Consider the following 72,089-nt stretch of genomic DNA (forward strand, 5'->3'; position numbering starts at 1 on the left):
CATTGAAGATTATTTTTAACTTTATTAGCAAAATGCAGACAAAGAACTCTAAGTCCTAAAACCTAAAGCAACCATAGGGAATGAATCAGTGAACATAGGAAGTGGCAATGGGCAAGGACAGTAGGGACTTTTCTGTGTCCCATTAATGACAGGGGCTCAGTAATGAGACACAGATAAGAAACTACTTGTGGTCATTTATTCATGCTTTCAACATATAGTCAGTGAATGCCTCCTATGTGGCAGGGACTATGCTAAGAACTATAATGCAAATATGAAAAATCCAAGGTCCCTGCTCTTATGGAGCTCCTGTCTAGAGAAGGAAAGCAGTCTTGCCGTAACTGAAGACTGCTCTGAGGCTTCCAGGACAGGGGGCTCCAAATCAGTACTGGGGAGGTTTGGGTAGGTGTGGGGCAGTCAAGAACAGCTATTCAGAAAAGCCTACCTTAAACCTCATTCTTTAAAGACAAGTAGGAATGTTTTGTATCAGGTGATAATGGTAAAGGCCTTGAAGGCCATGAATGAAACTATGTAAAAACTGAAAAAGTACAATTGGCTCAAAAATAGCAAGTCATTTCCAAACTGTGAGAGGCTAAGGTACATTTGGGAAATTAAAGATAAAGTAAAAAACTAGAGAGAAAGAGGAAATCATGACAAGCCTAATACACTCCACTAAGGAGTTTGGGAGCTTATACTGAAAGTGGTTCAGAGCTCGCAAAGAATTTAGACAGTAAAGTTCATGAATATGTAATATTTTAGAAGTGTTAAGCTAAAATTATATTTTGATGAGCTTATAAAACAAGAGGAATGCTTTGCTATCATGTTGACTAAAATGATAAGGTAAGACGATGTGCAGACATAAATTAAAAATATTATGTTTCTGCTGTTGTCAAAAAGAAAAATCAAAACAAAAATGATTGAGCAAAAAGAACTATGCCTAAATGTCAATGATGGCTGACTTTGGGTGCTAGGATCATAACAGAACTAATTTAATGAATTCATATTTTGTATATTTAAATTTTATCTCTAAAAGATTCCAAACTTCTTGGCGTTCTTTGTAAAGAGCTCAAAAGTAGAAAGTTATGTCTTTATTTTATTGTCAATGTATGTTACAATTTCATACTGTTACATGAGACTAAAATGTCTTTAAAGTAGTCTTTATTCACTACACATTCACGGTGAATTTAGTGTTTCATCTGAAGTTTGGAGTTCATATTGTCAATATTGTTTTCCTCTGAAGGATACAGGAATTGGTCTGGAATCATAATTTCTAGAGAGAGGCAGTATGGTTTATAAAACAAAAAGACATGCTCAAGCTAGCAGAGGTTTATTTCCAGATGTTTGTCCTCTGACAAATTGCTTAATATTCCTGGAATAGGATGATGATAATGACGACCCACAGATGTATGGGGGGTGCAGTGGATGTGGTAATGGCAACAGGCTGTGTAGCCAAATTTCATCTGAATTTGTTTTTGTTACTTATATATGGCTAATACTCACATTGTGAGAAGTGGTTGAAAACATAGTGACATTCTTAAAGATTTGGTGGATTTTTACCCCCCAGGCTTATTATCCTACAGCATGGTTTATTTCTCCTCAAGGGTGCTTCCTGACATGACAGGATTCAAATATCTCTGCTTTTTTATTGTCCATTTTTGTGGATGTTTAAGGTCTTCCTTCAGTGATTATTCCACCATCTTTCCATTTCCTTGCTTGGAAATCAGTGACTCATCTGAAATTTTGGGAATGGTATTCCAACCTTAACTCTCTCAGATTATTTATGGATGGATATAAGAAAGTTGGGAGATTCTAATGGCCTCTCTTTGAATTGAATGTTCCTGTGTCTGCCCAGACATGCGAACTGCACTGGAGCAGGTCTTGACAAATTTGTAGAGTAACCACTAATTTCTAAATATGCATCCCAAAGAAGGAAGAGAAACACCTTCATTGGTGTGGCTTGTTCTTCCGCCCCAAACCTATCAGTGGCGTCTCATCTCAGAGGAAAAGACAAAGTACACATATCTGTAGGACACTGGCGTTTCATGCTTCTCCCTCTCTCTCTTTCTCTCTCTTTCTCTCTGACTTCAGCTACTATAGCTCCACTTTCTAGCCTGACTCCAGCTGCACTGACCATCTTGCTCTTTCTTGTACATTTCAAGACTTTGTACCTGCAATTCCCATGTTTTTTCAACACCCTTCCCCACATTTCTACCTGGTTTACTACATCAGCTCATTTAAGTCTCTGGTCAAATGTTTACTGACTAGTGAGTGAGTTCTTCCCTGCTCATCTCACCTAAAGTATTAACTATCCCACCAACACTTTTCAGTGCTTCACCATTCTCACACTTGCCCTTTCAGAAAAGTTCTTTACAGAGCTTATAACCATCTCTTTATTTTCTGTTTACATCATCTAGAATGCAAACTCTTTGAAAGTGGAGATTTGTGTGAATTATGCTCACTGCTATATCCCTAGCATCTAGAACTATATCTTCATATACTGTGTGCTCAATAAACTTTTACAGTATAAATACATATATTCATCATATGAAGTTGGAAAAACTTTGTCAAAGAGAATTTAATTGGAAAATAGAAGTACTGGATCTATTTATAGTAAAATTGTATAATAATATCTCAAAATAAATAGGACATTTCTTTCAGTTAATAAGGATAATTCATCAGGAGGAAGAAAGATAGGCGGCACTGGAAGCCAACAGAAAACACTTCATCCCATCACAGGAGGCACCAACTTAGACACAGGCAGAAGTTGTTGTCAGTCAAAATCTGATCTGGGAATTTCATTACTTACGACTCCATAGATCTAGAAGGATGGTACCGACGATCGTACATACGGCACAGCAAAGGAGACACAGACGTAAAGAACAGACTTCTGGACTCGGTGGGAGGAGAGGGTGGGACGATTTGAGAGAATAGCATGGAAACATGTACATTACCATATGTAGAATGGGTGAGCAGTAAGAGTTTGACGCATGAAGCAGACACCCAGGGCCGGTGCTCTATTACGACCTGGTGGGGGGGGGAGGTGAGGGAGATGGGAGGTGGGTTCAGGATGGGGGAGACACATGTATACCTACGGCCGATTCACATGGATGTATGGCAAAAGCCATCACAGTATTGTAAAGTAATTATCTTCCAATTAAATAAATTTTTTAAAAAAGACTCCATATAATAGGGGCAGGTGGTATTCTCCCTTCTAGTTAGAGGATTTAGGGCCAGTGACAATAAACATCACTACTATGCTACCAGTTTGGAACAGAAAAGCTTAAATAGAATATATTTGACCTGGCCTGATAAAAAACTTGCAGTCTATATGAAGCAAATCAAGGAAAAGCATAGGACTGTAGAGGTGAATGTCACTTGTGAATTAGAATTCTAATCATTGTTTTACAATTTACTAGGGTAGCCACCAGCCGTCACTGAAGCCCTGCAAAGTTCAGGATTCTAGTTATTTTTGAGGTTGAGACTTAAGACTACATGAAATGAAAATGTCACCCACTTACTGTGATTGTGAAAATAGTGGATACTTAGCAAGCCCTAAGCACACCAAGTATTCAACTTTAATGATGTGGAAGTTAAGGCTTATCTGGGGAGGTTCTAACAACAAGTGAAGTGGCAGAAAAGGGAGAAGAGGAAATTTCCAGAGGAATGGAAGCTTTTAGATTCTGTGAGCACATAGGCTTAGTTTACTCTGGGACCCTCTCCCCTTTTATAAAAGTAGGAACTTGAGAAATAGGCAAGTCCCTAGGAAGAAAAGCTTCATGTCAAGTACACACAGAATATGGCCCTAAAAGGAAGTTGGGAAAAGGACATTATTTTCATAACAGGAGTCCACTGTTTTCAGAGGGACAGAATCTTGGAATGGGCCCTGAGTTTCAAGGCCACAAGCCTCAGGATGGCTTGACATTCTGGTCACACCCATTCCCTTATGCTCAATAGACAGCTGCTTACTCTCCCAATTAAATTACACATAAATTTTGAGAGATTTCTTCTGGTTTTGGAGAAGTCTGCCTATAAACTCTCTCATTCAAGGACTGCAAGTCATAAAGATTTGGTAGCCTATGAAGTTTTCATAGGACAGTGGATAATATGTTTTTATCTTTTCTAGAATATTACCTGTGAAAAGAATTTATGGGCAACCTTCCTTTCTGAGTATGGCAAAGATGTTGCTGAAGAAAAACTGTAATCAGAAGAAAATATTAACTTTTAAAACAAAGTATTATGTGCAACTACTTAAGATTTCCTAAGTATAGACATTTACCAAAGTAATTTGTTCTTCGATTTGAGGAAGACACTTTGATAGGCCACATTGGGCAATTTTTATTATATATAGTTGGGACCCCGGGAGTTGATAATAGACAGGGAGGCCTGGCGTGCTGTGATTCACGGGGTCACATAGAGTCAGACACAACTGAGCGACTGAACTGAACTGAACTGAACTGGGACCCCAGGGTAATCTAGATAGACTTAGAGAAAAAATTAAATGAAATATCTTTCTTTGAAATAAAGTAGCAAAGACTTCATAATTATCTACTAATGCTTGATAAATAAGAATGAAAATCTCAGGGGGAAAGAGGAATTAAGTTCTAGACCTGCAGTATCCAATGATAGCCACTAGCCACATAAATTAATCAAATTAAAAATTCAGTTCTTCAGTTATACTAGCCACATTTCAAGTACTCAACAGCCATATGATGCTAGTGGCTACTGGACTGGACACTGCAAAAGTTTTGTTGGACAATACTAGTCTGAACAGATGGGATTCTCAGGGACTTGGTTTGTGAGAGGGTATTCAACAGTCAGTCAAGAAGCAATAGTTAGAACCGGACAGGGAACAACAGACTAGTTCCAAATTGGGAAAGGAGTGTATCAAGGCTGTATATTGTCACCCTGCTTATTTAACGTATATGCAGAGTACATTATGAGAAATGCCAGGCTGGATGAAGCACAAGCTGGAACCAAGATTGTCAGGAGAAATAGCAATAACCTCAGATATGCAGATGACACCACCCTTATGATAGAATGTGAAGGAGAACTAAAGAACCTCTAGATGAAAGTGAAAGAGGACAGTGGACAAGTTGGCTTAAAATCAACTTTCAAAGACCCAAGATCATGGCATCTGGTCCCATCACTTCATGACAAATAGATGGGGAAACAATGGAAACAGTGACAGAATTTATTTTGGGGGGGCTCCAGAATCACTGCAGAAGGTGACTGCAGCCATGAAATTAAAAGACACTTGCTCTTTGGAAGAAAAGCTATGACCAACCTAGACAGCATATTAAAAAACAGAGACATTACTTTGCCAACAAAGGTCCATCTAGTCAAAGCTATGGTTTTTCCAGTAGTCACGTATGGATGTGAGAGTTTGACTATAAAGAAAGCTGAGAGCAGAATGATTGATGCTTTTGAACAGTGGTGTTAGAGAAGACTCTTGAGAGTCCCTTGGACTGCAAGGAGATCCAACCAGTCCATCCTAAAGGAAATTAGTCCTGAATATTCATTGGAAGGACTGATGCTGAAGCTGAAACTCCAATCCTTTGGCCACCTGATCCAAAGAACTGACTCATTTGAAAAAACCCTAATGCTGGGAAAGATTGAAGGCAGGAGGAGAAAGAGATGACAGAGGATGAGATGATTGGATGGCATCACTGACTCAATGGACATGAGTTTGAGTAAACTCCGGGAGTTGGTGAAGGACAGGGAGGCCTGGAGTGCTGCAGTCTATGGGATCGCAAAGAGTCAGACATAACTGAGCAACTGAGCTGAACTGAAGCATAATTGTTTTCTGATCATGCGAGGATTCTTGTCTTCCTCAGGTCTTCAGCACAAATCTGTTTAACATAGAATCCCATTCATTTGATATTAGTGGTACCTCTTTTGGGAATAAAGGAAGAGAGGCAAAGTTCCAAAGCTGTAGGTGGAAACCAACCACAAAGTAATGAAAGCCTGAAGTTGAGTGACTGTGAGTCCTGGATATGACAAAAGAAAAGCAAATTTTAAAAAAACTCCATTTCTTTCAGTATTTTAGAGAAAATTGGCCCCTAAAGAAGGGAGAAGTAGATGGAAGCTAGATAGTATTATTTCATAGAAGGGATTTGAGCCATTTTGTTTAAATGTTAGAATGAAAGATGGTCCCAGGAAGTGGGAGACCACCATGAATTCCAAGAGGAAAATGTTTTGCTTCCCTTAATATAAATGATTAAATACTTTGTGAAGTATGATCTTACAGTTTTGACTTCCTGGGTGTATCCCCAGAGTTAAGTTCTTTACTTGGGAGAAATAAACCAAGGGCACTCTTTAGCAGCTTCAGTTCATTATAGATGAGGAGCATTTTCTTCAAGAGTTAACTATCATTTTAATCTTTCCTAAGTTAGTTTCATACCAAAGACATAAACAGCCATTCTCAGACTTTTCAGAGCCCTTTTTCTGCAACAGAAGGAAGATGATGATAGTGAAAAGACCAGGCTGTACTTTTCCTTGAATGTATTTTTCCAAACAGGGAAAGAAAAAAACACCTACATTGAATCTCTGTTTAAAGAAAAAAGAAAATATAAGGAGATTAAATTATTTCCAACAATAATGACTCAACTTTGTGTTTTCTAAAATCTTACTGTTTGAGAAACATATTACTATCCCTACTTCACCATTGTAGAATGCATGCGAGGAAAGAAATAGAACTTGCCTTTCATCATATTTGTTACCAGACCACACTGAGTCCAACTCAGTGGAAATGACTGAACATCACTCAGAGACCTTGCATTTGAATGCAAGAGCTAGATGGGTCTATTTGAAGTTCTCTATTAAAAATGCAGGTGTTTTTGGTGTAGGAAGAAGAATTTGATGTACAGAAATAAGTGGAATTTGGATGGTTAAAGACAGATACATGCCTAATGTGTTCAGAGACTGGGGCAAGGATACAAAGCTATTAAATAAATAAGTTTGGGGTAGATTATTTCTCAGATGGCCATGACAGTCCTTCCCATTCCATATACCTTTTGGTACTCCTCCAAATAAGTGATTGAACCTATTTACCTTCTCTTTATATGGACTGGTCTTATGGCTTGTTTTGGGCACTAGAATATGGGGGGAGTGTGATTTCTGGGCCTAGGTCTTAAACAGCCTTGCATCTTCCCATATTTGCCCTTAGAAGTCAGCCATATAAAGAAGCTTATGATAGACTCTTTGGATCAGACAAAAATGGAAAGAGAGGTCGTATGGAGAGATACAAGATGTCCCAGCTGGCAGCCAGCATCAGGGCTCCAAACACATGAGGGAAACATCCTGGGTCCTCTAGCAATAGCCTACACCTTGTGGAATATCCTCACTGGAACAATGAAATGATTGTTGTTTTAAACCACCACATTTTGGCAGAGTCTGTTACTTAGCCTTAGACAATTGCAACCATCTTCCTACTTTGGCAATATACCTCCATAATGAGTTGAAAGATTCAATTTTCAATTTTTAGATACAATTTTCAATTTTTCAAGGCTAGATTCAATTTTCAATTTTTTTTTCCATTTATTTTTATTAGTTGGAGGCTAATTACTTTACATCATTACAGTAGTTTTTGTCATACATTGAAATGGATTAGTCATGGATTTACATGTATTCCCCATCCCAGTCCCCCCTCCCAACTCCCTCTCCACCCGATCCCTCTGGGTCTTCCCAGTGCACCAGGCCCGAGCACTTGTCTCATGTGTCCAACCCGGACTGGTGATCTGTTTCACCCTAGATAATATACATATTTCAATACTGTTCTCTTGAAACATCCCACCCTCGCATTCTCCCAGAGTCCACAAGTCTGTTCTATACATCTGAGTCTCTTTTTCTGTTTTGCATATAGGGTTATCGTTACCATCTTTCTAAAGTCCATATATATGTGTTAGTATACTGTAATGGTCTTTATCTTTCTGGCTTACTTCGCTCTGTATAATGGGCTCCAGTTTCATCCATCTCATTAGAACTGATTCAATAGCCAGGACATGGAAGCAACCCAGATGCCAATCAGCAGACGAATGGATGAGGAAGCTGTGGTACATATACACCATGGAATATTACTCAGCCATTAAAAAGAATTCATTTGAATCAATTTTCAATTTTTATGCCACCTCTGAGTTCTTCATTGGGATTATCTAGTTTTAGGCAAGCTGACTCATACTCTCCCATTCTCTTCCTACCTCCAACTCTGAATCTACAGGGGCTTTCACACACATGGCACATTTCCAGCCTGCTTGTCCAAGCTGTTTTCATATTCCTGCCATAGTTCACGCTTCAGAGGACCACACTGGAGGCTCTGGAAGCAGGTCCAGGGCCATTCAGACAGAATTTTGAAGTCCTGGGAAGCCAAGTTCCAAAGGAGGGTATGATTCTGGTTGGGCTTCCCAGGTAGCACTAGTGGTAAAGAGTCAGCCTGCCAATGCAGGATATGTAGGAGACACAGGTTGGATCCTCGGGTTGGGAAGATCCCCTGGAGGAGGAGATGGCACCCCACTCCAGTATTCTTGCTGACAGAATCCCAGGGACAGTGGAGCCTGGTGGGCTACAGTCCCTGGTGATGCAAAGAGTCAGAAATGACTGAGCATCTGAGTACACACATGATTCTTGTTAGGCAAGTCCTCTTGGCTCTATGAGCTCCTCACTGTGTGTGGAGTGGCATAACCAGAGGACAGTCAGAGGAAAACCTGCTGAACATTTGCCTGGTTTCAAAAGAATCACTGGAAATAGATCTAAATATTTTATGGATTACTTTGTGTCTCTCACTGTCTGTTCTTTCCATCTTTCATTCTTACATAACAATAGAAGTTTTAGTCAACATGTGGACACTCAGCTAAAAGGCTGCATTTCCTCCTTCACAGCTAGGTATGACAAGGAGATGACTAAATGTGCTTCGGCAATACGTGCAAATTATCAGTCTTGTCATTAAAGTGAAGGAGCACATACTTCCCTTCTTTCCCTTTTGCTACTGCCTGGAATGTGAATGTAATGGCAGGAATGGGAGCAATCATTTTGTACCACTAGCTGGCGCACTAGAGCAAGTAATTAGGAGACGGTACTGCTCCTAATGACTGTTAAGGCACCCTGTCAGCCTTAAAATACCTAATCAGTTTTGCCTGTTGGAGAGAGATAAGACTTTTCTTCTCTAGGCCAACATTAATTTAGCTTCAATGTGTATCCTACTGTGGAATCATCTTTATAATTGTATAATTTAATTAAATTCTGCCTTAATTGAAAAATATGAGTGTGAAAAGAAAATCACTGTTACATGCAAATTAAGTTAAATGCTTTGGAAAGACTTCATAGAGTCTAGGACAAAAAAAAAAATAAAGCCATTGAATTACTTGAGTGAAAAAAAGAGAAGGGAGGTGAGAGAATCATAGAAATATAGAATGATTCTGCTCTCAGCCTCACAAGAATCTATACATTTTTTTCTATACATCAAAGATACTAAGACACCAAAACTGGGAATTTTTTAAAGATGCATTATATGTATTGTTTGTTCAAGAAAGTTTAGGCAGAAGTCTGAACAGTGGAATACTCTCACAGAAAAAGACTTCAATCTGTATCTAAAGGCTAAAAAATGTACATTTCTATGTTTTGAGTTAAATAAATGTTAAAGATACGCCTGGATTTAAGCAATTTAATTAGCCAACTCTTTACAGAGCCCAAACACAGAAAGAGGGTTTTTACTATTACAGGTGAGGGCAATTGCACTTATGGAAACTGCATAGTAAATAATACATACATTCTTATTTCAGATTGTGAATTTGCTGACTCTAAATTAACTGTTTTAAGGTCTTCATACAATCACAAACACCCCTAATTATAGGTTAATGAAGAAGACTACTACAATGTCAGTCAACCTTATCAAGGAGTTGGTGACCGGCCTTCTTGTAAAATGCTTTGTTAATAAGGTTTATTTCTACTTGTTCAATACTGAGATGATAAATCCTATTATTTTATTCACCTGTTTTATCAAGTAACTATAATCTGATGTATCTATTGCTATTTAATGTAACTTGAACTTTCTCTTTAAAATGTTGAGAGAGGAAATCTTTCATTTTCTACGATTAAGAACAGAACTAATGTATTCTCTTCCCCATTTTTTTTTCTTTATCTCTCTGAGCAGACATTTTTCTTATTTTATCTTTAAATGTCATTCAGTTCTGTAGTCCTCCCTAAATCTGACATATATGGGCAACAATCCCTGATTGTTGTTTTTGGAATATTAGGTTGTGGTCCCTAAATTCCTCCTTGGTTCCTCTAATTTCAGTATGGCATTTAACCCATGACACTTTATAGACACTGTTCTCCATAGTGTACCAGGGAATTACAACTTTTAAAATCTTGTTTCTTCCTCAAGATGCACAATACACTCAAAAGTGTGACAGAGGAATGCCTGAGCAGACAAAAGAAATAATATTCTAGAGAAAAGATAAAAACATTCTGAGTTAGAAAAATAATTTCTTTCAAAAATGAAAGCTGTCTTTTTCTTAAAACCAAAGAACTTCCAAAATGTGTTTTGAAATGATTTTCAAGTTTTCTCTATAGGTAATTTTTGCTATTTAAAAAGTCCTTCTTATATTCATACCTAATCCCACAGTTGTCACTAGGCTTTTTTTGTAATTTGGCAAACCATGTGGTAGATTTATTTAGCTCGATTAACTTAACTGTGTTTTGATTTTATGGAAATTCTCCTACCTACAACTATTCTCTGTTTCTACCCCTGATCCCTGGTCTTATGCAGTATAAGTCTGGCTTACTCCATTTCTGGTATGTTCTGAAACCAAGGGATAAGAACATAAATATATTTAAAAACTCAGAAATACTAAATTACAACCTCAAAGCTATTTCCTAGGTTGGAGTGAAGAGGAGGGAGAACCACAGGAAGTAACCAGGTATAGGAATTAAGAATTTATTAATCTAAATACCTAACATGAACTTTAATATAGCAATATCTCTTCAACCTTTTGTTGAGATTATCCAGTTCTTATTTCTTTGGCATACATTTTTAGTTGTAAGAAGCAATATTGCATGTTGATTAAGGGTTATAAGTTCTAAGAACAGACAGTCTGGTTAATTCATCACTTGCTACATGTGAGATGTTGAGTGAATTGCTTAATGGTTCCAGCCCTCAATAAATGGCATAAACACAGCCACCTCTCACCTATGTTATATAGACAAGAAAATATGTATACTGAGTTTAGCTTAGTACCTAGAGTGCAATAAGTGCTTAGTGAATGCCAACTTTTTATATTATATTTTAAAAAGATGGTTCATAAGCTCTTCAGTAATTCTAAATGTTATTCAGGGGAAAAAATGATTAAACAATATAGCATGTGTGCTTAGTCAGTTGTGTCTGACTCTTTGCGACCCCATGGACTCTGGTCCGCCAGGTTCGTCTGTCCATGGGGATAATTCAGGCAAGAGGACTGGAGTGTGTCGCCATGCCCTCCTCAAGGGGGTCTTCTCAACCCAGGGATCAAACCCAAGTGTCCCACACAGCAGGGGGATTGTTTACCCTCTGAGCCACTAGGGAAGCCCATGGCACTTAAAGGATAAAAATAGTGCCTTTCAGTGGCATATATGATTAGAGGAACTAAGAAAAAAAATAATAGATACTAGGGTGAGGCTATCAGTAAATTTATTTTTTAATGATAATGTTTTAATGTTAATTTTATCCTATCAAAGAAGTGTTTGGGATCCAGTTCTCCATTGTATGACTCAATGACATGTTTGCTTGTTAAATTATCTGACTCATTCTCTCTGGTACAGCACACATATGTGAAAGAAGAGCTAAGCAGGGAAAATCTAATAAATTCAACTCCAGGGGGTTATTTAGACACTACTGTTTGTGCTTGGGGCCCGTTTGCAGAAAATATCATATTATTACTTGCAGAAAAATATGACATTAGGTAATAAATGAGTGTATGAAAAACAAAAAAGTGCAGATAAAGAGATGCGGTGACAAAAAGCAGAATAGAGGAGAGGAAAGAAAGCTCTTCGTCCTGCTGTGTTTAACATTCCTCCAGGGGAGAGCAGTGATCCAATCCTGAAAACAGGGACTGAGAGCTTTTCAGATGCAAGGACTGTTGAACTCACTTCCAGCCCTTCTTCTCATCTCACGGAACTCTACATGGATTTTCCGTCATGGAATCTTGCTTCTAGAACAATGCTGAGGAATATTTCCTCCCATGTGAGGACTAGTAAGACTGTATTTTAAAGGACAGCATGTTAACTTTTCTTCCACAAACATTCAAAAAATGGAATATTGCGTAGACATCTGATATATAAATAAATTAATAAGAACAGTAGAATAGTAAAAACTTATATCACTAAACTTCAAAACTTGTAATAATTTCAACAGAAACTCACCATGACTGGGCCTATTAGTTGGTTTTCCAAGATATGTTATTTTTAAGTTTTAAAAAGTTGGTTTCACATTTTTTAAATGAGTCCACTTGATAAATTAATAGTTCAAATAGGGTTCAGAAAGTTTACATTATCAAAGCACCATAATACCTGCAAAACAATTGATAGCCTCCTTGTAAAACACTTTTATTTATAAATGAAAGTATCTGTAAGGCTTAATTTATGATTTTGAATCCAACTATAGTGAGCTTGTAACTCTGAGAATGGAAAAGCAAAGCCAAACAAAATAAACTCATATTTTAGGATTGCAAATAAATAGAAATGAATGGACCATATCTGGGTAGTATCCATTTACTCTAAATATCTCCAACTACTTCTCAACTTGTAGCGCTTAGTGCTTATGAAAATGAGTTAATGTGTCTTCCTTTTAGTGACAGTAAGAACAAAGAAAGATTGGGAACCTAGACCTCTGTTACTCAGCAAAATGCAATTAATCAGAATACCTCAGTGGCAGTATTCTTCTACTGGCTTAAGTTATCCATTGTTACAGGATTATCACAGAAATCAGTGAAACACATTCTCACATTTTTCCCTTTCTAATTTGGAAATATCTGAAAACATTTAAGTCATTTAGAGAGATGTAGGTTTCTCTAATTTGATGAATACCGATGTGCTTTTTACAAATTTTATTTATCTTTTACTGAAATAAAGTTGATTTGCAAGGTTGTGTTTATTGTTGTTGTACATCAGAGTGATAAGTTATCCATAGATATAAAACACATATCTATATACCGTCTTTTTCATACCCTTTTCCATTATGGTTTACCACAGGACTCTGAGTATAGTTCCCTGTGCCCTACAGTAGGGCCTTTTTGTTGATCCATTCTATACATATACCAGTTTGCATCTGCTAATCCCAAACTCCCAATACACCCCCTTCCCACCCCGAGTCCCTTGGCAATCACCAGCCTATTCTCTGTGTCCCTGATTCTGTTTCTGTTTCACAGATAGGTTCATTTATGTCCTTTTTTAGGTTTCACACATAAGTGATATCACATGGTATTTGTTTTTCTCTGCCTGACTTACTTCACTCAGGGTGTCCATCTCTATTCGCCTCCATGTTGCTGCAAATGGCATTATGAAATACTTTCTTGGAAAAAGCACAAAAACCTTTGAGGGACTACTAACTAATGGAACTTAAAACAGTGTCACAGAAACATTTAATTATGTATAGAGTTAGTGTAGCTTTCATTGTGTTTCTTCCAAAAGACCTACTCAACACAGGTAAAGCAATGAAACAAAGGGTTAATCAATAAAACAGTAAGAAGAGTAAGTTCAGTGACTTCACTTTTGTGTTTAAAAGCCACTCATTTGATTCCTCAGGTTCAGTCAAATTGCTATTATTCCATTCACTATAGTTATTGGTTAAGGAGCAAATAATTGCTGATCATACATTTTTTTTTCATTTATTTTTATTAGTTGGAGGCTAATTACTTTACATGAGCATACATTTAAAATGCAGGGGTTTTCTTCTGCTTTCTTCCACAGAAACATGACTTCAGACATGCCCTCTTTCTTCAAACTTCTTTAATTAATGTGCTTGCCCCTTCCTAAGTTCATCAAAACTTATTGACAAATATACCACCTTTGACATATTCCCATTAATTGTTACTGTGCCTGGAAAATTAGAATCTAAATCCACAAAAAAAGTCTCAACTATGTTTTCCTACACATTGATAAGGTTCATTCATCTAAACAAATTATTTTTTGCTTTCTACTTCTACTCATGAATTTCATGTAGACATGTCTTTGACTTCAGGGGTTACTTTTGCATTTGAGCATTGAAAATTTCAAGAAATGGTGCTTAGGAAAAAATTAATTCTCCTTTTAAAACTCAAGATAAGCTTAGTGGAACTCATCATTAAAATGAAACATTAATTGATGATTTAAACATTAAAATGATTTGCTACTCATTATTAAAAATGAAATTTTAACATTTTACAGAAGTTATAGGAGTTCAAAAAACTACTAAAAGCATAGATATTGTGTGTCCAGAATATAAACTGGCAAAAGGATGAACAATGCCACCTGAATGGTTTTTACCCTACTAGACTAATGCTAGTTGTGGCTTAGATTTAACTATTTAGTAACTCCTGATTGACTGGAGTTGATACTAATTAGCTTAAATAAAACAGATAAAATAAATAAAACAGATAAAAAGTTATAGAGTGAAATTGTTGTGGGTGTACTTCACCTTAAATATCTATAGATGGTGCCAATATTACATTCAAATCCCCTAGAAGAAATCTAAAAGTCTAATGAACATATTTAAACTTATCTTCACTAATCTGAAAAACAGGCTATAACCAACTAAATATGATTTTTTATTTATCACTGAATCACAATTATTCTATCAGATTTCATGGGCTTCAATCACCTTTTATCTTTGGGACATAGGAATGAATTCTTGCAGGCTTGGCCAAAGAATTAGACAAACTAGCAAACCACGGAGAGTCAACTAATCATGCTTCAATAAATTTTTATGTATTTCCCTATGTACAGACCAAAGTAAAAAATCTTACATCCTATTTATATAGAATCTAAGTGGAATGAAATTTCTGAGGAATTATAGACTCTAACTGTTGAGGAAACTTTGAATATTAACTATTTTTCTTGATAAGGACCCTGAATCTCTGCTGCTGCTGCTAAGACACTTCAGTCATGTCCAATTCTGTGCAACCCCATAGAAGGCAGCCCACCAGGCTCCTCTGTCCCTGGGATTCTCCAGCCAAGAATACTGGAGTGGGTTGCCATTTCCTTCTCCACACTGAATCCCAAGATGGCTACAATATTTCCATTTTTTCTTCAGCTGGCTTTCAGTAAAAAGAGAATTAGAACTCTCATTTCTTAGTTGCAACCCATTGTCTATGCAGCATCCTGAGTAGTCTTATTTGAATCTCTCTGTCTTTCTCTGTCTCTCTTACAAATATTCTCTAAAAGCATCTTTAATTCTTTCTTTTTTAGAAACATCAAAGTTGTAACTTCCTGACTTGGACGATTCTAGCCAGTACCTCAAGTGTTCCTCAAATTGGTCTATTAAAAAGTAGAAAGTTAATCTGTTCCCAAATGGCTTATCTAAGTATTTTCTTAAGAGATTTTTTTTTAAATTACACAATGGGACTATAAAGAATCCTACCCTGTTTGGAATTAACCTAGGTAATAAAACTAAAGAGAAAGTGACCATGCAGCAGCAAAATGTTTATTAAAATCTTGTTTTAAATGTGCTAATGTTTCCAGCAAGCATACAAAGTAGCTCAAACGTTATCAAATTGTCTGTATTAAACCATCTGTCAAATGACACCTCAGTGTCTATAATTAGAGCCCATGGTTAAAAAAATAAGACAGCATCATGTATTCTGCACACATTTTTCCAATCTTTCATCTTCTGAGACAAACATCATTTCATAAAGGGAAAAGACCCAAGTATTGATTCCTGTAGCAATAAAACTTCATGCTGTTATTTCTTGATCTCTGCTGAATGCAATTTAGAATCAGCTTTCCCCCTCATAAGTTCAATGACTTTTAGCTATGGCCTGCTTCTTTGAGAACTTCATACTACATTGTTTCATTCCTGAAAATTTCCCTCCACTTTTCCCCAGAAACCCTATACATATAAACCAACCTTATTCCTTGACACACGATGAGAAGGGGTGGGGGAGAAAGAGAAAGAACCTCCTTCCATTATAGAAATGAAATAAAATAAAATGTCATCAAATATTAATACCATATTAAAGGAAAATGGTGTTCATGGTTTTCAAAATATTCCCTGATAGTTCTTGATCAATCTGATTAAATCTTAAATATTTTCCGAGATATATACTTGTGATCCAAACAGCCCTTATACAACCCTTACTATTGTTACTTACCTAAATGGAGATTATTATGATAAAAATAAAGTACAGTTATCTTCAAACAGAAGAGCAAAACCAAAAGAAGAAAAACTTTATAAGCTTAAACTTTAACTGCTTTGAAGGTGATTTGTTTTATGAACTTAATAACTGGCATTTGATCAAAGACATTAAAACAGTTTTCAGCCTAAATATTTTTGTTGTCCAAAGAAACAGAACAGTTTCACTTGAAAAAAAGCGAAGATGAGTCTTCGTTTTCACTCATCTTCTCATTAGAGTAGATAGTTGCACTGGCTTTCTTTTTAAGCTGTCATCAAGCTTTCATCAGTATAGGAAAATAGAAAACCTCCATAGTAAATATAATGGCTTTCCATAAGCCCCAGAAAACAGGCAACAGATCAAAGCTCATCATTTGTCTTACAACCACCACCCCCCTTGAAGTAAAACAGCCTCTTATTAGTGATAATGTTTGGGTCCACCAGAATGAAAATGAAATTCTTTCCTATTTTCTTTAGAAGTGATTATTCGATATTTTGTTAAGAAGGGCTGTATGTCGGCCATTTTGGAAGCACCTAGTATATGCTGCAAAGAGTCCTTAAAAATACAAGCTTTATTTATATGGGGGTTAAGTTTTCTGTTTTACTTTGACTGTGAATAATAAAGAAGTGTTTTAATGAAAATATCATTGACAGTGAAAAGGCATTTTTCTTTGCTTCTGGTCCATGTAAAAAATCTAGGAAAGTGGCCATTCAGACAGAGATAGAAATTTGCCCTCACTGTCTATAGATGATCAGTGGCTATGTGCTGTACAGTTTTCTTTCTGTGTTTTAAAACTTTGGTTACATTTTCTGGTGGTAAGAGATACAAGTACTTTCTTCTCACTTTCCTGGAAAGAACTGTTCATAAGTAAATTGTGTAAATTACAAACTGCTAAGAGACGACTAAGCAATTATTTTATGTAAATATCCCATAGTCAGTTTTATATTTGCTAAATTTTAGCAGTTTGATATTTAGCTTGGGAAAATAAGATGCTAGCAAGTTAGGAGAACGTATCTGGGGATAGATACACGGCACTACTATGTGATATAATACTTTATTTCTCCTCTTTAGAAAGTAAGAAATGTATGGATTTTAGAACAATGTTTCTGAAACTTTAATTAATATAAGAATCATCTGAGATGCTTGTTAAAAATTTTTTTCAACTCCTTGTTAAGTTTTTTTGTCAACTCAAATGCAGTAAATCAAAGTCTTGGGGGCCAAGAAGTAATTCTGATGCAGATGGCCAAACATGACTTTTTAAATTCTAACCAACTGTTTACCCCTCTGCTGTCAAGATGGCTACGGAAATATGCTAATGCTGTCTTTAGCAGTCTGGCCCAATGGTTCCTTGACTCTGGATTCCTGCTAGATGTACCAGGGAGAATTGATGACCACAGCACAGATCAACTCAGTCAGACTGTTTGGAGATGAATCTGATGCACACACAGCTCTATGCATCCCTGACCTAGAACAGACTGCTGAGGACCAAAAGGAGTTTTGGTACCATGTTCTCCTGGATGTGAAATCCCAGAAATAACTGCCAGCAACATAAGAGTAAGAAATGTTTTACAGCATGGGGATACAACTAAAGATAGGTAAAAAATATTGGATTGGCCAAGATATCCGTTCTGGCTTTTCCATAACATTGTATGGAAAAAACCCCAAATAAACTTTTTTGGCCAACCCAATAATTGGTATCATCTCAAGTCAGAGTGATATTGAAATGTACCTGGAGATTTCTTCTTCAAAAGAGGAGAGTCATCATTTCCTATTTGTATTGACAAAGGCAATGGCACCCCACTCCAGTACTCTTGCCTGGAAAATCCCATGGGCAGAGGAGCCTGGTAGGCTGCAGTCCATGGGGTCACAAAGAGTCAGACATGACTGAGCAACTTCACTTTCACTTTTCACTTTTATGCATTGGAGAAGGAAATGGCAACCCACTCCAGTGTTCTTGCCTGGAGAATCCCGGGGATGGGGTCGCACAGAGTTGGACACAACTGAAGTGACTTAGCAGTAGCAAACACACATAGAGAAGAGTGAACTTAAGTATACTGCTTAATTTATTCACATAAAGTGTACAAACTTGTACAACCAGCTCCAGACCAATAAAACAGACTATTACCAAAGGTTCTCATTATTCTCCCTTCCAATCACTGTATCAATAAGGAAAACCACTATCTTGAATTTTAAAAGAATAAATTAATTTTGCTATTTCCTATGCTTTATATAGATGGAACTACACTTTATATAATAGAACTTTCTCTTGCTAGCTTCTTTCCCTTAACAATGTGTTTGCAAACTTCATCAATATTGTTGCTACAATTGTATATTGCTCATTCACATTCCTATTTATTCTGTGTGTCTGTTCATCAGTTCTATTATATATTAATATTTTGGCAATTATAGTTTTTGATGATTATGAATGGTACATTATGCATTTTGGAAAACATATGTATCATTTTTACTAAATAAACCTATGAGTTGAGCTACTTGTTTTTAGAATATTAATATGTTCCAAAGTTGTATCAATTCACAGTTCCACCAGCACTGTACAAGAATCCAGTTTCTCTCTGTCTTCACCAACTTTTTTTTAATCGTAATCGTATTGGTGGTTATGAAATATTATTATGTTATATCCTGGATTAATTCATATTTCTCTTATAACTAATGAATTTAAGCATCAAATTATGTTTACTGGCCATTGGGATATCCTTATTCATAAAGTTTCTTCACATCTGGAAATCTGGCCCACTTTTACTGAGTCATCAGTCTTTTTCTTATAGATTTGTAAGGGTTCTTTTTATACTCTTGACAGAAGCCTTTTGTCATGCATATGGATTGTGAGTATTTTCTCCCAGTCCATAGCTCACCTCTTCACTTCCTGTATGGTACAAAAATTATCTTTAACATAATATAGTTTTTCAACTCTTTTCATTCATGCTTACTACTTCTTCTGTCCTATTGAGTATTTCTTGGCCTACTCCAAGGTCATGAAAATGCCCTCATATGTTTTGCTCTAACATTCTTCTTTTAGTAGTAAATTACATTTCAGCAATCTACCCAGAATTGACTTTTGTTTATGTGGTGAAGTAGAAACCAAAGTGCTTTTTCTCTGTATAGCTATATTAAAACTCGTCACCATTTACTGAAAAGATAAAGGGTTCTTTCCTATACATGCAGTATCTTGTCTTTCTTTGATAAATCAGGTGAAAATACACATAATGGTCTGTTTCTGAACTCTTTATTCTGTTCTGCTTGTAGTTTAGCTCTGTACCAAATCACATTATGTTAGTTATATAAGTATACTAATGAGCATATTTTGTGATCGTGATGCTAGTGTGTTGAAATAAGAAACTCTGTGGTTGGGGTGACATATGGGGAGTGTGTGGTCTCTGTGTGCACAGGCACTTGTGTGCATGTGTTACCCAGAACTACTTGGTCTTTATTTTTTTGATTATATACAACTAATTTAATTATATACTGCTCAAGCTGCCAGATCCCATAGAGTCTAAGCATAGCTAATATTTTGGGGTATATTTAAAAAGGAGAAAGTAACTTTTGCGTACTGGACTTCCACGTGCAAGCAAATGATGTAATGGATTAATAAAAAGGCGGCCAGATTTGATAAGGGTTTCCCAACACAATGCTAATATTCCTTGCAAGGCAACTTCTTACCCAGTTAATTGATGAAAGTTCAATAACTTGTCCTTCACAACAAATCTAGCTATAACTCTACCAAATAAAAGCAAGTGGTCATATAATTGATCATATTGTTAACCTTCAGGGAAGAGATTTTAATTTGCAGCAGTACATAAAATATTGGAATCCATTAATGATTCCATGTTCTGCCTAGCAGTCTGTCAATTCTTATAATAAAATTAGATAAAATTCATGAGTTTATTATGTTAAAAAGCATCCAGTCTGAAAGAGGTGTCTTTCATAGGTTGGAATTTAGAAAATTGAATCAAAATAGCAAAAAATCAAGAAAGGAGCCTTACTCAAGCCATACACACACACATCCTCACCCACACAAAGAAATGGGGGGGGTGGGCGGGGAATAAAGGAGTGAGTTACCTCTTTTGACTGCTTCTGTAATTACATCTAGTAAGTAAATTATCAGTCACTGACTTTAGTTTTTTGCATAGACTCAATTATAATATTATGTTTGGCATGGACAGGTTCTGTGCAAAACAGACTGTATCAGAGAACTGTGTCCAAGTGCTTTTGGGGGAGGGTCCTTGGGAATGATACCTCCAAGGCAGTGAAGGAAGCAGGTTTAAGCAAAGAGAACACTTACCCTGTCTCAGTCATTCCCATAGGGAGCTCTAAAGTTGAGATAGTACTTCAGAAATGTCAGATTTACAGAAAGACTCGGGCCTTTGTGGGCTTCCCTGCAGCTCAGATGGTAAACAATCCACCTGCAATGCAGGAGACCCTCGTTCAATCCTTCGGTCAGGAAGATCCCCTGGAGAAGGAAATGCCCACCTACTCCAGTATCATTGCCTGGAGAATTCCATGGACAGAGAAGCCTACCAGGCTCAGTCCATGGGATTGCAAACAGCTGGACACAATTGAGGGACTAACACATTTTCTGGGCCTTTTTGTACCTATGCATAGACCAGTGATTGGATGTGAAATGCCCCTTGAGAGAGGGTGGGACCATGGCCAAGGCAGTTCTGGCTGATGGAACTTGCAGGAGAGGCATTCAACTCAACCATCAGCAGGCAACGTTCCCAGCAGGTAGGGAGATGAACGCTTCATCCCAGGTAGGCTCTGGTTAGGGAAATACAGTGTCATTACATGTCAGCATTACATCTAGAGATCTCTTCAAGAAAACTAGAGATACCAAGAGAACATTTCATGCAAAATGGGCACAATAAAGGACAGAAATGGTGTGGACCTATGAGAAGAGGAAAATATTAAGAAGAGGTGGCATGAATATACAGAAGGATAATACAAAAAGATCTTAATGACCCATATAACCATGATCATGTGATCACTCACCTAGAGCCAGACATCCTGCAACGTCAAGCCAAGTGGACCTTGGGAAGCATCACTATGAACAAAGCTAGTGGAGGCTATAGAATTCCAGCTTAGCTACTTCAAATCTTAAAAGATGATTCTGTTAAAGTGTTGCACTCAATGTGTCAGCAAATTTGGAAAACTCAGCAGTGGCCACAGGACTGGCAAAGGTTAGTTTTCATTCCAATCCCAAAGAAGGGCAATGCCAAGGAATGTTCAAACTACTGCACAATTGTACCCACTTTACATGCTAGCAAGGTAATTCTCAAAATCTTCCAAGCTAGGCTTCAACAGTATGTGAACCCAGAACTTCCATATGTACAAGCTGAATTTAGAAAAGGCAGAAGAACCAGAGGTCAAATTGCCAGATCCACTGGATCATAGAAAAAGCAAGAGAATTCCAGAAAAAACATCTATTTCTGCTTCATTCACTATGCCAAAGCCTTTGACTGTGTAGATTACAACAAACTGTGGAAAATTCTTCAAGAGGTGGGAATATTTGCCCAAATAAAAATATTTTCTTAGGCTCCAAAATCACTGCAAATGGTGACTGCAGGCATGAAATTAAAAGATGCTTGCTGCTTGGAAGAAAAGCTATGACCAACCTAGATAGCGTATTAAAAAGCAGACACACTTTGCTGACAAAGGTCCATACATTCAAAGCTATAGGTTTTCCAATAGTCATGTATGGATGTGAGAGTTGGACCATAAAGATGGCTGAGCACCAAAGAATTGATGCTTTTGAACTGTGGTGTTAGAGAAGACTTTTGAGAGTCCTTTGCGCTGCAAGGAAATAAAACCAATCAATCCCAAAGGAAATCAACCCTGAATATTCATTGGAAGAACTGATACTGAAGCACCAACACTTTGGTCACCTGATGTGAAGAGACAACTAATTGGAAAAGACCCTGACACTGGGAAAGATTGAAGGCAGGGGAAGAAGTGGATGACAAAGGATGAGATGGTTGGATGGCATCACCAACTGAGTGGACATGTGTTTGAGCAAGCTCTGGGAGATGATGAAGGACAGGGAAGCCTGGTGTGTTGCAGTCCATGATGTCACAAAGAGTCGTACATGACTGAGTGAATGAACTGAACTGAATCGCACCTTTGGAATATACTTGCTTCACATAATAAGTTTACTTCAGATACAGTTCTTCCAGGATTCTGATTGTTCTCATTTCCTGGGAAAAGTTAAGTGTAAAAGGGTAGTGGGATAAATTATATTCCCCAGGACTGCAGCTAGTTTCAGAGCTGATTAATAATCATTAGCATCCTATGCTATCAACTGCAGATCAATCACAACTTCAGCAAGTACCTCTGCTTTTCTTGGTGGCGTACCTAATGACGTGATTGAGACATCCAGCCCTGAGAGATCTAAATTCTGAAAACCATGCCCTTCTCAAGTCATGGCTGCTGATCATGTCCACTCACTGTCATAATTTGAGAGAGGACCATCAATAGGAACCCCACTGAATCACTTGGGTCTCAATCAGATTCTTCCCTGACTCCATTATATAACAACAGTTGTATCACTTCCTGATTATCAAGTCAATTTGCCCTGCTAATCCAGTGAAAACAAGGCACCCAGAGTGCCTGGGTGACAGCCACAGCTTAAGGCTTAATGAGACCCTTACTGTGTCACTTGATGAAAGCATTCCCCTTTTAGGGACCAAAATCTCTAGAACCATGTAATTTAGAGCTGCAGTGACAGATCTACTTCCCAAGTGAATCACTGAGATGATGATAAAGAGGGTTCACTCCTACTTTCACCAACTGCTTCCAAGATTCTTGTTTTCTGCTCATTGAAGGCACATGGCCTTTCATTTAGGATGTATCCTGCATCTCAGAGGATGGCACCTTATCCTTGCAAGGTACCATCTATAAGCTAATGCATCAGCTGGGCCTTCAAAGATCTTTTCTAGGAGCAGGGAGGGTAATGACTGTAAGTGGGCCTGAGGTTTCTTAGAAGGCATGGTAAAAGTGGTCTAAATTAGATTGTGGTCATGGTTGTATAATCTGTGAACATTCTAAAATTCATGGAACTCTACACTTAAAATGAGTGAATTCATTAGCAGTTCATTTATATCTCAATACAGTCTTTTTTTTTATCTTCTCTTCACTTTTATTTGTTTTTTAATTTATTCTTTTACTGGATCCTATCCAAGTTTGGCCTGGAAAGTCAAGCAACCTCCTCTAGAACAATCTTATGGGATGGTGTAGAATTAAATCAAAGGGAGCTAACCCTTCATCTCCTTTTATAAACTAAAGACTGGGAAGCAGCAAGACATGGTGGAGAAGTGAGGAAGTGCTGGAGCAGATAAATCTGAGTGAAATCTCTCTTCACTTCTGATAATTTTCAGTTGGTTTTCTTGGATTTCATGTATTACCATTATGTCAGAGACTTAAATTTTATATTTTCTTTCCTTCTGATTTACATTTAAGCATTTAAAACTATAAACTTCCTTCATTAAACATTAACTGAATTACAGAGATTTTTCTTACATTGTATTTTAAATAGTCACCATTTTTATTTTATCCTGGACACATTGATTATTTAGGAAAGCTTTTTTTTTAATTTGGAGGATAATTGCTTTACAATGTTGTGTTGGTTTTTGTCATACAACAGTGTGAATCAGCCATAAATATACATATGTTCCCTCCCTTTTGAACCTCCCTGCCTCCTCCCACCCCATCCCACCCCTCTAGGTTGTCCCAGAGCACCAGGCTGACCTCCCTGTGTTATACAATTACTTCCCACTAGCTATCTGTCTTAAATATGGTAATATACATATTTCTATGCTATGATCTCAATTCATCCCACCCTCTACATCCCTCACTGTGTCCACAAGACTATTCTCTATGTCTGTGTCTCTATTCCTGCCCTGCAAATAGGTTCAGCAGGACCATTTTTCTAGATTGTATATATATGCATTAATATATGATATTTGTTTTTCTGACTTACTTCACCTGTATAACAGACTCTAGGTTCATCCATCTCACTAGAACTAACTCAACTTTGTTCTTTTTTATGGCTGAGTAATATTCCACTCTATATATGTACCATAACTTCTTTATTCATTCATTGCTCCAAGGACATTTAGGTTAATTCCTTGTCATAGCTCTTGTAAATAGTGCTGCAATGAACATTGGAGCACTTGTGTCTTTTTGAATTATGGTTTTCTCACAGTATATGCCCGGTAGTGGGATTTGGAGGTCATATAGTAATTTTATTCCTAGTATTTTAAGAAATCTCCATACTGTTCTCCATAGTGGCTATCAATACAACCTTTTTTTTAGAAAGTTTTTTTTTTTTTGTAATTTTTTTATTTCTTTATTTTGTTTGCACTGGGTCTTGTTGCTGCACCTGGGCTTTCTCCAACTGCAGGGAGCAGGGGCTCCTCTCTAGTTGTGGTTAGTGGCCTTCTTATTGCAGCGGCTTCTCTTGTTGCAGAGTACAGGCTCTAGAGTGTGTTGGCTCATAAGTTGTGGTACACAGACTTAGTTGTCCAGCAGCATGTGGAATCTTCTGGGACCAGGGATCAAACCTGTGTCTTCTGTATTAGAAGGTGGATTCTTAACCATTAGACCACCAGGGAAGTCCTCAATAAAACCTGTTTTAAAAGCAGTTCTATCACCATCAGCTTCTCTATGGCATAGTGTGTGATAGAGTCAGTGACTCCTGTGTTCATGTTCCCATTATAACACTTCCTTGGCTGTAAAGTGCAGCCCTTGGACATTATGCTGGATTCTATATTAAGGATCAAACACTCCCTCTGCTTTCTCCATCCTGACTGGAGTTTTGCAGGTGGGAAATGCAGCCTAGAATATGTATGTATTTCTGTCAGGATGATTTTTCCCCTTCCAGAATGGAAGGGCTTAAGTGTTTCAAGTTGGTGCAAAGTGACTGGTAGGTCTTCCAGAAAGATAGTGCCGTATCAGGGACTTGCCGTTGGTCTCTGTTGCTAGCAAGTTGAACATTCAGCAATAGTAAGGTGCTAGATCCGTTTGGGTAAGTGAGCAGCCATGCTATTGACTCATTCATAGCCTCCACCCCTGCTCCCGTTGTTAGGATGGTAATCCATGACTCTGTACTAGGACTTGGCAGGTCAGCAAAAGGTGATTGTTTCTTGATTGTTTAGTGCTCCTTTCATGATGGACAATGGTTGCTAACATTGGATACAGAGATCTTTATAATTTATGTTCAATTATAAACCTGATTGTGTCCCTGGGAAGCTAGGGTAAATGAAGCTAGTAGGCTCTGAGAAACTCCCTAAGGAGAAAATTGGAGTATGCTCCCCACTGTCTTCACTTCCTGATGACTCACTGAACACCTGAAAAAGAGTTTTGAAGCCTCATGGCAAGGATCACAAAGAAACAGACCCTTTAAATAGTTTACTTCACAGAAATCTGTGTGTGGGCTTATTCAACAATAGGTGGGCTGAGTCTCCTTCTCGTATCTTCTCCAGAAAGAATGTGACATCAGGGAACCAAAGACCCCCTGCCACTGGCTCACAGAAGGTCACTTCACCTCTCATTGCTTGTAGGACCCCCGCCACTTACAGTTTGACAACCAAAGAGCCAACAAAATAAAAATAACAGTCCAACAAATGAGCTGGCACTCAGAGTGTGCTAGAGTCAGAATAGACAGAACACATGGCCAGCCCTTAGAACTCCTGAAGGAGACTGGCATCTTTGCCAGAAAAAAATAATAATAATAATAATAAGAGCACTTATAAGGAGTTCAAGGACTTCCCTAGTGGCTCAGATGGTAAAGAATACACCCGCAATGTGGGAGACCTGAGTTCAATCCTTGGGTTGGAAAGATCTCCTGGAGAAAGGAATGGCTATCCACTCCAGTATTCTGGCCTAGAGAAGTCCATAAACAGAGGAGCCTGGCGGGCTAAGTCTATAGGGTCACAAAGAGTCAGACACGACTGAGCAGCTTTCACTTCACAAGGAGCTCAAGTACAACACCCCTAAAGAAACCATCAATCACAAGTTGAGTCTGCCCCACGTGACCCAGGACTTCACTAAAAGAGCAGCTGTCCCTTGGACACATTTTCAGGCCTTGAACACTTTTTCCCTAAAAGCAAAAATGAATCTAAATTAAGATGGAGGAATAAAGTATATCAGTAATTACACTAAAATTTAATAAATTGAATTGACTGTTAAACTATCAGAGAATATCAAAAACCTAATGCTAGCTATAAATTGTATACCCAACAAAGTCACTTAATACAAAGTTCTTGTTTAAAGACTGAGTTCAGTAATCCTTTTCAGAACTGAACAAATCTAGCAGAAAATAAAAACAAGTAATATCATGAAGAATATAATAGTTCAATCAATAAACTTAATTTAATGCAGAGAAATTTTCCATCCTTTGAATACAGAATTTACATTTTTCACATATCCATGGAATATTTATGGAACAATCATGTCCATCCATAAAGATAAAAGACTTTAAGTGAAGTATGACACAGAATGATTGGAAGGGATATTTATGTTATATAACTGTTTTATTCTCCTCTCTGCAACAGTTCCCACTCTAAAGAGATTAAGATCTCAGGAACTAGAGAGAAAGACAAACCTTAGAGAAGAAACAGCACCTTAAGCATTTTATTTCTTTCTGTACTCTGCAAACTGCCACCAGCTAAATTGGAGGTGAGACCAGGCAGGGGTGCTAATCAGTAACGGATGTGACATATCCCGGAGAGGAAGTGGTTCGTGCCTCATCATTTCATCTGGAAAATCAGAGTTGACAACTGTCCACATGGCATGAAAGTCAGACAAATGAGATGGGTACAAGGGGTGTCAGTAAGAGAATGAATGGCCCCTGAACAGCTCAGGGACCCTATAATGATAGAGATTTGCAGGAGGCAATGTGTAACTATAGGACAGAGTTCAAAAACTGACAAAGACACGTCTGCTGGAATTTCTGTGATAGGATAAAAAGATGTGTATATTTCTGAAGCAAAGGATGAGGAGCGGACCACATAGATGAGAATTATTCCATGGCATGAGGGAGAAAATTATTGAGGGAACAGTGAACTGAGTTAATTCTCAAAAAAAACTCCAGCACAAAATGAAAACTTCAGCTAAAAATAAATGGGTATCCCCTCCTAGCTGATGACTTCTAATTTTTGTATAAGACTACCTCTAAGCACAAATACTGTCAACAGAAATAATATCAACCTTCATGGAGATGGGATGGATGAAAGAGAAACAATCTTACGTCTCACTTTTTTAACATACTGTAATGGAGAAATCAAAGGAATTTCCCTACATTTACAAATGTATATCTAGATTATTTTTTCTGAATCAGGCAAAATGGGGTTTCAGAATGAGAGTTAAAATGAAAAAAATTAAGTTGAATCTTACATATTCATACCTGTACTTATGACTTATGAAATTCTGTCTGCTCTATCATATTTTTACAAGATTTTCCACCCTTGATCATGGGCTTTATTAATATCCTGTAGTTTTGCCTGTATTCTAAGAAAGATATTTCAATCTAATCATATGCAGGTGGAAAGTTACAAAAAGCAGAAATGTTCCTTAATGAGAAAAAATCCTATAGATTTATGAATTTGGAAATCATTTGTGGCCCTGTTAAAAATAGCACTTATTGAGCATTTGCTGCTGATAAATGAGTGTTAAACAATTTACATGGATTATTTTATTGCTTGATCCCAAAATTCTATGAGAATGGTTATAATTAACCCCATTTTCCAGTTTAAGAAACTTTTGTTGTTATTATTCAGTCACTCAGTCATGCCCAACTCTTTGCGACCCTGACTCCATAGACTGTAGCACGTCAGGCTTCCCTGTCCTTCACCAACTCCTGGAGCCCACTTAAACTCATCTTGGTGATGCCATCCAACCATCCTGTCCTCTGTCATCCCCTTCTCCTCCTGCCTTCAATCTTTACCAGCATCAGAGTCTTTTCTAATGAGTCAGCTATTTGCATCAGGTGGTCAAAGTTTGGAACTTCAGCATCAGTTCTTCCAGTGAATATTCAGGGTTCATTTCCTTTAGAATTGACTGGTTTTATTTCCTTGCAGTTCAAAGGACTCTCAAGAGTCTTCTCTAACACCACAGTTCAAAAGCATTAATTCTTAGGCGCCAGCTTTCTTTATGGCCCAACTCTCACATCCCTACCTGATTATAAAAACCATAGCTTTAACTATATGGACCTTTGTTGGCAAAGTAATGTCTCCGCTTTTTGTTTTATTTATTTTTTATTTTATTTTTTTATTTTTCTGCTTTTTAATACCCTATCTAGTGTTTGTCATACCTTTTGTTTCAAGGAGCAAGTGTCTTTTACTTTCGTGGCAGCAGTCATCATCTGCAGTGATTTTGGAGCCCAGGAAAATGAAGTCTGTCACTGTTTCCATTGTTTCCCCATCTATTTGTCATGAAGTGATGAGACCAGATGCCATGATCTTTGTTTTTTGAATGTTGAGTGTTAAGCCAACTTTTTCACTCTCCTTTCACTTTCCTCAAAAGGCTCTTCAGTTACTCTTCCCTTTCTGCCATAAGGGTGGTGTCATCTGCATATCGGAGGTTATTGCTAATTCTCCCGGAAATCTTGATTCCAGCTTGTGCTTCATCCAGCCTGGCATTTTACATGATATACTCTGTATATAAGTTAAATAAGCAGGGTGACAATATACAGCCTTGATATTCTCCTTTTCCAGTTTGGAACCAGCCTGTTGTTCCATGTCTAGTTCTAACTGTTACTTCTTGAGCTGCATACAGGTTTCACAGGAGGCAGGTCAGGTGGTCTGATATTCCCATCTCTTGAAGGATTTTCCAGTTTGTTGTGATCCACACAGTCAAAGGCTTTAGTGTACTCTGTGAAGCAGAAGTAAATGTTTTTCTGGAATTTTCTTTCTTTTTCTATGATCCAACAGAAGCTAGCGATTTGGTCTCTGGTTCCTTTGCCTTTTCTAAATCCAACTTGAAAATCTGGGTGTTCTTGATTCACGTACTGTTGAAGACTCACTTGGTGAATTTTAAGCATTACTTTGTTAGCATGTGAAATGAGTGAAATTGTGCGGTAGTGGGAGCATTCTTTGGCACTGCCAAATCTCACTGTTTGAGATTGGAACGAGAAGAACTTTTCCAGTCCTGTGACCACTGCTGAGTTTTCCAGATTTGCTGGCATATTGAGTGCAGCACTTTCACAGCATCATCTTTTAGGATTTGATATAGCTCATCTGGAATTCCATCACCTCCACTAGCTTTGTTCATAGTGATGCTTCCTAAAGGCCCACTTGACTTCATACTTCAAGATGTCTGGCCCTAGGTGAGTAATCACAGCATCTGGATCATTAAGATCTTTTTTTGTATAGTTCTTCTATGTATTCTTGCCACCTGTTCTTAATATCTTCTGCTTCTGTTAGGTCCATACCATTTCTGTCCTTTATTGTACCCAACAGTTCCATGAAGAAACTGAGGTACAAGGAATTAAGGAAGTTCCCTTGTGACACAGAACATGACTGACCCAGATGTCCAGTCCAGCACTCTTGACTCAAGAACACACACACTTCACCAGCACATCAGCTGTATGAGTCAGTCATTAGGTAAGAATCTCTTGTGCTGCTAAAAATGAAACAAAGAGCAGTGAGGAATTGGAAGATTTTTTCTGTCTAATGAAGAGGAAGCCTGAAGGCAGGCTAACTAGGCTTGTAGTAAACTAGAGTACACTTCACTTGTCATCACAAACTATGCTCTTTTTAACTTTCTGCTCCAGCGATCCTAAGAAATAACCCTCATCAACATACTCTCAAAGTTTCTGCCACAACTCCAAGCATCAGTCATTCTGGGCAGGTTAAAGGGAAGAGAAAAGGATGAAAAGAGCCATGGATATTGAAGTCAAGCTCTTTTAATTAGCTAGTATATGTCTCATAGGAGAAAACTCTTTCTCATGACCACCTCTAATGGTACCAGACACTGGAATTGTAATAGGGAACATTACTTACCTCAGATAAAATTAGGATTCTGTTAGTGGGACTAGAACGAATGTATATTAGATGGGCAACTGGCAGTCTCTGCTATAAGTGGCTTCAGTGGGATAGAACTCAAAGTACAGTGAATGAAAAGTGAGTTCAAATAAATAAATTATATGGGTTTTCTTTTACTTTTATTTAAAATCTGATAAAAAAAAATAGCTAAAACTTAGAAATGTACATTCTTTTGCCAATCTTTAGGTCCAGGGCCACACCTTTCCTTAGAGTACATGCCCACTGATTATAATTCTGCAACAGCTTTCTTATATTTTTCATACTTATAACATTTCTCTTTTCCAATTTCTTTATATTAAAAAAAAAACCCTCCCAGTTATAATAGAAGTGCTAAACTCTAGATTTCCAGATTTACAGTTTATTTTTAATTTAAATAAATAACAATTTTTCAGTAAATTTTTCTTGCTTGTTTTCCAAAGTGTTTAAATTGCTTTTGTAGAAGCAATAGTGGGTTTTTCTAGTGTGTACATTCATAAATTATTTAGCCAAATTATATAATTACAATAGCAAGTGCAGCTAACATACAATTTGGCACACACAGCAACTCAGGCTAACAGAAAATAAGGACATAAAAAGAGTAACTTACTACTCTCATTTTGCTTACCCTGAGTATTCTGATGTTTTATAGCAGAGATGGAGAGTGTAATTGATTCAGAATTTGTTAATTGGCAGTTGGAGAAAAGAACTTTTATGTAGTTGCATTACTTCTGTACTAGTTTTTAAGTCTTTGTGGGGTTTTGCGGGTTTTTTTTAATTGAGATATGATTGACATACAAAGAGGCCTGTTTTTAGTGTATATATTTTGATGAGTTTGAAGATAAGTATATATCTGTAAAACTGTCACCATAAACAATGTCATAAACTTAACTGTCACTTCTAAAGATTTCCTCCCTCCTCTTCTTTTTTTGTAATAAGAACCTTTAACATAAGATCTACCCTCTTAACAAAATTTTAAGTATATAATATACTAGTATCTATACATACCGAGCTGCACAGTAGATCCCTAGGACTTACCTTGTAAAACAAAATTTGCACCTCTTGACCAACATCTTCCTGATTCTCTCTCCCTTGAACCACTCTGCTTCTGTGAGGTTGACTAATTTAGATTTCTAATATAAGTGGGACCATGCAGCATTTGTTCTTCTAGGTCTGGCTTGTTTCACTTGGCGTAATGCCCTCCAGGTTCATCCATGTTATTCCAAATGACAAGATTTTCTACTTTTTTTTAAAGCTGGATAATATTCCATTGTATGTACATACCGTACTTTTTTATCAATTCATTTGTTGATGGATATTTCAGTTGTTTCCATATCTTTATTATTCTAAGTTATTCTGCACTTAACACAGAGTGTGGGCATCTCTTTTGAGGTCTTGATTTCAATCTTTTCGATATAAACCCAGAAGTGAGACTGCTTGATCATATGGTGGTTCTATTTTTAATTTTTTGAGGAACATCCATACTGTTTTCCACAGTGACTATGCCAATTTACAATCACCCTAACAGTATACAAGGATTTGCTTTTCTGCATATCTTAGCAGACACTTACCTTTTTGTTTCTATAATAACCATCTTAATAGATATGAAGTGACATCTCCTTATGGTTTGGATTTGCAATTCCCTGACGATTAGTGATGTTGAGTTCCTTTTCATATACCTACTGGCCACTTATATATTTTATTTGGAGATATTCAGGTCTTGTATCCATTTTTTAATTGGGTTATTTGTTTTTTTGCCATTGAGTTGTAGGAGTTTTTAACACATTTTAGAAATTACTCTTTCTTTCTCTCCTATAAATAAATGTCAGTTGATCTCTGAAAAGTGCTAAATACCCAAAGATATGAATTGTTAGCTTCTAGAAAAAAATTAGAAATGTTGAAATAAATCAGCTGAGGTACTTATTTCAGGTAAAAACAAAAAAATAATAATAAGTATCTGGAAACAAATGTTAGATTCAAAATTTGTGCTCATTTTCAAATGCTTGCTTTTCATGTTTTCATTTTTTAATAAGTTGAGAAATTCACCTTATTATGGTCATTTAAGAAAATGATGTGAACAGTGAATAATATGTTTTGATTAGGGTCACAGAAACCTTTCCATCTGCTTGAGCTTCTACAGGGCTTGACTTCTCAGGTCACTCTGCCAACTAGTGATAAGAATAGAAACTCAATTATATTTTAACCCTTATAATGGCTATAATCAAAATTCATATGCCAAATAATTAAATTTAGAATTTGTTAAATTTAAAGCAGAAAAGGGGAAATCAAGGTAGATGTGAGAATATACAACAGGGAAAAGAAATGTTTTGCTGATTAATTCCTAAAATATGAACCAAAATATCAGAAATTCCCTTCTATCAGATTCAACAAATAGCATTGTGGTTATTGTGAACCAGATATAATGTGGTGTTACATTCAGATTTCAACTCTATTTTTTGTGTCTTAGTCTGAAGTATATGCTAATACGTTTCTCAAACTAGTACTTATTATAAACTGCTTTGCTACATATTAGCCTAATAACTATAGTTCAGTTTAATTTGTCTTATACATACTTCGCTCTCCCTTCTCCCTATTAAACGCAAATCCAAATAACACTTTACATGCAGTCCCAATTAAAAATTGCAGATTTTACTTTAATTTTCCAATTTATAATGATTACATAGATGGTAACAGACAATTTAACTAATAGAATCTGTTGTGTAGGTTACTAGTTATAAAGTTACTATTGGTTCTACATTAGATCATAAAGCAAAAATATGCTAACCCATTAAGAATGTAAGACTTCAGTTTCAATATGCTTACACACACCCAAATATGCTTTATTTTCTAATCATTCTCTAAACTGTCTGAAAAAAACTCTATTCCAATTTCTAGTGATTTATATTTACTGGACTCTAATTTTCAGACTTTTATCCCATTCCTATATGATTTAGTGGCTCACATAAACTGTGGATTAAGTGTATGCTTGCTATCTAGATGCCTTAATGCACATCCACAGGAGCCCAACTGGACAAGACTCAGGACCAACCCAGCCAGTGTATCCAGAGCATAGGTTACCAAGTGGGAGTTCTTTATCAACTGAGCTTCCTAAGTGGGATATCTAACCTCTGCCCGAGATCATTATTTAAACCAAAATTGTGATGTGTACGTTTAAATTCAAAACCTCCAATTCGCGAGGAGCTTACTATTAAGTGACAAATACAACTTTTATACAGGTTTCCCAGGTGGTGCAGTGGTAAAGAATCAGCCTGCTAATCCAGGAGACTGCAATAGATGCGGATTTGATCCCTGAGTGGGGAAGATCTCCTGGAGTAGGAAATGGCAACCCACTCTAGTACTTTTGCCTGAAAAATTCCATGGACAGTGGTGGGCCCCATAGCCCATGGGGTCGCACAGAGTCAAACATGACTGAGCATGCAGTGCGCATTAGTAACTTTTATACAACATTAAAAAGACTACATGTTGCCACTTTGCATATGAAGTTACCCAAACAAGATAAGAAACTATTAAGATGAGAAGATATAAAACCAAGGCTTTCATTTATGTCTGTAATTTGAAAACGTGATACGGTATTGCTCTCTTGGGCTTCCTCGATGGCTTACTGGTAAAGAACCTGCCACCAATGCAGGAAATATGGGTTCAATCCCTGGGTCAGGAAGATCCTCTGGAGAAGGAAATGACAACCCCCTCCAGTATTCTTGCCTGGGAAATCACATGGACAGGGGAGCCTGGTGGGCTACAGTCCATGGAAATGCAAGAGTTGGATGTGATTCAGTGACTAAAACAACGACAACAACGTGTGGCTGAGCCTGGTCTATGACATGAAGAGCGCAGACCAAACTGACATGAGCTGTCAAAGCTGTTATCAACCAGGAAAGGTCACCTTGGTGATCCAGAGTGTCAGCCATAGTGCTAATGTTTTGAATGAACGATCTAGTAGCATACACCATTTTACTGATTAAATGATACCAGTGATTTAAGGAAATAATAAATGGGTGGTTTTCCAAAGTTCTTCTGAATAGTAGACACTTTATTTGGGGTTATTGTTATACTTTGCCAAAATATAAATAAATACCATTCATTTGATACTAAAAACATTGTCTAAAACCACAAAGGAAGTAACCACAGACTATACTGTCAGTATCTACAAAGAACTTGGCAAATGGATATCATCTAATAGATATTCAGTTCACAAAGATTCCCATTTATTTTGAAGATTATTTTTTTCTCCTTTGAAAGGAAGGTGCAAGGAACAGCAATTCTAAGCCTAAGTCTCTCCCTGGGAACAACACAAAGACAAGGGCCAACTTCTGGATGTTTGACCTGTGCTTGACTTAATGCTCTGATGTTGCCCTCTTGATAGTTTTTTAACAAGAGGCCCCACATTTTTATTTCATCGTGGGTCCCACAGATTTTGTAAATGGTCCTAGTAAGGAGACTGGCTATGGATTGAGGAACAGACTCTGCTTTAGTTTGTCACCAGGATGTAAATAAACAGAAACCCTTCTCTATAGCTGTTTTTTCACGTTCTCCATTAATGTTTTGGCTCTAATTTCACTCACATCCTGCTTCCTAGTTCTCTTCTTGTTGAAAAAAGTATCAAAAAGGTCACCAATTTACTAACCCTAAGTGATAAGTAAATTGATATAAAATTGCCTTAACAATGCATGTTGTAGGAAGAGCAGGTTAATGTCAACTGAGGATACTTTCATTTTTAAAAGCAAGAAATATACAAATAGGTATAATAAGATATAGCATCAATTTTTTCCCATAAAGGAAAAATTTACATTTTATCAATATTTGTATTAGAGGAATTATAGCATTGTTTCAACATCAGAAACACAGCTGAATATACACTTATCTGTAGCATACTTTGTGCTTTCTTATTTAAAAATATTTTAAAGAGTAATATATAATTAATTTTTTCATATTAGAAAATGCCTCAGTATAATAAGCTTCAGACACTTTTAGAACACCTATTTCTATGTTTTGAGAGAAGTTTTCTGGTCAAAAATTTGTTGCCTTTTAAACTTCTTCAAATACAGAAAGTGCAGATGATAATTAACCCAACCCAAGTCACAGTTGCAGGAGGCCTTATCCTCAGATAAGAGAAGTAACTTGTTAGTGGTGAGATGAAAGTATTAATTGCTCAGTCTTATTGGACTCTTTGCAACCCCATGGACTGTAACCTGCCAGACCCTTCTGTCCATGGGATTCTCCAGGCAAGAATCTGGAGTGGATAGCCTGTTCCTTTGCCAGGGGATCTTCTGACCCAGGAATCGAACCCCGGTCTCTTGCATTGCCGGCGAATTCTTTACCATCTGAGGCACCAGGATTCTAGGTCCCCACCCGCCACAAGTCCTTATAATACCTTCCTCTCTCATACACTGATGCCTAAAATCCTGCGCCTCAGACAGCTAGTAGTCACCTATCAATTTTGATGGTGTCAGGCACTCTGCTAAAAGCTTTACCTATGCAGTTCATTCAGTCCTTTCAACAGATGGATACTATTTTACATCTGAGGAAACTGAGGCCCAAAGAGATTCAGCCATTTGCCTAAAATCACACAGTTAGTAGTGGCAGAGTTGACTGTTCAAATCTAGAAAGTTTGCTTCAGAGTCGTTCTTGGGCGGTAGGTGTCACTGCCTCACACAAGAATTTTATTCCTTTAGTTTCTGGAGCTCTCACCCATTAAGGTGTAAATGCTTTTCAAAGAGACTGCCCTGGGGCCAGTCATTTATAACTGAGAAGGAAGAACGTGAGAGCCTGTTTGAGGCGGTGGGAGAGGTGGACGAGAGCTGGGCAAAAGCAGACGCCAACGTGGGGAGGAGGAAGATGTGCCTGGAAGAGAATTCTGCCCACCGCTCTCAGGCCAGAGACTGCAGATCTATGATTGGTTGTCTCCGCTTGCATGCTGTTACTATTTTTTTCTTTGACTGATGACAGATTCTCTCAGCAATGAGTCACATCCCTCAGGGTGGGATATATGGAAGCTTTTTGCAAGCTAACCCCAGGGCAGACTTATGAAAAGTATTTATACCTTCATGGGTGAGAGTTCCAAAAACAAAAGGAATGAAACAATTTAAACAGGTTAGAAAATATTTAATGATGGGTTTTGGGCAAGCGAACAGGGTGTGACAGTAGGAAAAGAGGAAGAAGGTTCTATATCAGCATTTCTTCAGTCTTCTTCAGTTTTAAGTGATCTGCAGCTTTAAACCCGTTCTATTCATGCTTACTTGCTTTGGGTTCTCATTTTAAAACACTCCACCATTATTCAACCAACCATTGTTATGTTTATTGAAAATACACACTGGTGGAATATTCTAGTATACATATAGTTCATATTTATTATTCACTTTCTTCTGCTTTTCATCTATAAACAAATGCACAATGTATGAATCTGCAAACCAAATTCAACATGTTTTCTAATTTTTTTCAGTATTCGTGAAAGATGCTATCATAGGCTCTGTATACATAAAACAATTTATAAAATAAAAAGCACTTATCATTTCCTCACTTAAGAATCTAGTATCCATTCTTAACAGCTGAAATACAGGGTGAGTTTGACAGACAAAAGGATACAGCTGCTTATAAAGCAAGCTGACCACTGTGAGCCTCTGTACTCTAACAGTTTCTTAGTAAACAGTGCCACCATGTGGGGTTTCATTCTAAAATAAATTCCAGGATTCATTATATTCAGTTCAGTTGCTCAGTCATGTCCAAATCTTTGTGACCCCATGGACTGCAGCATGCCAGGCTTCCCTGTCCATCACCAACTCCCAGAGCTTACTCAAACTCATGTCCGTGGAGTTGGTGATGCTATCCAACCATCTCATTCTCTGCCATCCCCTTCTCCTCCTGCCTTCAATCTTTCCCAGCATCAGGGTCTTTTCCAATGAGTCAGTTCTTTGCATCAGGTGGCCAAATATTGGAGTTTCAGCTTCAGCATCAGTCCTTCCAATGAATATTCAGGACTGATTTGCTTTAGGACGGACTGGTTGGATCTCGTTGCTGTCCAAGGGACTCTCATTTCATTATATTATATAATTTAATATTATTTTAATAATATAGGTAACAAAAATATTTTTTATAACATAGCATTATTTTAAAAATCTTATGGCTAATATTTACTAGTGTGCATAAATATTCACCATAAAGATTTTATATAAATAAATACTTTTGTTCACTAAATATTTTTATGTATTAAATATTTTTCAATAGTCTTACTTATTTTCATGTAAAAGAATCACACTTTAAACCTAAACACTTATCACTGAAAAGCAAATTGAAAACCATAGTCAAAAGCATAAGCTAATTTTCTTAAGTATTGAGTTCAACTTGGTTTGTAAAGACTATGAAAATGCTTTTATTTTTTTTTATTTATTTATTTTTACTGAAAACATGTCCCACTTTGATACAGTTCAAAATACAAAACTCCAAAAGTAAGGTGTGATTGCCTCATTATGAAAATGCTTTTAAATGTACCTTAAAATATATTTTTGCTCAGCTATTGTATTTTAGAAAAATATGTTCAATGTAATTAGATTTATTTATTTCCTTCTTTATATTTGCAGGTTTACTAAGCAGTTTAATATACAATGAAACTAATAGACTAAAGGAGACTTACAAGCGTATATAATATACAATGTTTGTTGTCGTATTTGGAAAAGAACAAAAAGAAACCTCCAGGAAAGATAAAGCACAATTTACCATTTTTATTTTGAAAACTCTTATTAGCAGACATTTTTATACCCCACCTAACTGTGTCATTTGACTATTTAAAGAGGTTACCTCTGAGTTTGTTCTCAACTGGAAATTGAAAAGTGGTTTCTTAATTTCTGTGAGTTCTTTCTCACCTAATGAAGACTACTGTATCACACCTAAACATACACTAAAAATATCTATCCACAGACATGGCAGAACTTCCTAAAGAATGTGAGAAAATGTGGTAAGAAGTCTGAACAACAAAACTAATATTTTATTTTAATTGAAATAAGTGCATTTATATTTTGAATTCTGTTAAAATATGCAATAAGTAATTTTATTTCAATTCAAAATATCAATTTTGTCTCCCTAAAATGTGGTTATCAAACCCCTTACCTCTCCAAAGAAAGGCTTCTTAATTGGTCACATGCTTAATTAAATGCATAATGTTTTAGCTGAGACCCATCTATGTATAAGAAAAGAGGAACAGAAAGCTTAGCTAAATCAAGAAAGAAGGCTTTAAAAAAAAAAAAAAGAGGAAAATTAATCTCATTAAAAATAAACAGAAACTGATTTCAAATAGTTTTTTAACCTAAAGAGAATTTTTCCCTATAAGAAAATTACCCAAAGAAAGTGAGCATACATACTGAAATCGTATTAATTACTGCATAGAATTTTGATTTTGCAAGGTTTGTTCTTGTTATTAACCTTATCTTCAGGCACCTCATGTAATATCAGCCAGTTCTTCTGTCACAAACTAAACATAAGTTTACTTCTTATGTGATAAATTAATTCAGTTGTTCTTTGTCGTTTAGTCGCTAAGTCATGTCAAACTCTCTTGCGACCTCATGGACTATAGCTTGCCAGACTCCTCTATATATGGGATTTCCCAGGCAAGAATACTGAAGTGGGTTGCTATTTCCTTCTCCAGGGGATCTTCCTGACTCAGGGATCAAACCTTAGCCTCCTGCATTGCAAGGGGCTTCTTTACCACTGAGCCGCCAGAGAAACCCAGGGAAATTATTGTTTCTTAAATCCTATAGGAAAAGCTGTCCTAAAAGTCTTAATCATTAGAAATGACTTTGCCACTATACGTAGCATTATTTTCTCTTATGTAGTTGATAATCTTAACCATTGGTTAATTTTAAGCACAATAATATACATGGCAACATATCAATGATGGTTCTAAAATGAGCTAAATTTTTTTTGGTTTGTGCACTACTATGCTTTTATTTCAGAGGAGAGGAGCTATTTTTTTTAATTGAAATGTATAAATCAAAATCTCTATGTCAATTGATGCAGATAAGTCAATGAACAAAATTCTATAGGAAAATGTCCCTGTAAAGAGTAAATGGGACAAAGGGGAGCATCGCTCTTAGACAATGATTGAATGAAACATTAGAAAAAACTAGGAAAGTTAGTAAGACTGCATTAAGTGGAGCAGAGGTAGAAATCTTCCCCAACCCCTAGGCTCATCATAAGAATAGATCATAAAGGGAAAGATTATTTCAAGGAATTAAAACAGATTTGTAATAAACTTCTATTACCAAATCATAAGTTGTTTTCTAGAGTTTATATAGTAACTGAAGGTTAAACCATTTAGTAGAGACAATTTCCCAAAATTTCTGCTTCAGCATACATATCAAAGATCATGATATTAATCAGCATTAAACGGATGATTAGCTTAAGGAATGTTATGAAGATAAATCTGGGAACAAATATAAAGCTAACTTTGGGTTAAAGCTGAGTTTCCTAAAATTTTTCATCCATTTTTTGGAAAAGATTTTGCATCCTTACCAAAGATATTGATTAGGTATCAAAAATCAGGAAAGGAATACATCAAAGCTGTATATTGTCACTCTCCTTATTTAACTTATATGCAGAGTACATCATGAGAAATGCTGGACTGGATGAAGCACAAGCTGGAATCAAGATTGCAGGGAGAAATATCAATAACCTCAGATATGCAGATGACACCACATTGATGGCAGAAAGTAAAGAAGAACTAAAACTAAAGACCCTCTTGATGAAAGTGAAAGAGGAGAGTGAAAAATTGGCTTAAAAGTTAACATTCAGAAAACTAAGATCATGGCATCTGGTCTCATCACTTCATGGCAAATAGATGGGGAAACAATGGAAACAGTGACACATTTATTTTGGGGGGCTCCAAAATCAATGTAGCCATGAAATTAAAAGACACTTGCTCCTTGGAATAAAAGTTATGACCAACCTAGACAGCATATTAAAAAACAGAGATGTTACTTTGCCAACAAAGGTCCATCTAGTCAAAGCTATGGTTTTTCCAGTAGTCATGTATGGTTATGAGAGTTGGCGTATAAAGAAAGCTGAGCACCGAAGAACTGATGCTTTTGAACTGTGGTATTGGAGAAGACTCTTGAGAATCCGTTGGACTGCAAGGAGATCCAGCCAGTCATTCCTAAAATAAATCAGTCCTGAATATTCATTGGAATGAGTGATACTGAAGCTGAAACTCCAATGCTTTGGCCACCTAATGAGAAGAACTGACCCCTTGGAAAAGACCCTGATGCTGAAAGCAAGAGGAGAAGGGGACAACAGAGGATGAGATGATTGAATGGCATCACTGAGTCAATGTACATGAGTTTGAGTAAGCTCTGGGTGTTGGTGATGGACAGGGAAGCCTGGCATGCTGCAGTCCATGGGATTGCAAAGAGTCAGACGTGACTGAGCAACTGAACTGAACTGACTGAACTGAATTATATGATCATACACTAGGTTTAAAAATCTAGTTTCTCAGAAAAAAATGTGAGATAATTACCACAATTATAATGAACTTCTATTATATTAAAACTTTAAACATTTTAAAAAGTAACCTAATAGGTACCAAAATTGTTAGTATTGTGGCTTTTTAACATTACTTTGTTGCATTCAGATCTTTTTCTTACATGTTAGATAAACTTAATATTTCATATTTTCAACCCAAATGTTAGGACATTTAGCCCTACTGACAACAGAATCCCCCAAGGATTAAGGTTGACCTTTTGCTAGTATTTCAAAAGGAATGCAACTTCCTAAATTCAAAGTATCCCCAATGAGTCAGACACAAATCAGTAGAGTCAGTATTTTTAAAGCAGAAGTTGCAAAATTTGCTTTGTTGAAAGATTGTCTGTTATGTGTGAACAAGTATATTCCACTTTGCTTCATTTTCATAAAAATAGTATCCAGAAGCTTAGAGAATGCTAATTTTTTTATTTTAAATCTTGCAAATAATGTCTGTCATTTTGAAAAAGTTGCTGAAGCAGGTTTCTTTGGTTTTGTTTTGGTTTGTTGTATTTATATAATTCTGCTTTGGTTTGTGTCCTCATAGATTTTCAGAATAATAGAAAGGGGAAGTAGAAAATATTAGTTTTATACAGAAGACACAAATTCAAATGGAAAATAATTACTGATCATAAATAAAAGATAAATAAAAAATGAATAACAGGAAAACTAAATAATTTTATTTTTTGCTATATCCTCTTTTTTTCCCAAAGGCACTGTTCCTATTTCTGCTTTCTGGTTGTAAGAGAGAGGTTAGTAAATGTTAGGGAGGCATTACGGATGTGATAGCACCAAATTTAGACTTTCCCCTTGATATAATTGCCAGAGGGTTAGAAGAGAATTACATAAAGGTATGAACTCTTTGATTAGAAGTTCATTTGTGTAACAATTAATTCACCCAGTGAACAACCAGGAAACAATGCCCCCACTCTGACAACCAGTGATCGGGTCCTCTCTCCTCTTTTTAATTTCTGCAACTATATTGCCACATGTACATCACATGTGTTTCATACGCAAAATGTATCTTTGGTGTTATTTCTTGTTATTCTGGTCTTTTTAACTGAGTTTGAAGACTGCTTAAGAGAAAAGACCATAAAAATTTTTTAGAATTCCAAATTGCCAATTAGAGCGTGTTGCACATAAAGTATACCTCAGTAGTATTTGTCCATCAAGTAGCTGTAAATCTGCCCTGCCAGTGTGCACAGACTCCGTGAAGATGTATTATTAGTTATGCTTGAAGCAGTCTATATCATAGGTAGATTTATTTTTTAAGATTATTATTTTTTATTTTTGAATTATATTATTATTTTTTATAGATTAGTCTATATCACAAGTAGATTTATTTTTTAAGAGAGATCCAAAAGACCCTAAAATACATGTATTTGCTCAAATAGAGCTGACAGAAGATTTGGTATATATATATACATATATATTATATGTTATAATAAATGTTATATAAATATTATATAAAATGTTATATAAATATGTTATATCTATATATACAGTATTATTTATATACAATAAAAAGTATCATAAATTTAATATATAGAGCATTCCAAGTAATCAAAAAAATTCCCTCTTAGCTCCTTGTAGTCATTGATCCTATCCTATTCCTAACCCTATGAAACTGGGCCTCCCTGGTGGGTCAGTAGTAAAGTACCCACCTGCTGATGCAGGAGACACGAGTTCAATCCCTGGGTTGGGAAGATCCCCTGGGGAAGGAAATGGCAACCCACTCCAGTATTCTTGCCTTAGAAATCCCATGGTCAGAAGGAATCTGGAAGGCCCAATCCATGGGATCTCAAAAAGAACTGGACATGAATTAGCAAATAAACAACAGCAACAACTCTGTGAAATTACTGATACACTTTCTGTTTTTCTTAACTAGTTAAGTCTTTTTCTAGAATTTCAAGTGAGGGGAACCATACATTGTATACTTTTTCGTTTCTGGTTTCTTTTACAAAGAATGATGCATTAAAAATTTATTGGTATTTTATGTGTCTCAAGCTCATTACTTTTGTTATTAATATTTCATTGTATGGGTGTAATACATTTTGTTCATTTATCACTTGTTAAGTATTTGGTTTGTTGTTTTTTACCTTTTATCTTCTATGAACATTTGTGCTCATCTTTATATGTATATGTCCATGGATGTATGTAATTATATCTCTTGAATGTATATATATAAGAGTGAACTTCCTGAGTAACGTAACACATATCTGTTTAACCATGTAAGAGATTGTCAAGCTGTTCTCCACAGTGGTTGTGCCGTTCCACATTCCCATCAGCAAGGTAGGAAAGATTCAGTTGTGTGACTTTACTACTTCTCAGACCAATAACATTGTCAGTCTTTTTAATTTTAGCATTCTGATATGGTATCTATTCTATATTGGTATCTATCTCATTGTGGTTTTAATCTGAATTTCTCTAGGACCAGTAATATGAAGTATCTGTTTATGTGCTTACTCATCATTTTTATATCATCTTTTGGTAACGCTCAAGGACAAAGAAGAAGCCCAACCAAGATGGTAGGAGGGGCGAAATCACATTTAGATTCAAACCCCATACCCAACAGAGACCCTTCAGTTCAGTTCAGTCGCTCAGTCGTGTCCAACTTTTTGCGACCCCACAAACCGCAGTACACCAGGCCTCCCTGTTCATCACCAACTGCCAGAGTCTACCCAAACCCAAGTCCATTGAATTGGTAATGCCATCCAACCATCTCATCCTCTGTCGTTCCCTTCTCCTCCTGTCCTCAATCTTTCCCAGCATCAGGGTCTTTTCAAATGAGTCAGCTCTATGCATCAGGTGGCCAAAGTATTGGAGTTTTAGCTTCAACATCAGTCCTTCCAATGAATATTCAGGACTGATTTCCTTTAGGATGGACTTGTTGGATCTCCTTGCAGTCCAAGGGACTCTCAAGAGTCTTCTCCAACACCACAGTTCAAAAGCTTCAATTCTTCAGTGCTCAGCTTTCTTTATAGTCCAACTCTCACATCCATACATGACTACTGAAAAAACCATAGCCTTGACTATATGGACCTATGTTGGCAAAGTAATGTCTCTGCTTTTTAATATGCTGTCTAGGTTGGTCATAACTTTCCTTCCAAGGAGTAAGCATCTTTTAATTTCATGGCTGTAGTCACCATCTGCAGTGATCTTGGACACTTGTAGGGCTCAAAAAAACCGTGGGCACACCAGGATCCAGACACCCCACAGAGACTAAGACAGAACTGTGTTTGAGTGTCTCCTGTGGGGTATGGGTCAGCAGTAGACTCCTGCAGGGTCAGGGGCTCTGGGTGCAGTAGACCTTGGTATGGCATAACCCCTCTGAAGGAGGTTACCATTAACCCCTACCATAGAGCTGCCAGAACTTACACAGGACTGGGGAAACAGACTCTTGTAGGGCACAAACAGAAACTTGTGTGCACTAGGACCCAGGAGAAAGGAGCAATGACCCCACAAGAGACTTACCCAGTCTTGCCCGTGAGTGTCCACAAGTCTCTAGCAGAGGCATAGATCTGCAGCGGACTGCTGCAGGGCTGGGGGCACTAAGGGCAGCAGTGTGTGCCTGGGACCTTTTGAAGGAGGTTGCCATTATCTTCATTACCTCCACCATAGTTTGGCCTCGGATCAAATAATAGTAAGGAAACACAGCCATGCCATCAACAGACAATTGGATTAAAGGTTTACTGAGCATGGCCCCACCCATCAGAACAAGACCCAGTTTCCCCCTCAGTCACTCTCTCCCATCAGATAGCTTCCATAAGACTCTTACCCTTCTCCGTTAGAGGGCAGACAGGATGAAAACCACAATCACAGGAAACTAACCAGTCTGATCACATGGACCACAGCCTTGTCTAACTCAATGAAACTATGAGCCATGCTGTCTACGGCCACCCAAGATGGACAGGTAATGGTGGAGAGTTCTGACTAAACGTGGTCCACTGGAGAAGGGAATGGCAAACCACTTCAGTATTCTTGCCATGAGAACCCCATGAACTGTATGAAAAGGCAAAAATATAGGACACTGAAAGATAAACTCCCCAGGTCAGTAGGTGCCCGAATATGGTACTGGAGATCAGTGGAGAAATAACTCCAGAAAGAATGAAGAGATGGAGCCAAAGAAAAACAACACCCAGTTGCAGATGTGACTGGTGATGAAAGTAAAGTCTGATACTGTGAAGAGCACTATTGCATAGGAACATGGAATGTTAGGTCCATGAATCAAGGCAAATTGTGAACATCAACATTTTAGGACTCAGCGAACTAAAATGGAATGGAATGGTAAATTTAACTCAGATGACCATTATATCTACTACTGAGGGCAAGAATCCCTTGGAAGAAATGGAGTAGCCATCATAGTCGACAAAAGAGTCTGAAATGCAGTACTTGGATGCAATCTCAAAAATGACAGGATGATCTCTGTTCGTTTCCAAGGCAAACCATTCAAATTCACAGTAATCCAAGTCTATGCCCCAAACAGTAATGCTGAACAAGCTGAAATTGAATGGTTCTTTGAAGACCTACAAAACCTTCTATAACTAACACCACCCCAAAAAATGTAGGAAGTCAAGAAATACCTGGAGTAATGGGCAAATTTGGCCTTGGAGTACAGAACGAAGCAGGGCTAAGGCTAATAGAGTTTTGCCAAGAGAACACACTGGTCGTAGCAGATACTCTCTTCCAACAACACAAGAGAAAACTCTACACAGGGACATCACCAGATGGCAAACACTGAAATCAGATTGATTATATTCTTTGCAGTCAAAGATGGAGAAGTTCTAGACAGTCAGCAAAAATAACACTAGGAGCTGACTGTGGCTCAGATCATGAACTCCTTATTGCGAAATTCAGACTTAAATTGAAGAAAGTGGGGAAAACCACTAGACCATTCAGGTATGACCTAAATCAAATCCCTCACAATTATACAGTGGAAGTGACAAATAGATTCAAGGGATTAGATCTGATAGACAGAGTTCCTGAAGAACTATGGACCATGGTTCATGACACTGTACAGGAGGCAGTGATCAAGACCATCCCCAAGATAAAGAAATGCAAAAAGGCAAAATGGTTGTCTGAGGAGGCCTTACAAAAAGCTGTGAAAAGAAGAGAAGTGAAAGGCAAAGGAGAAAAGGAAGGCTATACCCATTTGAATGCAGAGTTCCAAAGAATAGCCAGGAGAGATAAGAAAGCCTTCCTCAGTGATCAATGAAAAGAAATAGAGGAAAACAATAGAATGGGAAAGACTAGAGATCTCTTCAAGAAAATTAGAGATACCAAGGGAATATTTCATGCAAAGATGGGCACAATAAAGGAAAGAAATGGTATGGACCTAACAGAAGCAGAAGATATTAAGAAGAGGTGACAAGAATACACAGAAGAACTATACAAAAAAAAAAAAAAATCTTAATGACCCAGATAACCACGATGGTGTGATCACTCACCTAGAGCCAGACATTCTGGAATGTGAAGTGAGTCTTAGGAAGCATCACTACAAACAAAACTAATGAAGGTGACAGAATTCCAATTGAGCTATTTTCAAATCCTAATATTTGATGCTGTGAAAGTGCTGCATGCAATATGCCAGCAAGTTTGGAAAACTCAGCAGTGGCCACAGGACTGGAAAAGGTCAGTTTTCATTCCAATCCCAAAGATAGGCAATGCCAAAGAATGCTCAAACTACCTCACAGTTGCACTCATCTCACAAGCTAGCAAAGTAAAGCTCAAAATTCTCCAGCCAGGCTTCAAAATTACGTGAACTGTGAACTTCCAAAAGTGCAAGCTGGATTTAGAAAAGGCAGAGGAACCAGAGATCAAATTGCCAACATCCGCTGGATCTCTCAAGCAAGAGAGTTCCAGAAAAACATCTACTTCAGCTTTATTGACTTTGCCAAAGCTTTGACTGTATGGAACACAACAAACTGTGGAAAACTCTGAAAGATATGGGAATATCAGACCACCTTACCTGCCTCCTGAGAAATCTGTATGCAGGTGAAGAAGCAACAATTAGAACTGACATGGAACAACAGACTGGTTCCAAATCGGAAAACAGTATGTCAAGGCTGTATATTGTCACCCTGCTTGTTTAACTTGTATACAGAGTACATCATGAGAAACGCTGGACTGGATGAAGCACAAGCTGGAATCAAGATTGCTGTGAGAAATATTAATAACCTCAGATGTGCAGATGACACCACCCTAATGGAAGAAAGTGAAGAAGAGCTGAAGAAGCTTTTTTTAGGACCAGGACTATGGTGTCTAAGAATAAAGACAATTTTACTTTTCCATTCCAATCTGTGTGTCTCATCTTTTTCTCTTTCTTTCTTCCTTTGTTTCTCTTTTGTGATTTTATCACACAAGCTTGTTTGGAACCTCAATACAATGCTAAATAGAAGTGGTGAGAATAGTTATCCTTGTTTTGTTCCTGATGTAACAGAAAAGCATCCTGTCTTCTATTATTAGTTGTATGATGGATGGATGGATGGATAGATAAATAGATAGATAGCTATCTTTCATACTGTAAAAGTTTTCTTTTACTATATACCTGGTTTTTACAGAGTTTTTTGTTTTTTGTTTTATTCATGAATGGGTGTTGAATTCTGACAAATTCTTTCTCAACAGTTACTGAAATTAGAGGTTTTCCCTTTTGTTCAGTTACATTTGTTTTTGAATGTTAATCAGCTCTGTATTACTAGGATATATTTCACTTTGCCATGATGTATTTTCCATTCTTTCAGTTGTACAAATTGCTACACTCAATTTGACAATGTTAGTTATAAATTTTGAATATATGTTCATAGTCATCTTTAGTTTTCTTTTCCTGTGATTTTTTTGTCTGGTTTTTGCTCTCAAAGTAAGATTGAACTTGTAAAAATTAGTTTTGAAGTAGTCCCTATTCCTTTATTATCAGAAAACTTTTGCATAGGATTGGTATTATTTCTTCCTAAAAGTTTCGTAGAATTCATCCATGATGCTATTTCAGCCTGGTTAGAATATTTAGTTTCTTTAATTAAATAAAGCTATTTAGAGGTTCAATTTCTTCTTGAATCGGTTTTGGTCAGTTATGTTCTTCAAGGAAATTGCCCATGTAGTCTACACTGTAAATTTATTGACATATAATTATTCTTAACATTACCTTGTTATCCTCTTAAGATCTGTAGAGTTTCCAGCAGTATTCCAACTTTTACTACTGATATTGTCAATATAGTTCCTTTTGGAATTTTCTTGAGCAATATAGATAGAGGTGTCAAATTCATTGATTATTTGGGGGGAAAACAGGTTTGAAGTTCATTGATTTTTCTCTATTTTTTTTTTCTGATGTTAATTTCTTTGATTTTTTTCATTTTATTTTTTTATTTGCTTTCTTTTTCCTTGGATTTAAGTTGTCATTTTGTGATTTCTACAGTCAAATTTGAATCAATAATTTTTAGACAGTTTTTCTTTTTAATATAATCATGTAAAGCTATACATTTTCCTCAAATAATTATTTAAGCTTTATCTCATTTATACATGTATATGAAATGTAGTTTAATTATCATTCAATTCAAAACTTTTTCTAATTTCTCTTGTACTATGTTCTTTGTCTCATGGAATGTTTAGGTCATTTATATTTAATGTAATACTGCACAATATAATATTAATATGTTTAAATCTACCATCTTTCTCTTTATTTTCCATTTGTCCCATCTGATCTTATTCTTTTTTTCTTATATTTATTTTGGATTGAGTATCTTATTAGTACTCCATTTTTATTTTCACAATGACTTATTACTATGCCTACTGTAATTTTTTAGTATTTTTGCTAATAATGTTATCAAAATACACCTTTAGTTTATGATAGTGTATCTTCAGATAATATTATACTACTTCATATATAAGAAACTAACAGTAATATACTTCCATTTTCCTTTGTTCTTTATGCTGTTGTCATTTTGCATTTACTTCTACATACATTTTACTTCTACAAGTGCTGCAAAACCCACACATATTGTCACTGTTATGTTTTGGGAAACTAGATACTTTTGAAGAATTTAAAGGCAAGAAAACTCTATCTTTTCTATTCACCCATCTGTTTTCCTTTCCCAGTGACACACAGATCTCTATGAAGATCTGAGATTCCATCTCATATAATTTTTCTTCTGCCTGAAGAACTTATTAGGACATTTCTTATAATGCAGCTCTGCTGTCAAATGATTTTTTAAGCTTTGTTTTTGTCTAAAAATTCTTTATTTTATATTCATTATGAAAATTATTTTCACTGGATGTCTTAGTCCATTTGGGCTGCTATGTAAAAAATCATAATAATAGTAGATCAGATGTCTTTTAAACAACATAATTTTATCCCCCGCAGCTTAGGAACTGAAATCCAAGATCAGCGTAACAGCATGATAGAGTTCTGGTGAAAGTCCTCTCCAGCTTGCAGACTGCCAACTTCTCTTCATATCTACACAGGGTAGAAGAAGTGAGGCTCTCTCTAGGGCATCTTTTCAGTTCAGTTCAGTCACTCAGTCTTGTCTGACTCTTTGCGACCCCATGAACCACAGCATGCCAGGCCTCCCTGTCCATCACCAACTCCCAGAGTCTACCCAAACCCATGTCCATTGAGTCAGTGATGCCAGTCAACCATCTTATCCTCTGTCATCCCCTTCTCCTCCTGCCCTCAATCTTTGCCAGCATCAGGGTCTTTTCAAATGAGTCAGCTCTTCGAATCAGGTGGCCAAAGTATTGGAGTTTCAGCTTCAACATCAGTCTTTCCAATGAACATTGAGGACTGATCTCCTTTAGGATGGACTGGTTTGATCTCCTTGCAGTCCAAGAGATTCTCAAGAGTCTTCTCCAACACCACAGTTTAAAAGCATCAATTCTTCGGTGCTCAGCTTTCTTTATAGTCCAACTCTCACATCCATTCATGACCACTGGAAAAACCATAGCCTTGACTAGATGAACCTTTGTTGACAAAGTAATGTCTCTGCTTTTTAATATGCTATCTAGGTTGCTCATAACTTTCCTTCCAAGGAGTAAGCGTCTTTTAATTTCACGGCTGCAGTTACCATCTGCAGTGATTTTGGAGCCCAGAAAAATAAAGTCAGCCACTGTCTCCACTGTTTCCCCATCTATTTGCCATTAAGTCATGGGACCAGATGCCATGATCTTAGCTTTCTGAATGTTGAGCTTTAAGCCAACTTTTTCACTCTCCTCTTTCACTTTCATCAAGAGGCTCTTTAGTTCTTCTTCACTTTTCTGCCATAAGGGTGGTGTCATCTGCATAGCTGAGGTTATTGATATTTCTCCTGGCAATCTTGATTCCAGCTTGTGCTTCTCCAGCCCAGCATTTCTCATGATGTACTCTGCATATAAGTTAAATAAGCATAGTGACAATATACAACCTTGACATACTCCTTTTCCTATTTGGGACCAGTCTGTTGTTCCATGTCCAGTTCTAACTGTTGCTTCCTGACCTGCATACAAGTTTCTCAAGAGGCAGGTTAGGTGGTCTGGTATTACCATCTGTTGAGGAATTTTCCACATTTTATTGTGATCCACACAGTCAAAGGCTTTGGCATAGTCAATAAAACAGAAATAGATGTTTTTCTGGAACTCTCTTGCTTTCTCGATGATCCAGCAGATGGCAATTTGATCTCTGGTTCCTCTGCCCTTTCTAAAACCAGCTTGAACATCTGGACGTTCATTGTTCATGTATTGCTGAAGCCTGGCTAACTAAGCCATGCCATGTGGGGCCACCCAAGACGGACAGATCATGGTGCAGAGGTGTGAAAGAATGTGGTCCACTGGAGAAGGGAATGGCAAACCACTCAGTATTCTTGCCTTAAGAACCCCATGAACAATATGAACAGTATGAAAAGGACATCTTTTACAAGGGCACTAATACTATTCATGGCGTCTCTGCCTCCTTGGATGTTATGTTTTCAACATGTGAATTGAAGGGACACTAACTTTCAATCACAATGTGTATCACAAACAGTATTGGATATAAAATTCTGTACCCTCTTCTTTAGCACTTATATGTCATTCCAGCTTGGTTAGCTTCTAATAAGAATCATGTAGTCATCCTTTTTAATTCCTCTGTGCATAATGTGACTCTAGTTTTTCTTCCAGTTTTCTTTAATACTTTATCACCAGGTTACAACAATTTATAATGTGTCTTGGTGTGTTTTTCTTTGTGTTTATCATGCTTGGGTTTGTTTGAGCTTCTTAGATCTGCAGGTTTAATTATATCTGTTGCTTAATTGCTAAGTCAGGTCTGATGTTTTGCCATGCCATGGACTGCAGCACACCAGGCTTCCCTCTCCTTTTCAGTTTCCTGGAGTTTGCCCAAACTCATGTCTATTGAGTTGGTGATGCTATCCAACCATCTCATCCTATGCCACCCTCTTCTTCTCCTGCTCTCCATCTTTCCCAGCACTGGGGTCTTTTCCACTGAGCTGGCTCTTCAAATCAGGTGACCAAGATATTGGAGCTTCAATTTCGGCATCAGTCCTTCCAGTGAATAGTCAGTGTGGATATCCTATATGATTGACTGGTTTGACCTTCTTGCTATCCCAGGGGCTGTTAAGAGTCTTCTCCAACACTAGAATTCAAAAGCATCAATTCTTTGGCACTCAACTTTCTTTATGGTCCAGCTCTCACATCATACATGACTACTGGAATAACCACAGCTTTGACTATATGGACCTTTGTTGGCAAAGTGATGTCTCTGCTTTTTAATATACTGTCTAGGATTTTCATAGCTTTCCTTCCAATAAACAAGTATCTTTTCATTTCATGGCTTCAGTCACCATCCACAGTGATTTTGGAGCCCAAGAAAATTAAAATCTCTCACCATTCCTCTTTTTCCCCTTCTAGTTGTTGTGAAGTGATGGGACCAGATGACATGATCTTTGTTTTTAGAAAGTTGAGTTTTAAGCCAGCTTTTTCACTCTCCCCTTTCACCTTTATCAAAGAGGCTCTTTAGTTCCTCTTTGCTTTCTGCCATTAGAGTGGTATCATCTGCATATCTGAGGTCGTTGATGTTTCTCCCAGCAATCTTGATTCCAGCTTGTGATTCATCCAGCCTGTCATTTCACATTATGTACTCTGCATATAAGTTAAATAAGCAGGGTGACAATTCACAGACTTGACGTAGTCTTTTCTTGATTTTGAACCAATCTGTTGTTCCCTGTCTAGCTTTCACCAATTTTGGAAGTATTTGGCTACTATTTACATTTTTTTCTGTTCCCCTTTCTTTGTAGGACTTGAACTGTGTATGTGTCTATGGCTCTGTGTTAGGTTGCTTTTGGTCACTGAGACTGTTAACTTTTATTTTCAGTCTTTCTTTTCTGTGTTTCATTTAGAATATTTATATTACTATCACTTCAGAATCTTTAATCTTTTCTTCTGCTGTGTCCAATTTGTAGGCCATTCTAATGAAAGTTTTCTGTTTAAAAGTTCCATTTTGTTCACTTTTCATAATTTCCTTTTTTCTCATGTTATTCATGTTTTCCTTTAGATCATTAAATATATATTGAATACCTACACACACATATATATGAATATGTGTGTATAAAATTATTTTAAAGTCATGTGTGTAAATTCCATAATTATTGCTATTCCTGTGTCTGCTTTAATTGATCAAAGTTTCTCCTGGTTAAGGATCATATTTTCCTGCTTTTATTAAATGTTTAGTAATTCTTCTTTGGATGTCAGACTTATTAATTTGATGTTGCTGAGTGCTGGATTTCACTGTATGGAATTTTAAAGAATGTTTAAAGAATGTTAGGCTTTGTTTTTGTAGGCCGTTAGATTACTTCAGATCAGCATGATATTTTTCAAGGTTGTTTTCAAATGTTTTTAGAGCAGGTCTAGAATTACCTTTGCTCCTGGTCTAGCTTAGCCCTCACTACTAACATAACTTCTGGATTTCTTTTGAATGTTCCATGTACTCAACGAGATCTCTACTCTGGCTAGTAGGAACTCAAATCATTCCTTGCCTTGTGTAAATTCTGAGAGTTGTTCACCTTATAGTTCTCCATTAATTATTCCTTCCCTAACAGTGTTACTTTACCTCACCTGATAAAGTTCCAAATTTATATGCACAGATATGTGTTTGGCCAAAAACTCTAAGGGGGCTCATTTACAGATTTCGGCAGCAATCTCTTCTCTGTGAATCCTACCAGGAGATTCTAGTCACCTTGACTTTCTAATATCTGGACTTGATCCCTTCAACCCATTAACCTGTTAGGACTCTCCACTTTCTGCCTCCAAATAGAAAGATGAAGGCAACCATGGAGTTCATCTCGTTTGCTTTCTTCCTATCAGGATTCATGGTGCTGTGCTGTCTGTTAACCAATATTTGAAAACAGCTGTTTTCACGTATTTTTCCTATTTTCTAGTGTTTGTCAAGAGGGCAAATTCCATAGTGGTTTTCCATTCACAGTGAAAAAGCATACTCCTGTTATAACCTAATTGTCTTGTATAGGATACTGTGTATGACTTTTATTAAGGAGACACTTGAGGGGGGAGTAATTTTGTTGTCAACTCCATTTAGGGTTAAAGTATTCACTAGATTCAGAGCAGATTTCACATTAGTTTCTTGGCTTAGTTTCCACAAAATCATAAAGGCTCAAGGTTTTGCGATTACATTTCCATGCAGAGTCCAGGATTAATGACTATAATCTACATCCCTTCCTTGGATAATAAGGAAGAGTATTTCCAAGTGGACTGTATATTTGCAGCACCTGGTTTTATGCTGCTGAGGCACTGAGGACTAGCCTCCTCTATCCATTATCTACAACCTTGAATCCTGCTGCTGCGTTGCCATTAAAGCCCCAGCTTCTAAAGTATTCACCCTTGTGGACACACAGCTTCAACTCCCTCCTTTCACCGATCACTTCCACTTGCTTTCTAGCACTTGAAAATGTAACTTTTTTCTCCTGAAACTCAGCTATGTAATTTTACATGACTTTAGCAATTCTGTATATTTGTGCTGAAGTATTCTTTCCAACATCAGCTAACCCTGCCATTTCGACTATAAGTGCTCCAAAATTTTTACATGCTGAAACTGCAGGTCAAGAGATTACAGTATCTGAGCAGGATAGAAAGTGATTACTAGGAAAGTAGGAAAGTGATGCTTTATAAATCAAGAAATATTTTGTTGCACTTCAGATAATCTTGAATTGAAATTTTTCATTTGCTGCCTCCAAGCAGAAAGTAAGTCTAGCTTGAGTGCAGCAGGCATATAGCCCATAGTACTTAGTACATAATAAGTGTTCATAAATTTTTTGGATGATTGTAAACAGCAGAAGTACATTGAAAAATCCCTTTTTTCAAATAAATACTGGAAACAAGTAGCAGAAATTTAAAATATAGCTGAGACACTTAATACTATTGCTTTCAAGTGTGTAGAGGATTAGTTATGAGGCTTAAAGAAAACTATGACTTTTTAATGATTGGATTTTTAAAAATTATTGGCATATAGAGTTTTATATTAAAATTATTTGCTAATATATTTGTTCTATAAAACTATATACTCTCACCCTCCCTGCTTCAAGTTAAGAGAGAGCATTTAATTGAAAAAATTCTGAGTAAAACTTTAGTCTGTATCCAAATTTTACTTACTATAATTTTAACCACTGTTGAAATTGCCATCTTTTATGATACTTTTTCCTCATTTCTCAAGAGAACATTTATTTTTAAAGGATGTTTACAAAACAAAATTCAACATCCTTGACAAAAATGTGGGATTTAAATAGTATTTCCTTTTAATTTTTGTTAAATATACATAACTTGTTCAAAGTGTGGACTGTGTCAATCATTTTCTCCTCCAGATTAGCCAGATGATACTCTAAAATAATCCAACTTTTAAAACATTTGGGATCATTACTGCTGCATCTGTTTCCACATTCCTGGCCAAATACAGAAATAAATAGATGTTACAAGTGTAGTTAGCCAATATGCATGTGTAAATGTCTAATCCATTTATATCAGTTCAAATATGTCTTCCTTATTTAAATTTAAGCCTAAATGCCTTGAATCAGTATAATCAAAACAGGAAAAACATAAAACAGCATTATTTACAGACACTGAAACAATGAATAAATGATCAGGACCAATAGGTTAAATTTTGATTAACTGATCAATTAAAAACAAACAGTGGCTAAAGGAAAAAAATCTAAAAGAAAAATAGATAAATAAGTATGTACAACGGAATCACTTTGTTATACACCTGAAACTAACACAACATTGTAAATTGACTGTATTTCAATAAAAATTAATTAATTTTGAAAAAACAAAGGGTGGCTATACACTTAGCCTCAGTCATAGAGAAAGTGAAAGTCTCTCAGTCGTGTCCGACTCTTTGCGACCCCATAGACTATACAGTCCATGGAATTCTCCAGGCCAGAATACTGGAGTAGGTAGCCTTCCCCTTCTCCAGGGGATCTTCCCAACCCAGGGATCAAACCCAGGTCTCCTACATTGCAGGCGGATTCTTTACCAGCTGAGCCACAAGGGAAGCTATAAACTAATTCATATAAATAATACAAAGTTACTAATAAAATGAAGTCTGTTGAATTGTAAATTGCTACTGGGTGATTTTGCAGTAGGTTTAAATGTATCATCTGCCACATTTGTCCAAATTGAATACATGTCATATAGTGAAATAAAATATGAAGAACCCTGTTAAGTGTGAAAATTACAGGCTCAATATTACTGATCTACTTAGCATTCTACATTATAATTCCTTAAAATCCAATTTCTCTTCAAGTTTTTCTTTCTCTTCTACTAGTAGCATTAATAGACTAGTAAATTAGTGGGTTGATCTTTAAAAATTTTAAAAAAAAATTATGAAGCAAAATTAATGAATTTCCCATATATTCATTCATAAAACATTAAGCCATTTTCAGCATTACTTTTTTAAGCATCAAATTCTGAACATGTTTTCTAAAATTATTTCTGATAAATAATTATTTTTAGGGAGTAAGCATCTTGAGTTTGTGATTTCAGAAAGACTTTTAATAAATTTTAAATATATTCCTCAACAAAGTGGAAATAGGAATTAACATTGGAAGGCAGCAATCTTGCAGGAGAAAAATTATCCTTTAAAACTCCTTTGTCATAAAATTTTCCTGAGACAAAGGCTTATCCCTTTAAGGCATTCAGCAATTTTTAGTATTATATAAATTATATGTAATCAAAACATTAGTTTCAAAGTGCCCTAATATAATTTGGTTGTACTTGCAATAATTTAGAGATAGCCTAATTATCATCGGGAAAGGAGTCTGGTATTCACAATATGATGAAGCTATTCAAAAAGTAAGTCACCATGTGTGGTCCTTATGGAATTTCAATCCCACATCTCCTGCACTGCAGGCAGACTCTTTACCACTGAGCCACTAGAGATGCCCAGACCACTTCATAAATGGGCATTATTCCATTTCATATATTCTTTTTATACTTATCTAATTTTTATGGGATTGGCTAAAAAGTGGTACATAAGCAAGTGTATCCACACACCCAGTAGTGTTTGGTCACTTTCTGGGATTAGGGTGCAGTACCTGTGGGTGCTCTTTCACTCGAAAGAAGCACTTCATCTCCTACACAGGCCACCAGAACAGATGTTGGAACAAGACATGGATGACAGGGGAAAGAGCAAGTTGGGAGTTAAATTAGGTAAAAGGTGAAAATACTTAGAGCTACATGCATGACCGAAGCTAAGTTGCATGACAAAAGTTAGCTGCTGAAAAACAGAGCAACCATCCAGCTCATATGAAGCAGTAGAGAGGAAAGCCAGTCCGGCAGCATGACAGGAGAGACTAATCAGTTGTCACTTTAGAATCCACAGAAGCGAAAATGAGCTCATCCAGGCAGTTTCTCACCACAAACTCATTTCTGACCAGACTTCCAAAAAAAGTATACTCTTAAAGCAAGCAGTTTCGGTTACACCATCTGTGCCATGTATTAACGTATTGCATCTCCACAACAAATTCACCCTTCACTGCCTGTTCTGTGATAACAGATCTGGGTCTTCAATGTACTTTTCTTTTGCCAGCAGATATCATGCTAAGTCTTTTCAGCAGAGAGTGTTAGACATTGAAGAAGTAAGGATTTTTTTTCCTGGTTCCAGTGGCTTGTCTTCCCAAGTTCTTGCAATGCATGCGGCTTTTCCAGTGCTGCTTGCTTACTCTGGGCTGGCTTCTGAAGCAATCCAACTTCTCCAGTGTTTGGCTCCCACAGTGCATAGCAGCCAGCAGATTTCCTTGGCATCCTCTAGGGGTAATTTTGTAGCAGAGTGTTTCTTGCATGAACTGCACTCCCTAGCACCTTAGAAGGCAGGTTTCAGTCAATTCCCAAGGGTGAGTTTCCAGCTAGCCCCATTTGGTTTGGCATCACAGTAAGTCTCCGCCACTCAGTAGCCACATCCGTGCCTTCTCCAATATCTGGATCTCAGCCTGGAGGCCTCTCCTTGAACACTCCAGGTACTCTATCTTAGTCCTGTGGGTAGTGTTTGCCCCTTATACCTGCCATTGCTATATTTCTTAGAGGAATCTTGACTTCTTCTTAACCAATCTCTCATTAGTCCAATCCACTGTTATGATTAATCATTCAACTTTCCCTATTCAAATTATTATGTGGTTTCTCTTCCTAATTGGACCCAGATTCATATAACATTGAACTCCTAAGATAAACATTCACTCTCCTCTGCCCTTAGAGGCACTTCCGGGGAAAGGACTGAAAAGCACTTAAAGAAGAGTTTCCTCTCAAATATTTTTAGCCATGTTTCAAATAGGCAGCTATTTAATGCACCTGATTTTTAGAGCAGTTTCATATTCAAAGCAAAATTAAAAGGAAAATATAGGTAGTTTCCATACACTCCCTGCCCTACACACGTGTGTGTAACTATTTTCTGGATGTGTTTTTTTTTTTATTTATTTTGCTGTGCCAGGTCTTAACTGTGGCACGTGAACTCTTTACTGTGACATGTGAGAACTAGTCTCCTGACCAGGGATCAAGATTGGGCCCGCTGCCTTGGGGGCTCAGAGTGTTAGCCACTGATCCATCAGGGAAATCCCTGTATAACTATTTTAAACTGGATCTTAATAATAATGGTCACTTGTCTACTTTTTTATCCATTACATTTTTTTCACAAATTTGTTGATAAAAAGCAAGAAGTAACTCCCAAGGTCTTTAGTCCTTCTAAACTTGTATTCTCAAACCCAAATAATGATTTTCCTAAGATTTTTATGGAAACAGTGAACAATAATGCATTCAACTTTAAAATCAAGTTAGTAAAATATGAACCCTACTACTTATTTGGCAACTAAGATGACTATGGATAAGAATGCTGATGAGTTTGATCCTAGATTAACTACTGTCCGTATAACTTTATGTAAATTAACTAACTTCGGTGCATTTCAATTTTTCTCAAAAGTAAAATGGAAATAATGATTTTGCTTGTTTTACAGGATTTTAGTGATGCTTAAATGAGATGATCCATGTAAAGCTTTAAATTAGAACAGTTTGGCTTTCTGGGTGGCTCAGATGGTAAAGAATCTGTCTGCAATGCAAGAGACTGGGTTTGATCCCTGGGTCTGGAAGATCCCCTGGAGAAAGGAATGGCAACCCACTCCAATATTCTTGCCTGGAAAATTCCATGGACAGAGGAACTTGGCAGGCTACAGTCCATGGAGTTGCAAAGAGTCAGGCATGACTGAGCATAAGCACATAACGGGCCATAGCTAACACCATACACAGTTTTTTCACTATCAACACAATTTGGCAAATATTAAGTTCTGAACAATGCTAGCTTTAGAAATAATACCATTTAAAACTTTAGTAAACTTTTGGAGTTAAGAATAGTAAAAATTAAAACAGAATAATTTACAAACAAATCATTAGGGCAAGAAAATCTAGAAAAACTATTATTATGAATCATTTTGAGTGTTGGCATGTTTGGCGACTCAGCTAGTTTTCTAACCAGAAATTGTAATTTTAAATAGAAGATATGGTCTATGTATCATACGGGAAAATAAACTCCACTTGGCTTTTATTAATTGCTTATATTATCATTCACGCTGAAATGCAATCTGGTAGTAAACTGACATCAGGTCAGTTCTGTTGCTTGAAAGTAAATTTAACTTTGTTGTCCTTCAGTCCTATTCTGATTGACATATGGTTGATACCCTTCTAAAGAACATTAGTTCAAATGTGAGAAAAACTATTATTCAGATCCTAAAACTTAAATTTAGAATGGCATTCTAATGGCTAATCTTTCTTTTAAAATGACCGATAGAGATTGTAAGAAGGTAGCGTTTTGACCAGTGATGGTGAGTCCTTAGATGATTTGGAGAAATATATAGATGACATCCTAAATTTGGATGATTTTGGAAATCCATTCAGAAGAGTGGTTAGTAACCTAGGCAGCAGTTAGGAGAGGAAAACATGATCAGGCCCAACTTTAGATTTTGGATGCATTTCAACCATAAATGAATTGAACAGACCACAAAACTGATAACAAAGCATCTAGGTTGTTTTCTTCAGCTTAGCATAGATCATAATTTTAAAAATCGGTCAGCAAAGACCAAGCATCTCCATGTAAGTAATAGGCTAGTATACTCTGGTCTCTTTCCCACTTCTCCACAAACTCCAACTTCTACTTCATGTTGAGCTTTGCTGACTAAAGTTTCCCAAAAACTACAGATTTTATACATATTTCTTGTCTTATTTGGTGGAATCACTTCCTATTTTGACAATTCAAGGAGTAAATGATAATGTATTCCATTTCCGTGAAATCAAGGCCTCCATTTTGCATAAAACAATGAAGTTTTTAAACAGGAAAAGGAAAAGGAAGAATTTAATTAGTAGGGAAGTTTGAAAATATACTTTAAAGAATATCCAGGAAAGGAATAAGAGCATTTGACATCCTCTAGAGATCTTTTCTATATCACTAAAGCTCATGAGAAAAGCAGATGTTACCAATGAAAAGTGCAAAACTGAAATGCCCCCGCAGTTGCTCACCAACACCAAAGAAAATGGCTCACAAGGGCCAGGATAGTCTTCTGTCAGGAGAGGCCTCTGGAAATCCACATGCATGTAGATAATCCTTTAGTACAAAGGTTACACGATCAGGGGATTGCTTTCTTTGCAAGAGAGGCCTGGGTGATGTTAGGACTCTGGAACAAGCCCAAGTCAGTGGGCAGAGTAAACGCAGATTTATTTTCGTTATTTGAATCTCTAATTTACTTCAGAGCCTGTAGTCTTGAAATGACCAGGACTCAGCTAATCCGAGATTCTTTAGACCACTTCAGCCCCTTGTCTGATTCTACACTAACCTCTTGTCAGACAAAAGAATATCGATCTAGTCGTTGTTTCCTCATCACTGGTAAATTATCGACATGGAGAAAAAAGGACATATGTGACTACAGCACATTAATACTCTATGGCTGTTATTTCCATACAGGCTGTTTCCAAAGGCGAAGGGTGAAAGCAGAAAATAATACTTGAAATGTCAGAAACTGAGTATAGCATGGAGAAATTAACTCCTGACACGTATGAAAAAGTGTTGTTGTAATAGATGAGGGTTTAGTGAGTTATAGAAAATACTAAAAAAGTGAAAAAAAGAAATGTCATACTTATTTATATTTCTTTTTCCTCACCTAAATAAGTAGAAATTAAAGAATTATTTGACATGTTTTCTTAATATAGCATTTTTAAAGCATACAAGCTTACATGGAATGTAACACTATTAACAGCTTTTTTTCCCCTAGTGTCAAAAGCAGTCATTTTTGCTCACACCCTGAACCACAGCTTTTTAAAGTGTGAAACAATTATGAACATTTGCTCAAATTGTTTAAATATGAATAATTATGAAAAACCATCATTCTATGATATTGTTTATTGGTCAAATACTCCATAATGATGGAAATAGTCCGATGGATTGAGACTAGTCATTCCTAGAACAGGAGAAAATAAGCTAAGGTTTACATTAATCATTCTTGTTTGCACTGTTGTAATGCTGACTGTTGAATATTTGCTGGTATTAGACATTGTTATAAGTACTTGCAAGTTTTATGCTTTTTAAAAAAATTTTTAATGTTACTTTTTTATTAATTTTTGGCTGTGGTGGGTCTTCCTCGCTGCATGGACTTTTCTCTGTAACTTGTGGCGAGCGGGGGCTACTGTCTAGTTGCAGTACATGAGCTTCCCCTTGGGTGGGCTCTGGGGCACACAGGCTTCAGTGGCTGCGGCATGTGGTTTAGCAGTAGTTGTGGCTCCTTGCTCTAGATCACAGTCTCAAAAGTTGTGGTACATAGGCTTAATTGCTTCAGGGCATGTGAGGTCTTCCCAGATGAGGGTTGAAATCTGTGTCTCCTGCCTTGGCAGGCGGATTCTTTACCACTGAGCCACCCTTACAAGTTTTATCTTGTTCAATATTCAAAACTGGGACATTGAATAACTTGCCAAAAATTACCAGCTAGTGTATAGAGAAGCCCAGATTCAAACCCAGATTAATCTGATTCTAAAACCCTATAGCCTTTCTCCTAAACTACACTGCCATCTGAAATGACTTGTTTGACAATTGCGGAGAGGACTAGCTTCTTTTTTGTATATATGTTTCTAGCATCTTATAAATAATGGGAACCTCCAGTGTTTTGTAGTAATAGTCACTAAAAACATATTTCCTTGATGAATGAACGAAAGGTCAAATAATTCCAGAATCAAGCCCAGATAGACAGGATATGTTTAAACATCGTCAAAGAAGCACTATCCACAGTCTCACTTGGTAACCAATTTACATTAATTTTTAACACTTATTATCAGAATCTTAAAAACATAAATAGCTGAGTACATGGTAAAATTTCAAAATGAGTGAAGCCTATCAGTTTCATATGGAAAAAAACAACTAGCTAACACAATTTATTTGGAATTTTAAAAGCAAAGTTGTATAAAAGAAGTTGTATTGTGAAAGAATTGTTAGAAATAAGAGATTTAAATTTGACTCTCTTTTACATAAAAACATACTTAAAATCGTTTGTATTTTCATTTTTATTAAATCCAATGGTCTCCACCCCTGAAATTGTAAAGCAAACTATTTTCTGAATATATTCAGCCCTTCTGATGATACAGAACTCTGGAGGTGGGCTGTGTCATGGCAGGAAGCATTCTGTTATGCTCACCCTTGAAAGGATGCTAAGATGATTCCTCCTTAGGGGATCTTCCCTGACTACCCCTCACCCACCTCCAAGTAGAGCAGCCACCCCATTTCTCTATTCCAAAGGACCCCACCAGGGCTTGCTTCATTATGTTGTAACAAGTATATGTTTTCTTCATCCTACTGTGAAATTTTTGGCTGGGGAAAGGTTATCTTAGTCATTGCTCAAATATTTGAAGCTAGAATTTTCTTCCTTTCTTCTCCAAAGTAAACATGTATAATATGTCTTGCCACTTCCCAAAGTTTTCCAAGTTCCTTAAACAATCTGCTCACCATCCTCTACATGCTCTTTGTTTAGCAAATGCCCTCTATGCTTCAAAAATAGCATCAAATATTGAAGTCAAATCTATTTATTTGAGGCTTGCCTGCAAAAGCCTCCAGAGTTTATTATAATCTCTTGGGTGTAAAACCATCTTATAAAAATGTTTGTCTAAATAACTGAGCATCTTGGATAGTATATAAGATAGATTAAGTTATTCAACAGGCACATATTTAGTAACTCCTATGTTCTAGGTACTATGCTAAGAATTGAAGATTCTGCCATTGACACCGCCAAGGAGGTTCTTCTTGTGTAGCCTACTAGAATGAATTAACATGTATCACATGTAAATAAGGGTTTCATAAACAAATACTTTAGGGTCACTCTGAGTTATATCTTTTCCTTAGGACTTTTTGAAACTTCTAATATTCAAATGTAATCTATGACTCTCCAAGACTCAAAATATAGTATGTATTATTTCCCAAACTTCCCTGATCACACCAAACTGTTTTCACCGTGCATTTTAAAGAAGCAGTAGTTGAGAATGCTTTGCAAAATACCCTCTAGACCAAGGCTCCCCAAATTCTGGGCTGTGTACCAGTACCTCCTGTCAGATCACTGGTGGTATTAGATTCCAAATAAAGTGCACAGTAAGTGTACTCTATTTGAATCATCCCAAAATCATGCCCTTCACCCCCAGTCTGTGGGAAAATTGTCTTCCATGAAATTGGTCCCTGGTAGCATAAAGGTTGGGGATTGCTGCTCTAGAATTTGTAGACAAACAGATAATTGTGGTTTAAGAAAATAAGACCTATGGTAGCATCACAGGGTGGAATACAGCTACAAACAAAGGTTTCAAGGACTGAGAGTGTATGTTATTAAATCCAAGCTCATACTACTGCAGGACAGGCCAATAATTTAGAGATGTGTTGTTGGGGCAAAGAATAGTGACTGTATTTGGAGAGCCAGCAGACCAGGAAGAGGTGGACTAGTGTCCCAAAGAACCATCTAACCCAAGTTAGCCTACCCAATTAGGTTATGCAATTCAAGGCTTTCTTTGTATCAATACTGAAAGGGGAGGAGGTGTATGGTTAGTTACTTCAAACTTCTTGGTGCCAGAGTCCTTTGTTCTTGTAGCTGTCCATGTAGGTCTGGTCACAGTGTTTCCTATAAAGTTGCAACAAGACAAATGTTATTCTCTGTTTATCTCAGAGAAGACAATATTTTGTCTCAATATGAATGGAAAAGTGTTTAGCTTTAGAGGTCACAACTTGATAATGGGCTAACCTGTATATTTCAGTCTATAGGCAATATTCTTCCAGTTATTAACTTAGAGCAAAAGTAAGAGAATACAAAGGTTAAAGTAAAAGAAATTGTCCATATAGAGTCAGATTCATTCTTCCTTATTACATGAGGGAAAGCTTCTACAAAGAAGTGATACATCAAATGATCTCCAAGAATGAGTCTGAGTAAGCCAAGTGGAAAGGGAGAAGTCAGTGGTGGAGTTTTCAGGAAGGCTTTTCAGTCATGGGCAAAGTTCAAAGAGGCTTACTATGCACAGTGACTTTCTGTGGTCAGAACTGCAAACACATTATGTTAGCTGGGACAGGCACATGAAAAAGGCAAAATGAGAAAAAGGCTAAAAAAGTCCGAAATCCTTTCTCATCCTCCTCTTCAAGAAGTACACAAACCCAATAAGAATAAAAAATGAAAACTTAATAAAAAATCTTTTAAAATAAAGTAGGAAAGAAAACCTGACTATAACTATGAATTGACAAATACAATTATGATTAGTCAGAAGCATTACCGAAGTTCATGATAAGAGAAATTATAGAAAGTGTAGCATGCCTGATGTTGGAGGTTATCCCCAAAAGTACCACCTAAAATACAACTTCCTGAAAATGAAAGGTCCATTCTGAAATCCAAAACTGTAATCCTTGTTTGTGACAAGGGTGCAGGAACTGTGTTGAGCAATATGGGTAGCAATTTGATTCAGAGTAGCAGAACATGAGCAACTCTGAAGAAGAATCACACTGATTATTACTATTTGCAAGAGCAGTCTGCTTCTATGGCAGCAAACAAGCAGAAGTATTCTAAGTGGTGACCCCTCCCTCTGTTTAACCATAATGAAATCTATGGAAAATATCTGGCCTAGGAAAATTCTACCCATTTGATAATAACAAAGAAAAGGAGTAAGTACAGAATCAATAAAAGTTAGTATAAGAAAAACAATGTCAAAAACAAAATCTCACCAGAAAAATGCAGCCAACAAGAATAAAAAACAGAAAAAAAAAAAAGTAACTTCCACAACACTACAAATCATATCATAAATTTTTAATAATCAAAACAGTGTGGAAGTGACACATGAATTGACAGATCAATGAACAAATTGGTAAGTTCAGAAGCTGACCCTAATACACACATGAATCTAGTATATGGCAAAGATAGCATCTCAAGTCAGGGAAAAACACAGACTTTTTAAACAAAAGATATGAAAGCAGCTGTGTAAACTTCTGAAAAATATTTTTTTAAATAAAATCTATACTTCATACTGCACACCAACATAAATTTCAAATACAGCAAATGTTTAAATGTTGCCAAACACTGCTGAAGGAACTTTAATTCATACTCCCATTATTAGGCTTCTCTGATAGCTCAGTGGGTAAAGAATCCACCTTCAATGCAGGAGACCTGGGTTTGATTCCTGGGTCGGGAAGATTCCCCTAGAGACGGGATAGGCTACTCACCCCAGTATTCTTGGGCTTCCCTTGCAGCTCAGCTGGTAAAGAATCTGTCTGCCAAAAAACAAGGAGACCTAGGTTTGATCCATGGGACCTGAGTTCAATCCCTGGGTTGGAAAATCCTCTGGAGAAGGGAAAGGCTACCCACCCCAGTATCCATTATTGGATATCTATAAGGATGATTCCCTAGTACTTGATATTTTCAAACTTTCTGATCTTTGTCCATCTAATGGTAGAAACATAACATTTTATTGTTTTAAGTTAGCATTTCACTGATTTTTGCAGCTGATAAAGGACCATTTGGATTTCTTCTTCTGTGAAATTACTGTTTAAATCTTTTACCTACTTTTTAAAAAAATTTTATTGTTTGTCTTTTTCATATTGATTAACTTCAGTGTTTCTTTTTACTTCCTAGAAAACAATCTATCATTTGCTTTATGTGAGACAATATTTTCTTCTATATCATGACTTTTCTTTTAATTTTATTTGTGGCTTTTTCTGATGTGTACCTGTTTTCTCTTTATCTTATTTTTTTGACGGCATCAAATTGTCATTCTTCTTCTTTGTGATTTTTGTTTTTGTGTTTTTATTGACATATTGGTCTACTGAGTCTCTGGAAGAATGCACAATTAAATATAGTGTTTACCAATGTATGTATAAGGCGGAGAGGAGGAAAATGCAAAAAAGAGATAACAGAAGTCAGGCTTTGCACAATACACATAATTCTATGTTTTTTTTTTTTGAAAGGTGATCTTATTACCTATTCAATGGATTAAATTTAAAAATAAATTTATTTTAGATTAAGTGAAATTAATATTAATTTAGTTTAAAAAATAGAAACCAAGCAATAAAAATGATGCTTTTGGCTATCTGTCTGCCTATCTGAGTTTGAAAAGTCACACTTTCAGAGATACGGTGGGAAGTGGTGCCCAGTTCTAGTATTCTGCTATTTTTGTTTGTCAAAATGAATGAAACTTTCTGAGATATTTCAGGTCAGGAATTATAAATTTTAACATTTTTTTCTAAAAGAGACTATGAAGGGATGAAACAAATTATAGTAAGCTAAAGTAGTGAAAATAATCCATGCAGTGCAAAAATATCAACTTTAAAATTAAGCTGAATATCATCTATCTAAAAAAAACAGGTTGATCATTAAATGATCAACTGACAGCTTGAAGCAGAATATACTGAAATGTATAACATTTTATTATCATATCTATTTCTTGCAATTCAGAAAACCCACATAGAATATCATCTAAATCTATAATTTAATGCCTAACACTGTAACACATTTCTGAAGCAAGTTGTAAAATGAGTCAGCCTTATGAGACTGAGTGACATTTTGTCACTGATTTAAAGGAAAATACTGTCTCTGTTAAGATCTTATAAAAGATATAATGAAGAAAAATACAGTATAGGTTTAGACAAATTTGAGAATTTTATCACCTTAACATCAGAGTGTTAATGCATTTGTAACCACAAATGTTTGAGCTATTCCATTCATTATATCAGATGACAAGAAGGTGTCTGAAAATGGTCTTATTTGTTCAGGTAAATTAAATAATGTCAGATCCATGAGTGATGTATTTGTCATTATAGGATCTAGATGTTCAGAGTATCATGGACTAAAACAACATTTGTAATGGCATGAAAATGAAATATTTCAACATTAATATTTTCTGTAAAAGGATTTATTTTCATGGTTACTTTTTTTCTGTTCGTCTAGCTGGCTTTTAGTGTTTTCTACAGAAAAACAACCTAAAAAACAAGTGTCAGTTTAATTTAGCACAACAAGGGTAAAGGGAGTATTAAAAACGGATGAAGATAGATGTTAGATGCTATCTCATGTTAAGTCACCTGCAATTATAAAGGCTATTTACAATTTGGGTGGTTCTCACTGAAGACATAGAGAGTGCACATGAATGAATGGCCACAGGATGGGGCCAAAGGCGAGGACAGTTGAACGCAATGAGCTCCAAGAGCATAAAATAAAAGAAAAAGAAAAGGACATCCTCAAACATTTTTACTTCTGTTTTAACTTTGACATTTTTACTTATTAAAAAACACATCCTTAATTTCAAGAGGTGAGGGGAGAACAGAAATGCCCTGTCCTGAGTGCCCCCATCAGCACAAGTTCTGCTCCATAAAGGTTCTTGGCATTGAAGTACTGTGACCCACCCAGGACTGCAAGGGTGGAAGTCAACCTGAACGGGAGAAGCAGGGCCAGGAGTGGGAAGGGCTATAGCCACTGCTACCATATGGCCAGTTTTGGTTTTGTTTGTTTGGTTTTTGTTTTGGTCAAGAGAAAGTAAAAAAATCTGTATCATTCTTCTGATATTTAAATGTGGAAAAAAGTTGTAAACAGCCTATAGGAAACTAGTTTGCACTAATACTGATAACAAACCCTTACTCAAACTCCCTATGTGCCAGGGATATGCTCCAAGTACTTTACATAACCTTGTTTCATCTTCCTGACAACCACTTGAGGTTTGTTCTATTTTATCTCCATTTTCAAGATGAGTAAACTGAGGCATAAGCAAGTCTATAACTTGTTCAAGTTCACACAGTTGTCAGTGGCAGAGGTGACTTGAAAGGAGAAGGTTTGTTCCACAGTTCACACTCTCACACACTGAAGTGTCCCAATAAGAAAATTTCTCCTTCACAGAGCTGCTTATAAGTATTTCATTAATTATAGAACTGAATCAGCTGTTTCTGGCTCTATACTGATGTATTTCCATATAATTATTTTTCTAAAGTCATTTTTTAAAATTTAGAAAATTTCATAAGCCATTATTGTTTCTAAAGATTCCAGTTTGGAAGAGGGGAAATTTTAAGATTGTATTGCTTATTGAATATTCTAAAAGTAAAATTTTGAAAAAATGTATATTTTATTATGTTTCAGCTATCACTTCCCATTTGGCTTTTGATTAACTTTTTCAATGTGAAATACTGAACTGAAACTAGAAGCCTACCTAAATAATGACTTCTAAGTTTCATTAGAAGAATAAATTCATACTCTTTAAAAAATGCGTTTGTTTCTAAAACAGCTCACCATATATTATGCTTGAACTCTTTGAATTTTATGCTTTATTATCTTATCCTGTATTCATATAAGGATCTATAACTGTCAGTTAATTAAATTATGAAAAAGCAAAGGGGTTAGAGAGTGTTTATTCCTTGTGTAGAAAATGCAGATATTTTGGGTATATGTACCTCAGAATTTCCGTTTATTTCAGTTTCATCAACTTCTTTAAGAAATGGAATTTCAGATCACTCTTTGGAGAGGGTTTAACGTCAAGTGGTCTTAAAATTTATACTCATTTAGCAACCCCAAACCACCAAGTCAATCTTCAAAAATTCTAATACATAAATATCTTCATTTCTGGACATTCCTCTAATTCCCAATTTGTTAAAATATAAGATACCATCTGAGAAGGGTTTATTGTGGATGTTTGCTATTGTGGCAAAACACTGCATAATAAAGATATATACATGTATGTTTGGTTATTTAATTCTCTATTTATTTTTGGCTGCGCTGGGTCTTTGTTGCTGGGTTTAGGCTTTTTCTAGTTGCAGCAAGTGTGACCTACTCTTCGTCGCAGTGCCTGAGCGTCTTGTTGCAGTGGGTCCTCCTGTTTGAAGCATGGATTCCAGGCATACGGGCTTCAGTAGGTCAGCACGTGGGCTCATTAGCTGTGGCACACGGGCTCAGCTGCTCTGCGGCACGTGCGGTCTTCCCAGACCAGCGATTGACCCGCGTCCCCTGCATCGGAAGGTGGATCCTTAACCATTGGATCATCAGGGGAGTCCTATGTATGTATGTCTATACCCATTGATACATAATTATAGTTGGAGGGCTGCTTCCCTGGGTGGCTCAAATGGTAAAAATACCACCTGCAATGCAGGAGACCTGGGTTCAATACCTGGGTCGGAAAGATCCCCTGGAAAAGGGGGAATCCACTCCAGTATTCTTTTTTTTTTTTTTTTTTCATCCAGTATTCTTGCCTGGAGAATCCCGTGGACAGAGAAGCCTGGTGGGCTACAGTCCACAGGGTCACACAGGGTCAGGCATATGACTAAAGCAACTTAGAACACATATATGATTACATATGACATGTACATTAAATAACTCATAATAGTGGTGGATGTGTGTATGTAGTGACAAAGCTAAAGTAAAGACGTAGCACTCTGACAGTGACCTCAGTCAAGACACCCAGAAGTACCTCAGCTTTGTTTTCTCCAGCTGTACTGTGATGTACTTGATATATTAATTTGTGTAAGTTTAAGGTATAGAATGTGATGACTTGATACAACTATATATTGCAAAATGTTTGTCAGAATAAGGTTCGCTAATACATTCTTTACCTCACATAACTGCCATTTGGTTATTATTGTTATGGTGAGGACATTAAAGTTTCACTCACGGCAACTTTCAAGCATACAATACAGCACCATTAACTATAGTCACAGTACATTAGATTTCTGAAACTTATTTATAACCAAAAGTTTGTACACTTTGACCACTATCTTCCCATTTTCCTCATCCCTCAGTCCATACCAACCACCACTATACTTTCTGTTTCTGTGAGTTTCCTATTTTTAGATTCCACATGCAAGTGATTTCATACAATATTTATCTTTCTCTGTCTTATTCATTTCATTTTACATAATCCCCTGAAAGTCCAGCCATACTGTCACAAATAGCAAGATTTCCTTCTTTTTTATGACTGAATAATATACCAATTATATATCCCTTTATCTGTCAGTGGACAATTGTTTCCATGTCCTGACTATTGTAAATAATATTTCATTTAACAAGGGAATATAGACATTTCTTTGAAATAGTGATCTTATGTTCTTCAGATTTATACTTAGCAGTGGGATTGCTAGATCATATGGCAGGTCTATTTTTTTATTTTATATTAGAGTATAGTTAATTCACAATGTTGTATTTTCAGGTGTACAACAAAGCAATTTAGTCATACATATTCATATATCTATTCTTTTTCAGTCTATTTTCCTGTATAGGTCATTACATAGTAGTCAGTAGAGTTTCCTGTGCTATATAGTAGGTCTTTATTGATTATCTATTTTTATGTGTTAACCCCAACCTCCTAATTTATCCCCTCCACCATTACCCTGGTAGCTCGATTTTTGATTTTTTGAGGAACCCCCATACTGTTTACCTTAGTAGCTGTGCCAATTTACAGATTGATGGAGACTCTCTAAGCTTTCATTCCTAGGTCTATGGTAAATCTCAGAGAATTCACAGATGTGGGTTATTCACAAGTGGTTTTTGTTTGCCCTTGGGTAATGAGTGCTGTTTTTAGAAAGTTGATTACTCACCCTACAGTTGGATGGTATAAGCCTGTCCCATCATCTATGGCCGTGTCCCTGGAATTCACATCCAGACTTTTCAGAGATGTCATTGCAAGGAAGACACCTGAAAAGTCCCTCCTGCTAGAATGATCCACCTTCAACCCAGGTTTAACTCTTTCCAAAGAAACTTCTCTTGCAGACTTCACTTTTGGTTGGAAAAGAAATATTCATATTCATTATATAGGAAACAGGGCCTGCATATCTCCTCTAGGATGACTATTCATTTTTTCACTATTAAACCTCTGCCTGCCCCTAATATTGACTGTGGACTCACCAGTATCCTTTTTAAATCCAGACTTCTGACTTGCACCAGCTCCAAAATCATCCTACTTCTCCTTAGAGTAAGTAGGAGCGATTTACTAAAGCACCACCATGAAAGGATGTCAAATTATTGTTCCTCACTAACAGAAGGTACTAGAAATATTATTAAACCCAAACACATACACATAATATAAACTAGTGCTTTGCCCTAAAATTTCCATTCCCTTCCTTACCCCATGCAGCTTCAGCCAGCAGAATGCTTAGCATTTTTACTGTGCTAAAATTTAAGTCACCCCTAGTACTTTCTCCTCTGACCTGGCTGTTGCCAGCACTGAAGGTAAGTGAAAAGTTTGAGGAAGGCATCAAACACTCAGCAGACTTTCAGACCCTCATTTGAGTTTCTTCCAGCTGAGCTGGGACCATGGAGATGCAGTGCACAGCACCGGACAGGAAGCCAGGCTTAGCTAGGTAGCAGAGAGGTCTTAGATAAAGCAACAAACCAGGGCTTTGAGAGGTGACAGAAAGGAAATGAACAAAGTCACACCCTCAGCCCGTCAACCAGCAGTCTAACAGTCTAGTGAGCAGGAAGCAAAAGCCACAAGACCAATGGCCCCCAATGGTGAGAATATACTGCTCAGGTGATCAGGAGGGAGCTAGAAATAGGTTCTGTCCTTTTAGACACTTGGATGTATTTGAATTGCCCAGAGCTCTGCTTGAAGAAAACGAGGGAAGAGCCTTCTTGTTTTTGAACTAACAGCAAACATAGTATTGTTGTTTAGTTGCCCAGTCATGTCTGATTCTTTTGCGGCCCCATAGATTGGGATTTTCCAGGCAAGAATACTGGAATGGGTTGCCATTTCCTTTCTCCAGGGGAGCTTCTTGACCCAGGGAACATAGTATATGACTTCCTAAAAGCTATTTTATAAAATAGCATGAATCTGATTTTACAAAATATTGTCTGATATGAATAACCTTAAATTGTTGCTAAAAACACTATTTATTTTAGAAGCAGAAAAAGTGAAAGACAACTTACAATTTGAAGGTTTAGCATTATGTCTAGAATATCTTTATCCCTCAGCAAAGAGAAATCCAAGCCTTTAGAAGTTGACTACTTTTTTCCCCCAAAGAAGACCTTTGTTGATAATGAAAACCATGATGGAATTTTGAACCAGGATGCTTCTTGAACATTTAATAATATCTAAACAATAAGAAAGTTACATTTAATCTAGACATTAAGGATATTACATTCTAAATGTTAAAACAAACAGAATAATTTACAAACCATTAAAAGTTAAATTACAGAATAAATATCTTTGCCTTGAACATTTGGGGAAGATAGTTATGTGTGTGTGTTTA

The sequence above is a fragment of the Odocoileus virginianus genome, chromosome 3 (assembly GCF_023699985.2).
Source record: "Odocoileus virginianus isolate 20LAN1187 ecotype Illinois chromosome 3, Ovbor_1.2, whole genome shotgun sequence".
Classification (NCBI taxonomy): Eukaryota; Metazoa; Chordata; class Mammalia; order Artiodactyla; family Cervidae; genus Odocoileus; species Odocoileus virginianus.